At 43.9% G+C, this 72,089-nt stretch overlaps 4 protein-coding genes across 10 annotated transcripts in view; 2 read left to right on the top strand and 2 right to left on the bottom strand.

Annotated features, from left to right (window-relative positions):
• The window catches only part of timm10 (translocase of inner mitochondrial membrane 10 homolog (yeast)), a 2,580-nt gene extending 1,721 nt beyond the window's left edge, over positions 1-859 (bottom strand). Inside the window, exon 1 of the mRNA XM_079998445.1 lies at positions 674-859. Coding sequence (XP_079854571.1) covers positions 674-744 — 71 coding nt within the window. The 5' untranslated portion in view covers positions 745-859. The remainder of the gene's footprint in view (positions 1-673) is intronic.
• Positions 860-14,447: 13,588 nt separating this feature from the next.
• On the bottom strand, positions 14,448-44,179 carry ctnnd1 (catenin (cadherin-associated protein), delta 1). Of its 7 annotated transcripts, none has more exons than XM_079998851.1 (23): positions 44,142-44,179; positions 36,895-37,042; positions 34,686-34,760; positions 34,368-34,493; positions 33,530-33,807; positions 31,547-31,637; positions 30,704-30,894; positions 30,173-30,416; positions 28,808-28,879; positions 28,490-28,640; positions 28,193-28,394; positions 25,861-25,978; positions 24,866-25,022; positions 23,596-23,613; positions 23,187-23,252; positions 22,106-22,233; positions 21,555-21,705; positions 21,171-21,366; positions 20,640-20,833; positions 20,273-20,326; positions 18,435-18,517; positions 17,710-17,764; positions 14,448-17,353 (listed from the first exon to the last, which is right to left on the bottom strand). In XM_079998851.1, the coding sequence occupies exons 2-23, from the start codon at positions 37,033-37,035 to the stop codon at positions 17,295-17,297; spliced, it is 2,850 nt and encodes a 949-aa protein (XP_079854977.1). In that variant the 5' UTR covers positions 37,036-37,042; positions 44,142-44,179; the 3' UTR covers positions 14,448-17,294. The 7 variants fall into 7 exon arrangements, with proteins under 7 accessions (XP_079854977.1, XP_079854979.1, XP_079854976.1 ...); XM_079998853.1 differs by lacking the exon at positions 44,142-44,179 and adding an exon at positions 43,878-43,970 and having other exon boundaries at positions 17,670-17,764; XM_079998850.1 differs by lacking the exon at positions 44,142-44,179 and adding an exon at positions 43,878-43,970.
• A 5,863-nt stretch (positions 44,180-50,042) lies between these two features.
• LOC307229049 (equilibrative nucleobase transporter 1-like) lies at positions 50,043-58,224 on the top strand (the record flags this gene model as incomplete). The annotated part of the gene is made up of 13 exons (XM_079998922.1): positions 50,043-50,063; positions 50,728-50,920; positions 54,237-54,366; positions 54,615-54,619; positions 54,761-54,837; positions 54,917-55,009; positions 55,104-55,243; positions 55,350-55,519; positions 55,703-55,846; positions 56,126-56,233; positions 57,078-57,264; positions 57,888-58,011; positions 58,105-58,224. 13 exons carry the CDS (start codon positions 50,043-50,045, stop codon positions 58,222-58,224), a joined length of 1,512 nt encoding a protein of 503 aa, XP_079855048.1.
• Positions 58,225-64,980: 6,756 nt separating this feature from the next.
• On the top strand, positions 64,981-71,763 carry LOC307229048 (equilibrative nucleobase transporter 1-like; the record flags this gene model as incomplete). Its single annotated transcript, XM_079998921.1, has 12 exons — positions 64,981-65,173; positions 65,260-65,389; positions 67,842-67,888; positions 68,995-69,071; positions 69,197-69,289; positions 69,463-69,602; positions 69,818-69,942; positions 70,050-70,193; positions 70,817-70,924; positions 71,044-71,230; positions 71,331-71,451; positions 71,629-71,763. 12 exons carry the CDS (start codon positions 64,981-64,983, stop codon positions 71,761-71,763), a joined length of 1,500 nt encoding a protein of 499 aa, XP_079855047.1.
• Between the last annotated feature and the right edge of the window lie 326 nt (positions 71,764-72,089).

The following is a 72,089-nucleotide window of genomic DNA, read 5'->3' as shown; positions in this document are numbered from 1 at the left end:
TGAGTACATTCAAGAGCGAGTGTTTACTTTTAATTAGGTACAAATGCCAATGTGGTGCTTTACTTTTACTACAGTCATCTAAAATGACTTCATTGAACCCCCAGGGGGAAATCCAAGTGATCTGTGTTGTCCATCCTTATTATACGGCTCTCTGAAATACTCGATTATGATTAGTCAGTCAGTTGTTTATGAATAATCACCGTTGCCACGGGCAACCACCTCCCCACCTGGTGGTGGCGCGTCCCTCCCGTCCCTCCGCCCACCTTGCTCTTAATGGCACAGGCGAGTGGCGCCGTCTGGCGGCGATACATAGAAACGACAACGGGAGACTTCCAATACGTCCAATTACACGTCTGAAAAAGTCTTCGATGGTGTGTAGAGCGGTTTGTTTTTGTTTTTGTTTCGCAGAGTCAGTAACTGGCTACGCTCTTGTGGCCTGTTTTCTGAGCGGAAGCCGCAAAACAGCCGCATCAGAGCGACACAAGGTCCCGCTCACCCTGTCAGGGACTATTCCGCCGCCTGTACATTACCGCGTGAACGGTTTTAAGTCGCCGTTGCAACCCCCGAGGAGTTTATTGTTTGTCGTTTTTAACTCGTTCAATCGCCACCCGAACGCACACGGAGCTGCCTGGACGGGCAGGCTAGCCGCGGCGGACGGCTTCAGCGTTATTACCGGTTGTACATGTCAGCCATCATCTCCACTTCCAACTCCGCCGCCAACTGCTGCGCCTTCATGGGATCCATGGCCGGGCTCGAGTGTCGCGTTCCGCCTCTCCCTTCCCCGGCTCGCCGCCAACCCTCGCTTCGCAGAGCACCAACAGGGTCCGGGCCGCTGCCGCTGCCGCTCCTGTAACCTTCAAACCCGGCGGCACACACGTGCTGTTTCTACACGGACGGAAAGGGCGACGGACCTACTTCCGGTTGCAATAAAGCGTTGAAGCAGCGAGTCGTCCTATCGTTGTCGTTGTCATTAGTAGCAGCAAACGTTATTCTATATTATTTCATTTGTAAATGTTTTAAGTTTGTATTTGTTCCCATATCTATTTTTTTCACTAGTTATAAATGTTTAACTACTGTCTGTGTTAGGATATGGCCTCACCAGTGACGAGAATACTCAACGAGGAGACGTTTTACTGAAGTAAAAGTACAAATAATCTTGACGCAAAATTACCCCCATACAAGTACCACAGTTACATTTTTACAAGTATTTATGCCCTGATATAACAGAGCCTACATTACAGCATAAAGTGCCGACTGAAAATGTAATAGGGGGTGTGTTTCACCAGGATATGTACCTAATTGATAATTCAACTAAAGTAAAATGAGGCGCATGCTTTGAATTGTAGGAGAGTAAAAGTCAAGACTCCGAAACACAATAAACTTTAGCAGAGATAGTTGAAGAACGTAAAAATAAAAACAAACTACAGGTCTGTAAACAGTAGTCAGACTACCTAATGAATGAAACACACAGAATTAACATTTACGGTGACAAACTTTTTACAGATCTTAATCAGCCTTGACAAACCAAACTAAAAGTGACTTGTTGGACCATCAACCATGTGATCCGTAGGTATGAAATCAAAAAATGCCAATTGCTTTGCATCATTATAGCCGCATGTACAAGAACAAGTTTTTAATGAAATAACCGGACTGAAGAGGATCCACAACATTTTCCCAAATGCACATCAACAGCAATGCAAGTACAACCCGAGTAACAAAAAAATAAAACGTCTAAACGCATGAAGTACATTAACACTATGTATAACTGACAAGAATTAAACGAACCAAGACTTAACTCCTAAATTCCGGTCACATCAACCTCATGGTCTTCCTCCTGTTCGTCCGGGGACATTCCCACGATGCCACGTCTTTCCCGCATTCTACGGGATGGAGTTCCTCTCCGGGGGAGCAGAGGAGGACATCCACTTCAGCTTCTTCTTCCTCCTCCTCCTCCTCCTCCTCCTCCTCATCTCGCTGATCACAGCTTGAGCCACCGGTGGCACGCGCCACGTCCTGCGAATGGAAACGCATGGACTGCGACGCTTCCCCAACCGCGGTGGACCGACGTGCCTGAGAGGGAAGTTCTTGGCGGTAGCTGCGGACGGCCCCGCACTTTTGGCCGTGACCGGCGCTGAGGGGTTGATAGGACAAAGTTAAATGTTTGAAAATAAATCTGTATAACTGAAGTGAAAACACACTTGCAAAAATACATTTATCCATAAAACAGAAGATTTCACACTCGTCCGTGCTTTTTTTGGTTTGGGAGTGAACACCGGGGAACTTTATTTTCATCTATTGGCTCAATGACAGTTGAAGAGGGCCTAGTTTTCACCTTTACAACTGTAACAGATGAGGCGGCGTCAAGACGACATGCAGTGATGACAATCTACCATCAACAAAGCAAAATAATTCACCTTTATCAGGACCCTCCTGCTCTTTCTCTGCTGCAACATTGCGGTGGTTCCTTTGTTCCTCGTCCACAGCCTCCCTGTCGTTTTGAACCTGCTGCCGGCGTTCCTCTTCACTCAGCCATTTTGGATTGTGTTTCTCGTCCGCTGGTGGTATCTGACCTTTATCGGACGGAACAGCGAGTGTGGCAGGGGCTTCAACTCCGTGCCGTGCTTGCAACGTTTCCCATTCAACCTGTGTCTCCGCTGTAAACGCGTCACGACTGCTGTTTTTGTCATCGCAAGCTTTTCCCTCAAATTGGACGTTTGTTTCAGTTTTCGTCTTGATGTGTCCGCTGTTCATGAAATGACTACATTCGGTGAGAGACACTCTTGGTGTTCGTTGAGTTTGTCCGACTTTTGTGTCCAAGCTGAAGGCAGAGCCTCTATGTGTCCGAGGTTGTTTTGTGTTCCCTGAAGCCGCGGCCCGCTGCACGTCTAGATCGGGCTCGATCAAACCGCATTCCCTTTGACAACTCGCCTCGCTGGAATTCTCGGCGTCTTGCGCGTCGTGACTCGTATTGTCAGCGGAAGAAGTCCGGCGGTTACCTTTGCCCAGCCGTCTCGTCCTTTTCGTAGGGGGTCTGCCGCGCCTCTTTTTGGGTGCCGGCTCATCGTCCACCATCCCAACGTCGTCAGTTGGCCTTTTGGTAGATATGCACGTTTCCGGGCTGTTGGCACGCTGATTTGAGCAACGCTTTGTTCTGAGCTGAGCTTGGCCAACAGCGTCTATCACTTCTGTGATTGACGACTTGTTTTGGGGGTCCTCTGCATATTTGGACGCACCGCTCTGAGACTTAGCAGCCAATGCCCTTTCGCTTGCCAAGACATTGTTGCATGACAGACAGACCCAGGATGCATTCAAGTGCATTTGGCTGCGTGTTCCATTGCTTATTTTAGCTTCTTTGTTATCCAAAACATGATCACGGGCAGCGCAAGAATAACCAGCACGTTTCCTCTTTCCCTTCAAAGGTAGGGAGGTGTCTCTTGTGTCACCAGACGCTTCACATTTAGGATTTGAACCTTTTGAATGGTCACACTCTGAATACGCCTCTTTTTGATAAACAATGGAGTTCTGAGGAATGTTCGTGGAAGGATTTTCCACAGGTTGATATTTTGCCACAGGGATGTAAGGTTCAAGGGTACAAGGTGGAGGCAAATCTATTATACAAGATTCAAGTTGGGACGACAGAGACGAGGGCTCAGTGCCAGTCTCTTGGTCTCTGTGCGAAAATGCCTTCTGGTATTCAGAGCACTGAACTTTCTGCCCACTGGAGTAAACATCATCGGGGGTCACTGGTCCTTTGATTAGGACTTTGAGATATTGACAATCCTGAGGGTCAAAGGGCAGCTTACCCTGTGAGCTCATTCTGCCTCCTTGCCCCGCGTATCTAAAACAACGACACAGACAGATTGGACGCTGCGCAGGGGATGAACGGCTTCTTCCTCCAGGCTGATTTTGAGCATCGAGGGAGCGATGTGCATCTGAAGACAACACTCCATCTCCCTGAGTAATCCGGTGTGACCCACTGCGGTCAGGGCACTTGAAGTCAGAGGAGTGACCGGAAGGGGAGATGCAGCTGTATAGGTGTTCGGTTGTGGGCCAGGGATCTGAGTAATGCTCAGAGGACGCAGTGTTGGAGGTCACGGTGGTTGAGACAGAATGAGAAGTGCTGCTTGTGTGCAGAGCTGTGAAGGGAGAAATATAGGGGAAATTACATGTCCAACTGGGAGCAAAGGCACGACGTAAAGCAGCTAAAAAGATGATACATATAAATGACAGCGACAGGGAGCATTTCACAACGCAGGGGCCATGACATTTCCATTGGATAACTTTAAAAAGGACCACACAGACAAACTGAGTTTAAAAACATTGACTAGTCAACACTATGGATGCAATGGTAGAGTGGGCCCACGGTTCGGTATGTACAGTATCAGGGTTTTAGGGCCACGCTAATGGTATAGCTTTGGCATCTTTATATTAAGGAAAACGTAGAGAAAAAAAAAAAAAAATATATATATATATATATATATATATATATATATATAAGAAAATATTTAGAAAAAAAAGTTAAAGGAAAAAATGTTTTTATAGTAGTGTGCCATAAATATCCTTTAATAGTGTAACACTGTGTGTGTGTGTGTGTGTGTGTGTGTGTGTGTGTGTGTATGTGCGGGGGAGGGTGGAGGCGGGGGTTGAAGTTGAATGGTGGGTTGTTATCATTTGCATAAGTTCATCTAATTGGAGGGGAGGTGTCCCGGATAGTGGGCAATTGGCCCAAGTGTCTTGGGGGCGGGTTCCCGGCGGAGAGTCAGAGCGTATAAGGAGAGGAAAGAGGGAAGTGAGGCAAGAGCCTGGTACAAGTGAAAGTGAGTGTCTGAAGAGAAGTTTAAAAGGCAACCCCAGGGTAGTTCTAACCCACACGACAGGCAATAACGCTCCTTCATTGTGTCTGTCTGGTTGACGCCCCCCAAGTGTCCCAATATAATTGAAATGTGAGCTACAACCAATTCTTGAAATCGATCAGTGGGACATGTTTGTATTGTATTTCATTACTTGTATGTTTGTTCCTTGTATTTAAAACGTCTTGATCAATAAGGAAATCCGAAAGCAGCTCTGGATTTCTGGTACAATGTAGACCCATAAAATACATTAAAATTGTTTGCACTCTTTACAAAAATATTTCTATGTAGTTTAAGGAAAAGGCTTGCGTAGCCACGCACATTTAAAAAAATAAAGTAAAAAATAGACTGCTTGCGCAAAAGTAGAGAAATGAAGAGCTGCTCCGCGCACACCCCGTGTGGCTGATGTGGCTAACGGAGCTGCAACAGTGGATATGGATTTAAGAGGAAGCGTGCACTTACGGATTTTTGTCCTTTTTATTTTGTTATTTGTACACACTACTCACAAAAAGTTAGGGATATTCGGCTTTCGGGTGAAATTTTAGGATGAACCTAAAATGCACTATAACCTTTACAGGTGAACTTAATTTGACCTTCTCTAAACTTTTGAATGCACATGTCCAACTGTTCAATGTTTCTGTTTCTTTTTGCACAACTTGCTGTTCTCTAACAAGGAGCTGAACGGCAAAATTCACAACAGGTGTTTGATCCATGAATGGACCAATACATTTCCTGGTTCAATTAGAATTGGTATTTAAAGTCCTCTTCATCATGCTGTTCACGTTTTGACATCATGAGACCAAGACGACACAGAACAACTGATCAACAGGACCTCACCTTTGCGAGGCTTCAAACAGGATGTTGTCAGAGGGAAGTGGCCACTGAGCTTAGAGTGTCACAGAGTGTCATCAGCAGGTTCCAACAGAGATACAGAGACTGGAAGAGTCACAGAAAGGCATAGAAATGGACGTCTTTGGGCCACATCCCACACTGATGAGCGCTTCATTGTGAACAGTGCCCTGCGGAACCGGATGATGATGCCACTCAACTCCAGGCACATTTAAGGGAGGTGAGAGGCACCCAAGTGTCACGTCAGACCATTCCAAACCGTTTACATCAGCGTGGTCTGCGTGCTAGACGACCTGCAAGGGTACCTGACCACACCACCAGGCACAGCCATCATCGTCTTGCACGGGCCAGGGAGCATTTACGCTGGACGAGGGACCAGTGGCCTCAGTGCTGCTCTCTGATGAAAGTCGAGTCACGTTGAGCAGAAATGATGGCCACCAACGATGTTGGAGACCTCAAGGAGAGCGCTACGCATCAGCCACTGTTGTCACCAGATGAGCCTTTGGTGGTGGTGGTGTTACAGTGTGGGCAGGTGTGTCTAGTCAATACAGAACCGCCCTACACTTTGTGAATGGTACAGTGACAAGCCCATACTACATGAATAACATCATTAATCCAGTCATTGTGCCCCTGCATGAACAACACAGGCCTAATTTCATCTTCATGGAGCACAATGCTCCAGCTCATCGACGTCGCATCATCAGGGAACGGCTGCTGGAGACTGGGGCACCTCAAATGGAGTGGCCTGCACCTTCTCCAGACCTAAATCCCATAGAAAACCTATGGGATCAGCTGAGTGGCCGTGTAGAGGCTCGTAACTCTGTACCCCAGAACCTCAATGACCTGAGGGCCGCCCTTCAAGAAGAGTGGGGTGCCAGGCCTCAGCAGATAATAAATCGACTTGTGAACAGCATGAGACGTCGTTGTCAAGCTGTAATTGATGCTCAAGGGCACATGACAAGTTATTGAGACATTGAAATTTTTTGTTGTGGTAAACCCACCACTGTTGTCGGCTTTTGTTTCAATAAATTGTTTGAGATGAGGAAATCACCATTGCATGCTTCTACTTAAATGCCTTACTTTCATGATATATTACTGTAGCGTGAACTTTTTACATTTTCCATAAATGTCATCCGAAAGCAAAATATCCCTAACTTTTTGTGAGTAGTGTATTTCAGCCGCGCTCCCGACTCACTCACCTTACATTGTCGCGGCGTGCTAGCAGACCAGCGAATGTTGTCCATTCAAATGTTGTCTATTCAATGAGTAATTTCCCCAAAGCACCACGTTCCCCCATGTTTGTTTACATCTCTCCAACGTGGCGTAAACAACTGCCGTAAAGCAGTTCTGCCGCTGATTTGCGACATAGCGATAGAAACAAGTTTCGGGCTGCGCCCACACTTCTGTTTATATCCTGGATCATGACTGACCGCAGCAAACGCTCAAAAGCTTGCTTTAGCATCACTAAATTAAAATATATATATTTAACAAGTATTTTTCCACTATTTATTTAAATAGTTTCGGTTTCTAATTGTTTCCTGTAACAGTTGACAGTTTACTGACTACAGCCTGAATTTGCCAAGAATAAAGTTAAAATAATAATAATAATAATAATAATTCTATGCAGATACACCCTCCTACAAAATCACCCCAATCATTCTAGAATGATTCTTTCCAAATAGAGCTATTCAAGTCATCTGGTGAAAATTCTTGTATTTTTTTGCAATATCATGCAGCCCTAACACTTGACGTCCGTATATCAATTCAATATCGCCTCGCAAAATTTCGCAATACTATACCAATTTTTTAACACTTATTACCCCTGAATTTTTTCCAGATGTAACTCACATTCATAGATTAGAATTTCTTCACCCTGTTCAAAGTTTTCATATTGAATTAAATGAAAAATTAGGTAACTTTGACAAAAATATGGTTTAACTTATCGTCAGCGGGACCAGATTTTCTTTTATTGTGCAAATTTTCAAAAACCCAAAAAATAGAGATACTGTATATAGAGATATGGAAAATAGAGATTAGAAAGCCAGACAAGTTCAAGGTCATACATATATGCAATGAAATGTCATGACACCTAGTGATTACACACGATAAGCTCTGAAAATACCAAAAATACTACAAACCCCAATTGCAATGAAGTTGGGACGTTGTGTAAAATGTAAATAAAAACAGAATACGATGATTTGCAAATCCTTTTCAACCTTTATTCTATTGAATACACTACAAAGACAAGACATTTAATGTTCAAACTGATAATCTTTATTGTTTTTTTTGCAAATATTCACTCATTTTGAATTTGATGCCTGCAACACATTTCAATAAAGCTGGGACAGGGGCATGTTGACCACTGTGTTACATCACCTTTCCTTTTAACAACACTCAATAAGCGTTTGGGAACTGAGGACACTAATGTTGAAGCTTTGTAGGTGGAATTCTTTACCATTCTTGCTTGATCTACGACTTCAGTTGCTCAACAGTCCGGGGTCTCCGTTGCCGTATTTTGCGCTTCATAATGCGCCACACATTTTCAATGGGAGACAGGTCTGGACTGCAGGCAGGCCAGTCTAGTACCCGCACTCTTTTACTAGGAAGCCACGCTGTTGTAACACATGCAGAGTGCGGCTCGGCATTGTCTTGCTGAAATAAGCAGGGACGTCCCTGGAAAAGACGTTGCTTGGATGGCAGCACATGTTGCTCCCAAACCTGTATGTACCTTTCAGCATTAACGGTGCCTTCACAGATGTACAAGTTACCCACACCATGGGCACTAAGACACCCCCAGACCATCACAGATGCTGGCTTTTGAACTCTGCGCTGATAATAATCTGCATGGTCCTTTTCCTCTTTGGCCCGGAGGACACCACGTCCATGATTTCCAAAAACAATTTGAAATGTGGACTCGTCAGACCACAGCACACATTTCCACTTTGCCTCAGTCCATCTCAGATGAGCTCGCGCCTGGAGAAGCCGGCAGCGTTTCTGGGTGTCGTTGATACTGTATATGGCTTTCGCTTTGCATGGTGGAGTTTTAACTTGCACTTGTAGATGTCACGACGAACCGTGTTCACTGACAATGGTTTTCCAAAGTGTTCCTGAGCCCACGTGGTAATATCCTTTACAGAATGATATCGGTTTTTAATGCAGTGCTGCCTGAGGGATCGAAGGTCACGGGCATTCAATGTTGGATTTCGGCCTTGTTGCTTACATGCAGAGATTTCAACAGATTCCCTGAATCTTTTGATGATATTATGGACTGTAGTTGATGAAATCCCTAAATTCCTTGCAATTGTACGTTGAGAAACGTTGTTCTTAAACTGTTGGACTATTTGCTCACGCAGTTGTTCACAAAGTGGTGAACCTCGCCCCTTCCTTGCTTGTGAACGACTGAGCCTTTCGGGGATGCTCCTTTTATACCCAATCATGACACTCACCTGTCTCCAATTCACCTGTGGAATGTTCCAAACAGGAGTTTTTTGAGCATTCCTCAACTTTCCCAGTCTTTTGTTGCCCCTGTCCCAGCTTTTTTGGACGTGTTGCAGGCATCATATTCAAAATTTTATCAGTTTAAACATTAAATATCTTGTCTTTGTAGTATATTCAATTGAATATAGGTTGAAAAGGATTTGCAAATCATTGTATTCTGTTTTTATTTACGTTTTACACAAAGTCCCAACTTCATTGTAATTGAAGTTTGTGAAATGTGCGTAATCGACACAGACCCGAGTCTGTTGATGCGGTGTCATCACTTCCTGTCCTGTAGCCATAGAGGCCGACATTCACTCCACTCAGTCTGGCTAAACTGTCGGGATCAGGAGGCTGACGGCAAGTGACTGGCGCTCTACTGGGATGTGACTGGAGGCTGGGTGCTAGGATATTAAGGCCCCTCATGCTGCCTCCAAGAGCCTCTCTATTTACTCTCTGCATTCCTCCACAGGAGATGGCGGTTGGAGCAGCAGCAGTAACTGGGAGTGTGTTTTCGAACCTGAAGTGCACAAGTCCCCAGAGGGTGGTTGAAGACACATGGGAAGGTCGGGGGGAGGAATTCGGACCTGTTCACGATGAGATTCCAACATTTGGGAAGTAGGATGGAGCGCTGTGAGCTCCCCCTGCGGCGCCAGGATTCCTACACCATCCTACAAAAGGTTGAAAAAGGCTTTGGTCTGCAAATTTTAAGAAATGTGGCTAAATATAGTAGAATAGTATAGAAAATGTTTTAATATAGTAAAAATAGTACACTAACAATTACAGTTTTGCAAGGTCCCCAGTCCTTCTTTTATTTGTAGTTGATGTCCCTATTGCTCAAAGTATTGTGATTATTCTATTTCTTAAAAATATTGTCGATCGATATTAAAATCTATTTCAATTTTTGTTCATTTGAACCTGACAGACGTAAATTGAGTTTTAGCCCATTTCATGGTCAGAACACATATTTCACATTACATCTGACATTTTCTCGTAAGATAGCTCACATTGCTCAGACTTTACATTGTCTCTATTTTCGGTTTTGGAAAATTCAAACAATTTGGTGGGAAACCTGCCTCAAAATGATCTTCCGGTCAAAAACGCTACCACATATACTTGTCAAAGTTACTTGATCACGCTGTAATTGGTGTTAAGCACCATTGTTTTACCAAAACATTGCTCTTATGTCTCTTAATGAGACCTAGGAGAATGTTGTGACGCAAACCTTTGAAATGACTATTTTTACGTCTTTTGCTTGTTTACCTTCTTCAAAGCAGAAGTAACAGACTGCTTGTTTGACAGAGAGAGCATCCCGCAGACGTCCTGGATGCCGACCACTTCCCACACCGCTCCCTTCCTGGCTCTCCTCAGTTTGATCTAATCGGAGGGAGTGATTAACAACATTGGAAAAAGAACAGGCACAATATAAACGTGTAGTGTTGCTGTATGCATATTGGTTTCAATATGGAGAAGCTCTTTGACTGTCAGGCACCGCGCTGCGTGGAGCACATCTCAGGCCCGCATCGATTGATCCGGGACTCCGTTTGATCGATTGCGTCTTCATTAGCCCGGAGGAGCTTCCGATACGGCTGCGCGGGCATAAGTGCAACTTAAAGATCCATATCGCTGTTTTTTTTTTCTGGACCTGCCAACCCGAGGAAATTATTTTGAGTCCCACGACGGTGTAACAGGGAGTCTCCGTGGTGTAGTTTAGGAGTGGAGGTGGAGTTTACTGCAGCTAAATGACACCATCCGTTATTCACACCGCAGCCGTCTCATAACAAGCGTATGCAGCGAACGACGTAACAAACGAACATATGTGAGATACGAGCGTCAACTACGTTACATGACGCTGGCGTCGTGTTTGAGTATCAGAACAATTTTACAAGTACAGTTCCTGAGCGCTGTATCGAGCGTGTCAATTCCGGTCACCCGTCATGCCTGATCAAGCTGAAAACCGGCCGATTGCGCTGACCGGCAGATCGGTGCATCTCTCGTTTTATATGTAACCATGACGGTCACATTTTTGTGCTTGATTATTACTCCCCCACTTCACCTCACAATGCAGCGTCAGTGGATATAAAAGTAACGCTCAGTGCACTGCGTATCAGCTGATGTTGAGTGAGGGGAGACTTACAGAACCACAGGTCGTAGCGCCGGGTCCAATCCGAGGGATGTTGTTTAAACACCAAATAAATGTACAGTATTGTTTTGTATTGATTGTTTGTTTTTCCGATAATTAAATTACAATAATCTTTCCCCCCCCCCCCGCAGTTTGAGCTGGCGTTTCGTACTTGCGTATTTTAAAAGAGATTTGCGTGGTTGGTACACAAAATGTGTGCAGGTTGGCAGGTCTGTTTTCCTGACGATACAGTAGCTCACGTCATCTCTATTCTCGGGTTTTGGAATATTGGAAACATCTTAAAACGTGAGCTATCGTCAGGAGAACGGTCAGGGGTAATGTAACAGGGCTCAATTTGACAGAGGTATGGTCCTTCCAGTCCGCATGGAGAGGTGTTCAGCTCTGGCCCACCATCTAAAGTGAGTTTGCGAAAACTACTCGACCTTCACCTTCATGGAGATTTCCTTCATCTTCTCCGTTTCCCCTCGTGTCCCCCCGGCCGGGTTCTTCTTCCACATGCCGCTCCTGATGCTCTGTTTTTTCGCACACTTTTTCTCTTTACGCGCCACCTCATCTCTCTTTAGCGGTTTGTCTTTCTTCCTCATCTTCACAAATTTGCTTCTCTCTCTCTTTTCCCTGGTAAACGCCTTGTTTTGGCCGCATAAACGCGATGGCTGCGGGCGGGATCCGCCTCCCAGGGGTTTTGTGCCGTCGAAATGAGCCCGGGGGGCAACAGAGGAGGCCGCGGTGTTGCTGAGGACCTGAGATGAGGCCGAATCCGTCACATCAGGAGTGAAAAGGTGTGAGGTCACTGGCGCAACTGTGACCGCCCGGTCCCCAAGCCCTTCAGAGCAGACATCATTGGATATTCTCGTTTGATTAAGAAGGAGCAGGAGGGGACTGAGAATATCAGATAAGGGGGTGTTTTGGGAAGTTGACAACAAGTGTCCACGGCTCGGATCTACGACGGGCTCTCGCGCTGGGCACTGAAGCTTCGTTTGGCCAGGAAGAAAGAGGCTGCTCGGCCCCTGTCCACAAACATTCACCGTCAGAGTCTCTGCGTCAACACAGCTTCCCCCCTCAACTCTGGTTTCTGTATCCTTCCTTCCCGCCGACGGCACCCGTGCCTCCACACCGCACAGTGTTCTTTTCTCTCTCTCGTTGGCTCCTCCAGCCCTTCCCAGGCATTCAACGCTCCGTCCCGCTACAAGGTTTTCAACCCCCAACTGGCGGGCTGCGGCCAGCACTTCATCCTCCTCCACAGCCCCATCCACATCCAGCTGCCCCGAGTAAAGCAGGCCCACCAACTTGAGTAAGGTCTGGGCCCTCATAGACTGAAGCTTGAGTCTGTGCCACCGGCCAGTCGGCGGACCGGGTGACGCCGAGAGCCTTTGAGCCAGGTAAGGACTGAGGGCAGCCAGTATGCAGCTATGAACTGGGACAGAGACACCTTGGGGAAGGAGGAAGATCGAGAGAGAAAGAAATCAGGCAAATAAGAATATGGGACAGTTTCGTCGACACAGATTAGACCCGATCTTAGACTAAATCAGTTGTAGTCCGGACCAGCTGAAATCTTAGAGCTAATCAGGGTTTACTTACTAACTAGGGTTTTCATTTTCTTTTATTTATTCAGCCAAACAACTCCTGTTGATCTGCACGGTATACTTTCCACCCTGCCTATTTCCCCAAACCTCCCTTAATTTACATGACGTTAGATTAGGTTACCACATTTGATGACCACTAGATAAACGTTCTCCTCTGCACACTGTCTCCCTGCGCTAATCTCACCCTCAGATTGCAACAGGGCGTCACAGAACAGGCTTTTGTTTTGCTGCGTCTGCAGTGCACGCAGGAGGCGCAGCTGGAAATCGGGTAAACGGTACCTCTTCATCCTTACAGTGCTGTGAAGATGGGGTAAAGAGAGAACAAGTTAAGGGCCTGATAGGGAGCTTTGCGCGAGAGGAGGAGTTTATTAGTCCTGCCCAGTGACCATTTGAAGATTTTAAAAGCGCATCGTGTACAAGCCCACCCCACATAGTTTCCAGAAAAGAATGTTCTCAAAATAAATGGGTCTCGATTTTTGTTTGTCCCATGTAGCCATACAAGTGTGATGCAGTGAGGATGAAGGGGAAACTCCAAAGACTGCAAAAAAAAACAAAAAAACGCAGGAAATAAATATCTTTCATACACACACACACACACACACACATTTAAGAGACATCTTAAAACAACGAGTGTATACTACTATGTTGTCTATTAAATCTTATATAACATTTTCTGGCATAAGATCTCTCCATTAAATAAGTGTAGATAGAGGGGATATACAATACACCTAAAACGCCCAAAAAACATCGAAGCAAATATTATATATACATATATAATATTGCATATATACACACACATACGACAGACTGTGTATAGTTAAGATATAGAGAGGGGAACCATGGATAATATAAAGTGTTTTGAGGGGAAATCATTAGACGGTGCACAGAATTACAAAAATAATTTAATAAACCATAATTTAAATTGTATGACAAAATGATAACTACATCTACATCCCGTCCCTGTATGAGAGCTGGTGAACTTGGAGGCAAATCTTACTTTACAACACAAAAATATAATACAATTTATACGCCACATATTAAATACGCGAACTCTCTAGCAACAATAAAACTTTCGTGTATTTTTGCCACAAGAAATGCAGATTATTTTAGCTCTGCAAATATAAATGTAGAGAAACAACATGTGCGGAACCGACAAGTGCAGAAACAACCTTTTATCAATCAAACGCCATTAATTACGGTGCTCGTTATGGCTGAGTGCGCACAGGTGGTCACGCTGCTGGAATCTCGCACTTACCTTCGGTTTTTTTTTTTCCCCCCCAAAAGGGTGAAACTACAACATCATTAAAGACTATGAAGTAAACTATCAGGAGTAAATTCAGCTTTTTCCCCTCTTTCCCGGCAAACGCTACAGTTCGACCCGCAACTTCCATCGACACGAAGCGGGATGCCGCCCCCCGTGACTCCGGGAGGACGTCGAGTGACAGCGACCCCACGCGGCTCAACGCGGCACCGCAGCCGAACGAGGAGACGTAATGAAGCCATAATAAAACACAGCAACGCGCCGACAGAAGGAAACAAAAGGGATTTGAAAAATCTGATTTTTCTTTTTATTACAAACAGTATTGCTAGTTACATATTTCAATTATAAATGAGAAATGTGCAACTTTTAAGGGCCAAGGCAAAGAAATCAATGTGTATTTCAGAATCAGCTTTTGAAGATTAGTGTTCCAGTAACTGATGACTGACATGAGATGGAAATGTATACCTATTTTAGCCTTTGTAATTAATTAAAATATATAAACTGCAAATTAATTCTATCCAACAAAAAATGATTGCATATGCATTCACCCAGAGCACCCAAAAACAATTAAACCAAAATTAAAAATACAAAAACAATACACAAAACCATTCAAATTAACAAATATTCTCTTGTATATATAGTTAAAATGTGCTTTATTTATTCCGCTGCATCACATAACCAGAATAATCAATGTCAAGTGTATGCCTGTTATGCTTGAGTTGCCAAATAATCTAAAATATAATCCGTCTGCTCCCTGCTTTAGTTTAAAGTCTTCCAAGATTCACATCTGTTCACAAATCACAACTGTAATATTGCAATTGTTAATCTGTAAATGCTCCCACAAGGGCAATTTGATTGTTGTTAGAGAACAATACATTTTCTGTAGTGTTTGAAATAGCATTGAAAAAAAGGGAGGAAAAGAAAATCAAGGTCCAAAAACCCCCTAGTGCTTAAAAAAAAATAAAAATAAAATAAAATAAATCCATCCACTCAATATCTACATCTTAACACTAAGATTATGCAGTCTTCTACAGGACAAGCGCTGCACTAAAGAAATGTGAAACAGGCATTGATTTGTCGCCTCCAAAGAACTGTTTCGCTGTCTTTATCAACTATCAGACAATCTCAGACCATGGTATTCCGGAGCAAGAAATCCTAGAGAACTCAAGAGTTTTACATTCTATGTAAAAAATAAATCAAAGCTGTTATATATATATATATATTTATATATAATACCCTTACTTACATATTAGTTCATACATTCCAATTCCACGTGGAATATAGAACTGTTGAGTTCCAAAGATCCTCAATCAGTAACTCGCTATTAAGGAGAACAGATGCTGATTGGTCGCCTTGGACACACTCATCAAGTCTTTTGCAAATAAGGGAGGCACTCCAGTTAGCCCAAACAGACATTATGTTAGAGGCAGTCTCATATTTACACGTTCATAATATTATAGATTTCCAGATAAAAAATAAATGCACTCACTTAACGATTTAAATCCTTCGATATCTCCCAAGAACCAGAAAGCGGCGGCAAACATAACAGTTTTGTTTCATAGGGCCGACTACACAAGCTATTCTAATAAGGCAGAGAACAATGTGTCCGGTCTTGGCGGCGCTGAGACTCTGTTCGCCTCGGCGGCTTGACCGGTTCAGTGTGTGGAGAGAATGTTTTGTGCATAACACGTTCAGCATCAGCAGTCGCGGCAGTTTCATTTGGCGAATGCATCTTACGTTGTGACGCGCAAAGCGAGAGAAGAATCATCACTCAAGGTAGCAAAGCGTCACAGATATCCGATTACATAAACAAACATGGGTTCCGGTCACTTGCATGAAATTGTGTTCTGCAGTAAAGACCGATAGAAAACAAACAATTACCTTTTTTTTCTTTTCTTTTTTTTTTTTTTTTTTTTAAATCACTGGTTTCCGTTCTATATTCAAAGTCTTCCCTTTAATTAATTTGGCAAATGTAGTGTAGTTCCAACTTCCAGAATGTCTATATTTAAAGGTAGAGCTGAGCCACCATCCCTGGCTCTGTTTTGTAGAATGGTAGTGGTAGTGTTTCAGGCTTTAAGACGACAGAGTGGTCAAAATGTCAGGTCGGCGTTAGGGGGTGGGGAATCTCCAGGGAGCTCACGATACAATATTATCACGACACCATAATATCACAATTCTTTATGTCTGCAATACGCCAAGTATCGCAATGCTTTTCTTTCTCGTTTGACCACAGTAAAGATTTTGAACGGATATGTCTTTTATCCGTTTTCGCACGTGTCCGCCCTACGAGCGACGGCCGACAACCGCTTTGTTTACGTGTGGTCAGTACTGTTGGGGTTATTACATGTTTACAAGCAGTAAAATTAGTTTGTTGAGTCTGCATTAAGTCTCCAACTTCAAAATTGCACCCATACAGTATTGCGTATGAATATTATGATCGCCGACTTCGGTTTTGCTGCTGTAACGCCTGAATTTATCTCTGGGGACGAATAAAGTGTTACTCTTGTCCTCAGACTTTTCTCTGTCTCGTGCTTTGGACATTTTGAGAATCTTAAACTAATTAAGATTTTAATTCCATTGCGTTAATTTTGCTTCTTGGTGCTTGTAGACAGAGCAGACCCGTTCGGTCGCTGCTGCAGGTTTCCTGAACATGCATATTACAGAAATGGAAGACGAGTCACCAGCTTTCTGAACACGCCTGTGTGGACTGAAAACGTTCCACACGAAAATCGCGTTTTTAAATGTATCCGCATCAGTGTGGATATGGCCTATATCACACAATAATATAGAAAAAAAAAAATCGATTCATGGCGAGTATCAATACAATATCCTGGGGAAAAATATTGTGATACTAAGCTGTATCGGTTTTTCCCCCACACCCCTCGTCAGCAAGTCCATAGGGGGAGCGGAAGCGTCCGTTCTGCAGATCGCTCCAGTAGTGGCAAAATCAGTCTGTCAGGTTGTCAATGGTGGAATGTGAACAGAAAGAGGGAAAACGACAAAGAAGGAAAGAGTTCCGAGGGCTGGAACAAAAAATGAAGGAGAGAGAGAGAGAGAGAGAGAGAGAAAATGGGGAAAAAGTCCGTGGTCTGTGGTGTAGTGGCTGTGGTCCCTCAGTGAGTTTTGTCAGTTTAGCAGGGGCAGTAGGTCGGAGGAGGCTGTCGTCTGGTGATGCACACGATCAATTTTTCTGAGGGGGGGTGGAGAAAAAGTGAGAAAATTACTATTCAGCAGAGTGCATAGTACATAATGTTCACGCTTAGCTACATAATTGTGCATCAGAGCACTCAACGCTCACATATAAGGCACGTACACTTTGCATTACAGTACGACAACACAGGATTACAATATTACATTAAAATAACAGCACGTTACACAAGATGAAACAGTGTGTGCAGAAATTGGCATATGATGAAAAACAACGGATCGGAAGCACAAATATAGATGGCTACCACGGTAAGCCGTGCAGTTAGCTCAGTCACAGAGCTGTGGGGGGCGGCACATACCATGCACTCACATGCAGTGTTACAGTGGGTGTAGCCTAACCATCATAAGAATCCATGAGAGGCACGGAAGCCTGCCTCTCCCCATACATCCCTCCCTGAGAAATGGTGAGAAAGGGAGGGGGGGGGGGGGGAGAGGGAGGGAGAAGGAGAGAGAGAGAGTGGCAAGCAGACACAGGAGAGTATCAGTCAAGAAGAAAAACAAAGAAACAGTGAAGTGGGCCAATCATTAAAAAATGTTGAGGCAGACGGCCATAAAAAAAAAAAAAAAAGAAAAGTCCAAAGCACGATGGACGAAGAAGAAGACGACGGGGGTGAGAGGAGAAGAGCCACAAAAACATTTAGGTTACTTTTAAAGTTGGGTCAGGTTGGGGGTTGGTCACACCCGTTGAGTTAGTCGAGTTAGGAAACACATGAGCCGCATTGTGTTAAAACAGGCACCGACATGCTGCCTGTGGGTGTGTGTGGGAACGTGTTCCACAGCCCAATAAGAGAGTGATGTGCAAATCCCATATCGCGGTCTGGTTAGCTGAGGCAGATTAACGGCTTTTTCTGTCTCACATTTTATCTTTCATATTTTAAAAAGGTATTTTAGCAAATAAGGTCTCAAAAGGATCACAGTTTTTAAAGTTAAGAGCTTCTGGGTTTTTCTCCCATTAAATGTGTCGCCTTTTGAATTGGAAGCTACAGTTGAGATTAATGAAACACATGATAGCTGGGGGGAAAAAAAAGGTTAAAATGTAAAAGCTAATTATGGTGTGTGCGTACTTTTACGGTGTCTGTGTCAGCAGGTCCGAGTGTGTCATCCAAAGTGTTTCTCCTCCCTCTCTGGTCCAGTGTTGAGTAGGCGTCTGGATGGAGGAAGAAGATACCCTCAATTGACCTTGTCATTAATTCTTTAAATTACCATTTTAAGAACTCTCCCTTATAATATCCTATGAATCATATTTTTTCCTCCATATATTTACATATAATAAGATTGCCTCTAACGTATTCAGCCTGCACAGGTTGGTGCTTGTGCAAGTTGTTTATGACCTATTTAGCAACACCAGTCTCCTGTGTTTTGAAAAAGTTGTGTAGGCGCTTTGTTAAAGGGGACCTATTATTATAGCTCCTTTTCAACAAGTTAAAATAAGTGTCTGACGTCCACAAAACATGTTTTTTTTTTTTTTTCCTAAAACCACCACTCAGATTATGCATTCTCGTTGCTAAATCCACACTCATAATAGATCTACAAGGCCCAAATTTAAAAGTTTGTTTCTATTTTCCTTGTCGCGCTTCAAGCTTCTGCAAGTACCGGGACAGGGCACACAGAGTTTTTGTTTCATGTAAATGTTGGAAAATAAAATAAATACATCTATGATAAAACAATTTTGCTTGGTTTTGTTTGGAGAAACGCCGACCGACCGTGCGTCGTTACAGTCTAACGACCTCTCACTTTAAAAAAAAACACTTACATTTCCATCACCTGCAGTTTCTTCACGGGCAGTTGGTATTAATTCCCCCTTTCTTTTAAAAGATTTGTGCCGGTCTGCAAGCCAACAGAGCAGTTCCCAGCGGCGCGTGTTATTCTCCAGCCATGGGTGGAGCGTTCTAATGCTAATGAAGCCCCACTTGACATAGGAAGGGGCAGCAAATCTGTAATGGCTTGTTTGAGCTGTATGACATGTTTTCTGAAATAGCAGCTCACAGAAAGCTGACTGGGTGGTCTTATTTCATAGTTTGTGTTAGCGTCCATCAGAGACCCAAATGTATGTGCACAAGCACTGAAAGTGAGTTTCTCATAATTGGTCCCCTTTAAAAACAGCCTTGAATAGATATGAATTTTCCAGGCTATTGGGTTCTTAGGGAGACTCAGCTTTATATATATATATATATATATATATATATATATATATATATATATATATATATATATATATATATATATATATATATATATATATATATATATATATATATATATATATATATAAAATAACTAGATCATTCTTTAAGCACACCATTATGCTCGGCCTCTCAACTCGTAGTTCTTCTCCTGTGTACCTTGTTGTGATCACTTGGACCAAGTGCCCAGCTGTTATTAATTCAAACCTTCAAGAACTTTCAATTTAAATGATTATTAATTGAAACTTTAAATGATTTCCTTCCGCACTCATGCATCTCCGCCAGCGGAGGCCTAGTCGAAAGAATATTCTTCCACAGGAACATACGCATATCATTAAAAATAAGTAAGGCTACTGTTTTGGTTTGGGGATGTGTGTATATTGTGTTATAAATCTTCACCTTGGAATCCAAAAAAAGGTGACAGAGGAACGGAGGAAAACAATGCCTAATTAAGAAACACCATCCTACCCCTTAATCACTTCTATTGGGTATATTTGAAAATATGACAAGAAATAATTCAAGTAATGTCCTATCTGCTTTTCTAAAGAAAGATATTATAAAATGACGGTCCGGGATGAGACACTCGTGTACGTCTCTCCCTCTCTCTCCCTCTCATTTTTTCTTTGGATATACAATGAAGAGCAATCTAAATGCGGTAAGTATAAACTGAGACATTCTCACGGCTTACGCGTGTTTATTTTTAGTCTTAAGCCACTCACCTGGTCCCAAGTCATTCATGGGGATCATATCTCTTTCTTGGTCCCCTTTCACCCCTAAGTTGCAAAGAGACAAACACATTAAGCATCAATATAAATACCTGCCTTTCATATCGTTCAACAACCTCTATGAGAGTATGCGACAATATATTTCATTTAAGTCAGACCTTACGTACTCTTTAGTGCAATTACCCTTTCGTTGAGAAAGCTTGGTTTACGTTTCGCCATCAATATAATAATCATTGCATTAGAAAGACGATTTAGGCAGACTTCACCCATCTAGAACGCTAAATTGGGTTAAAATAATTAATATATGGAACTCCATGTCCCCGGTGTGGTCTGTATACAGTAGCAGCACAATTTTCTTCACCTTTTTCTATAAGGGGCAGCGTGCTGTCCTCGTACCCCCCGTTAGCCCTAGTGTTGTTGCTCGGTGGGTTGAGATTGACCATGAAGTCTGTCTTCTTCCAGCCGTCTTTCTCCAGAGTGCGCCGCAGTTCCTTGTAGGCCCAAACCGTCTGCAGCACCAAGCCTGCACCGCGAACCTCCCGCTCTGAGCGGTTCCTGATAAGGTAAAACCAGGAAACGGTGAGAGATGGATAGCAACAGCACCCGTAAAAAAAGTACCAAAAACCTTGCATATTAATAAACTGTTAAGCAAAGCAGTTTGTCGCACCAGAGCTGAACATCAAATCCTTCCTGAAAACTTAAAACAGACCGACACTTGTTAACGTATTCCCTAATAAGCAGAAGCTCTCACTCACACTCTCACCCACATTTGTCAGAACTCTCTTCCTGGCACATTTTCACCCACCCACACCCACCCACACAGCCTCTTGCACCAGCGAATCCACTCAATCCTTCCTTCCAATATTCACAGTTTATCTACTTGAGCACGTACCCATCCTTGTTGATCAGCACTAATCTCTCAATGCCCTGCGAGGCCCGGAGGGTCTTGGCTGCCTCCAGACTGGAACCCAAGACCTCGTGCAGCGTGCTCAGCACTGACACGACAGTCTCCTCTGACAGTGCTCGCACTGGCTGGCTCTGACCTCCACCCGGCAGGTTGGCCACGAGGTGAGGCACCGCATGCTTACCTGGAGATAGATAACCACACCACACACATCAGATGAATCCCAACAGCAACATATTTTTACATCGATCAAAAATGCATATCTCTGACAGGCAACCTAACATTTCATTCTAAGCCCAAACAACTGGTTCTATATCCCTGTGCAAATATGTGATAAACAGACATCAGACACACACAAGCACACAGAATTACCAAGAAGATCCCTGTTGCGTGCATCGATGGCAAGGTTGCGGAGGGCTCCAGACATGGCTCGGACCACGCGGTCGTTGCTGTGAGCCAGAAGCTCCGTCATCATGGGCAGACCCTTTTCCTGGCGCAGGAGGGCACGGATGTACCGCCCATACTAAACGTAAACAAATGGACATAAACAAATTACGATTAAAAAAAACAACAAAAAAACCTGAGGATAGCCAAATCAGGGCATGTCAACAAATAATCTGACAGATAACAAGATACACTGGACATCCTTAAGCGTATCAGGAAGAATCAGAATTATATAATATCTAAAAATCGCTGTAGGGCAGGGGTTACTAAGGACCCAGGGGCCACATCTGGCCCAAGTTCAGACCTCTACTCTAGGAACTGGGACAGGTTTGCAACACTTGCAACACAATTATTTCATAAAATACTACTCAGGGCCGCAGGTTCCTCTTCAATTCAGCTAGACTGTGTTTCTTTAGTGAAGACAAAGGGGAGGGAATGGATATATTATAGTTGTATAGTAGAGCAGCGGGCTGCCTTACAGTCCAGCGTCCAGCACACAGGTTCTGCACGGCACCAGCCGAGGCCTCCAGGACGGTGGGGTTCTGGGACTCCTTCAGCAGGGAGGTGTAGATACGCACCACCTCTGGCTGGAACAGCAGCTCGTAGCCTGGGAGACAGCGGGAGAGCCAAAGGTGGACGGTTTTAAGACAGGAGAGAGCCTGAAAGATGATGGGCGAGGCCAGGAGGCCCACACATTTTCAGTTTGCGAGCTACTTTAAAGAATGACCAGGTCAAAATGATCTACGTGCATTAAAAAATGCTAAATATAATTATTGATATATATACTGAGTATGCATTATATATACACAATATATGTTGCCGTACTTTGCATCACTGCATGAACCCTTACCGCACAATACAATTAAACACATTCATGGCCACTACCTTACTCTAATGACTTTCATGGCCCGGACAGTAGCTGCTGGTAAACAGCCTCAAGCAGGCTTCCAAATGATCATCAGTCATGGTGGAACGGTATTTTGACTTCATAATCTTAATGTGGGAAAAGGCTGACTCGCATAAATAAGTAGAGCTGAATAATGCAGTCAAAGTCCAAGTCATTTCCTCATGTTTGGGTACTTTTCCTCTGTGAGTAAGTTCCAAAACTGTCCATGGGCCCTGGACTTGAGCTGAATGTCAGCCTGTAGTGTCAACATCTCATCCTCCACTGCAGACCAGCTCCGGTGAAACAGTGTTGCAATTTTTGATGTGAGTGAATCAACCTCAACATCTCCCCTGAGTGGGTAGCACATAAATGTAGCGATTGGCTCGAGTAAAGCAAAGTCTTGAAACCGTTAGTCCAAGTCTAACAGACAGTTTTCAATCTGCTCTGCTCTTTTGTATTTTCCTTGCAGCTCTAAATTTACCTCAAACGTGTCTGATCGGTTAAAAATAAATAAATAAATAAACAAATAATTTGAATGGCGCGCGATCTACCCGCACTACCTTTGCGATCTACCGGCCGATCACGATCAACGTATTGGGCACCGCGAGTCTAAGCAACAGTCACTGGAAGGAATAGGCAGATGGCCCAGCGGTTTTTCTAGCCGATATCATTACCTTTGGCGGGCGTGGTCCTCTTTGGAATGTCTATCATGTCGGCAGCTCCATCTTCCTCTTGCCGACCTGAAACACAGCAGCACAAGCTTAGAAGCTCGACGGGACACCCAACAAGAGGCTGCGTTCAGCACAGGATCTAGCTGAGGACTGTGAAGTGAAATGTTTTGTTACAAGTTGGGTGAGAGGCACTGCACACGGACACACAAAAGTGACCACCAGGAACTAAGCCCATACAGGGTGCAGTCCAAAAGAAAACTAGGATGGGTTTTCTACTGTGTGTGAATGGTGAGAGTAAGTCGTGCAAGTTAGTCGGTTTTTCGCCCGCTACCGTTCAGGTTTGCTAGTCTAACATTCAAACTACCACAAGCAGTCGGAGAAAGGCGCAGTTCATAAAGAAGCACAAGCTTACCTTTGGAAAACCACTCATCTGTTGAGAGTGGGATAGTCAGGTAAATGAAGGGATGGAAGACAAGGGAGAAGGAGGGCAGGAAAGGAGGAAGAGAAAGAGCATTTATATAAAAAGAAAACAGCCACGTCCCAGCCACCCACTTACATATTACGATTGCAGTATGTCAAAAGGCACCACTGCACCAAAAAGACAGAGCAGCCTGAGGCATGCCAGGTATGGAGCCCAAAAACAGCACAAGGTGAAGTCAAAGAACACTCAGCCTTATGTAACCACTAGGAGCACAGGATGCAAGAGTAAGTTCATCTATAAGGTGATGACTGTAGTATCAGTTCAAACACTAGGCAACCTTAACCTACACTTTATAGATAGTGCCATCTTAACTGGTGGTAGATTAAAGTGACTGTTTTGAATGGGTGAATATTATAAATAAATGAAATAAAATACATGATAAAATCCGGGATTTTTTTTCCCCCAACTCATCTTAGAGATTTACACTTTAAAACTATTCAACAGTTTTTGAAGCAAGCAACACTGACACCAATGTTATGGCAACAAGTCCATGTCACCTGTGTTAATATTGACATATATTATTGAGAAGGGCCACTTAAATTCCCTGGACAAATACAATTGTGTGTTGTGTATAACAGTACAGGGGATTTTATGTATTTTCACCTTTTCTAAAAATACTGTCTTGTGTGTTGCCTATTACACAAAACAACATGTTATCCACAGCCATCAGTGGAGATAGCATGCGACTTTAAACACAAGTGATGTACACTTTCTGTCAAGTTTGCAGTTATAAATGGAAGTCTCAAACAATAAAATGTATGCAGTTAACAAAACCACTGGTTACCAAAACATGTGTAGCTTGGTGATAAAAATCAATATGTTCACTGAAACACAAACAGAGCAGGCAGAGACTGGATGAACATTCTTGGAGTTGGGGAAATAGTTTGCATTCCATTGCCAGCCACTGGATTGATTGATTGTCTGTGTGCGTGCGTGCGTGCGTGTGCGTGTGCTTTTTGTACACAACAACTTTCATGTCCAGTGGAACTGAAACACTGACATGAACAATGACATCACCTCAATCCTACATATCCTCCTGCTGCTTAAGAGAATACTGACTCCCAGTCTCACTTTCAATTTTTTCCCTCTGGCGTCACGCAAGCATACACCCCTTTGTCACCCACATTTCCCGCCTGTCTCACCAACGCAATGGCCTACTTACTCACAGAATGAGAGATAGAGAGCGACAGAGCAGACAGACCTTTGCTCTTGCGCGAGCTGAAGCAGCCGCCCTTCTGGTTGCTCGTGGCGGGGCCCTGGTTGACGGGCAAGGTCTCCTGATAGCGCTCGAAGCCCGGGATCTCTCGGTGCACCTGGTAGGACAGGTTCCGCAGCAGACACACACTGTTCTCTATCAACTGGGGGAACAAAGACATGGTGGTGGAGAGAAAAAAAAAATGTCCTTAACTGATGGAAACAAACCTAATTCGCATTCTATTTACTGCAACATTTTTAACATTGGCTGAAATCGCCTTGACATTTAGATGAAAACATAGAATTGGAAATCTCGATAGTTGAACAATGAAATGATTTTGCACAACGACTGCAATCAGATCAGGTAATTATGTTATAACTGTGACAGATCCAAACATGGCTGTAGGACATCAGTAAAACATGGTATGTAAAAATTCTGAATAATGTGGTAACTCTGATCCAAGTGCAGTCCGTCCCTCGTTCATGAACTATAAAATCCTATCCTTTCCTTTTCCTCCTTTATCACATATCACTGTATGCTTATAAGTAGAGATGCACGGATACCAATGTGCTTATGAAGCTAGAAGCCACCTGAAACCAACATCAACTCCATGTGATGCGCCTGTCACTTAACGCAAGATTATGTTGAGTTAGGGAAACTTGGTGACTGTTTCATAACATATCAGGATAATATTGAATAATTAATTACTGAAGTAAATAAAGCGACTTCAGAAAACTCAGCATCATTGTAACTTCATTTTTAAAGTACTTTTATCCTTGCTCTGCATTGGCAGGTATCCAAGAGTGAGTCTGGGAAAAAAACAGTTTCAGTGACTCTCCTGATTAACGGCTGATGTGTTTTTGAGAGATTGGATTTTGTGCTTGTTCTCCTGCTTCACTCACTGAACACTCCTTCACTGTTAATTTAAGACGGAAAAAATGATCTGCCTTATAGCCAGATAATATAAAATAGGTGGCAGTACTGTATGTATGTATACTCACCTTATTGTCGACATCTTTACAGTCAATCTGGGACTGGACAATGTACATAAGTGAGTCGACCAATCCTGTGCACTCCCTCAGCTTCCTCCTCGCCTCACTCCTTTCAGAGCTCACATTCCTAATGAAGGGAGGAAAAGTGAGATGGGTGGGGCGGCGGGGGGTTAAAAGGATTAGAAGTAATAAGAGTGAAGAGATGGAGGGGAATGGAGTGAGGAAGAAAAGAGATTAGAGAGGGGGGGAAAGACAACAGTGGAAAAAGTGTGTTATTTTCAGCAGATACCAGCGGATTCCAGTGAATAATGCTCAGGCAGAAAATCAGAGAGTAGTCTCTGCCAACAGCACTATTAATTTCAATCTACGGAGAGACAGAGAGAGTGCTCGGGTTACAACTGAGCCACTGGAGGAGCAGATGCTCCTTCCTCCCTTGCACAATTCACCCCGGAGATCCATACAACAAGTTGGTAATTGAGCCACGAATCGACATTAACTTACTTCATATCTTAGAAAGCTGCAAAGAAAGGGAGTCGGAGGCAGGAAAGTGTGTGGAATGGGAGTCAGCCTAGTTCTTTTGTGCTGCCCCTGTGTCCCCATTGACTGACACGCCTTCCCACACAACACTAGAATACATTGTCTTGCACAGCGGGGAGTTGCACTTGCTAAGTGCACACAATTCAGGAAGTCTATTTCCATTCTTGCCACTAAACTGTAAAGTAACAGAGATAACAGTGTTCGTCAACATTCAATTTGGCCTGTGGCGTAAAAGACATTCTTAAAATATGACCCGTTTCAACCACAAGTGGCCTTCTGATTATGCTGATTACTCTGTAAACAGTGCAGTGGCCAATATAATCTCGGAACCATGGGCTAGATTACACTCTTTTGGAGGACCTGAATAATGACCAAGAATAAAAGTCCATCCCTGACAACCCCGGGGCCAGCCCTCTGGAAACTGCCGTGGTAAAGAAGGGACCTCCTAGTCCAACTTACAACAGACGTCCCACTACTATCTTATGTTGGAATGTCATAGTTTCCCAACTTTGTTTATAGATTTTATTTGATCTTGAGCACTATGCGCAGCCATAATAGCAGGGGAACATAAATACATTAGTGCTATGCACTTGGCAGAGAGAATATCGCAATATATGACAACTTTACTTTTAAAGTAACTCACAGGGAACAATATTTCCCAAACTTTTCTGGACCTTGCGAAATCATTCACAATCTTCCAGACTTTCATGGGGGGGTGGTAAACAGTAAAATATAACAAAACCCAGACAGCGTACAGACACAGGCAAGTACATGATGTTTACACTTTGAGTCAATGCCCCTTTGTACATGGGTCTTATCTCACCCTTTTACAAATTTCCCACAGCTCCTGCCTCCCTGTCTCCTACATTTTAATGAGCCCATTTCACTTGACATCTTTGTCCATTGCCTCCTCAGTGCTTCTTACTCCTCCAATCCATCTCATGTAAAGTCAAGTTTAGTATAGCACTTCACCATCACAGTCAGTCTCAAACGGATGGTTTAACAGCAGAAACATTTTCAGAGGGACAGAAGTCCAAGCCTTTTATTGCCAGAAGTAGCCGCTTCTGGCTTTATCATTGTGCAATTGACAATTAAATCTTAACCATGACCGTTGAGACAGTCAAGGCGACACTCCCAAATGAAAAACAGACCTGAAAAAGAAGACACATTGAGAAGGTAAACACACGGAATGCTAAGTGAGGCCAAGCGCCTTCCATGATGACTTAGCAAGCAATAGATAACACGTGGCCAGATATGTCACAATGAAAACAAGGAGTCATCTCTGCCAACATTGTTGTGGTCCTGTGGCAGTGCGTTCAGTTGGCCTACAAACACTGCTCTGAAATGAACACCAGCCAAACGCATGCAAATTGTTGTCTGTAGCAGCAAAATCACCAAGTTAATGTTTTTTAATTATTATTAAATCAATGAAATAAGGAAAGGAATTTATATGGTTGTATTTGGTTACCGATTTAAATGTTACTTGTGGGAATTCAAGTAATTTTCCATTGGTGCTCTGATTTGACAGTCAAGTCATTGTACAGTCGTGCAGACCACACTTTATAGAAAGGGTGGATCCCTTCATCTGTGTGTGGCTGCTACAAAGTAGCTTGGAACACAATGAAAATAAAATAATGAAAATAAACTCAAGATAAAATGTTTATTTATAAGTGACAGGGTAACATTTATTCAGACTTCTATATATTCAGACTTTAAACACCCCTCACTCTCTGACCATCCCCAGCAAAAGCTTGGGATGCCAGCTCTTGCCCCATCCCTCCACCCACCCCATGTCCCTCCGTACCTCAGACAGCCTGCCGTGTTGGTGAGGGCCGTCTCCCACTCCAGATGCCTGGGCTTGCAGTTCTCCTCACCACCCCCTGCCCCGTTGCTACCCCTTTCCCAGCCCGAGTGGGGAACCATCACTTCGTCGCAGAGGGCGTGCAGTGCATTGTCGACGATCTCCATCTTCACAGAGTCGTGCGACGACAGGTTCCAAAGCGTGGCTACGGAAGAGAAAAGGAAGGAAGAGGGATTTGATCATTTAAGAGGGGCTTGTTTTAGGAATAGAGGTTTGAACTAGAAATTGTGGGCATCTGACCTGTGATTGTGTCAGTGAGGTCCTGGTCATGGGTCTTCCTCAGCAGTCTGACCAGAGCAGGCACTCCGTCACAGTTCTTAATGGCAATCTTGTTATCGGCTTCCTTGCCATAGGAGATGTTCTTCAGAGCTCCACACGCAGCGTGGTGCACCTAACGCACAGCAAAATTACGTCAGTATGCTCCCCCCTCATCAAATGTTCCAAAAGAGGTAAACTTCGACAGACACGGGTCGAGACGTTAAAAACCTTTCCACCTGGCTCTCTCGACAGAAACTAATTTGCTGGAAAAAAATGTAAAAAAACATTTGGTAAACACACCTCTTTATTTGGGTTGTCCAGCATCGACACCAGCGCTGGGATGCCCTTCATCCGACGCACCTCAGACTTTATCTGAGAAAAGAAAACAGAAGGACGCAGGTCAGTGACTGTGTACAGACAGCTGCCTCCTCTCATAACTATCGTCTTCATGGCTTGGGTCCATGCATCATTACTTATGAATGTGGATGAAGTGACAAGTAAGAAGTGGAAACCCATCCTATTGTGCTAGAAATCCAAGAGAGATGCCTGTGAGTTGTGTGTTTCCACATGAGCAGGGCTGCAATTGTTATTTGACGCATCATTTCATAAAAGAATATATGAATACAAATCAGACCAAAAGAAACGGCACACCAAATATTCAACTAACGCCACAATGCATTAAATGACCTGTGGGGAGAAAGACAAATTTCCTTTTCCTATTCCACACATAGATTTACTATTGCGGATCAGACTGGCATAAAACAAGATTGCAAAATTGGTCCGACAAAATATACTGGAATATATCTCAATACTTCCTCTTGCAATACGTTATGGATACACTGGCGCCAAATATCTATATTTTTATTAAAACATCAAATTAAATTCAGTTACTGGGGGCGAATGTAATCATATTTTTTCCATTCACTACCATGTTTGAATGAAGAAGGTACCATGCCTGCCTCATATTGATTCAAGCTTTAATTTAATTACTATTAATTATGAGTATTAATTGAATATTTTATATATCTTAAGTTATTCAATCATTGGACATCTTTGTTGTACATTGTTTCACCTGTATATTGTTTCAATGCAGTGAATAAATACATAATTCCTGCTTTTTGCCTTTTTATAGATGTTTTTTCTTCAGTTACACAGATCGTGGCATATTGTAGCTGAATTGTCTTGCAAAGTATCAAGTATCGCTTGAATAGCTGTATCGCCATACCATCGTTATCGTGGGCAATGTATCGTGATAGCATTGTATCGTGAATTACTTGATTTCTACCCCTACCATTTACTACACCAAGTTAGTATGTGAGTGGTTCTCATATGTCTGGAACCATAGCCTGGCTCAAAAACAGTATCGCAAAACACACAAATAGTACAAAAACATATACACATCCAGTGAAGGATTATATTATGCAAACACTGGACACTATGCTGGCAACGGTACCCCACAATGCATTATAGAGGACAAGACGTGAGTAAAAGCATCGATGCAGTGTCCCCATCCACCACAAAGTGCTGAAAGATGGTAATGTAGTACATTGGAAAAACCATATACTCACACAGTCAAGTACCCATAACGATAGTGTGCATATGTAGCGCACAGTTTTTGATACAGCACTAGACTTTCTACATTTGGGAGCAGCCGGCAGGTCTTACTTTATCGTTCTTGAAGGTGAGATGCTGCAGGTACGCTGCTGCGTTGCTCTTGACCGGATCCAGCCTGTAGTTGAGCATGGCGATGACTTCGGGCAGCTCTGGTTGGCGCCAGCCGCCAGGGCCCGGACCTTTTCTCAGTGTGCTATCCAAAGAAGCCATGCTTCCTCGCTCTCCCTGGGCCAACGGAGCCCCTGCTCCCCAGTAGTACATGTCGCCTGCGGCATCCAGGGTGCCCTCGTAACTCCTAAAAACGGGGATGAGAGAACATTGTCGTGGATTCAAACCTTCCGCAACGACGGAAAAATATAAACGTAATCGCAAAGGAGGAACCAAATTATTTATATTTTTAGTCTAGCATTTTCTTTAAAGTTAGTTGTAACTAAAAATGCAGGGTTTAGCATTAAATGCGTTATCTGGATGAGATTTGGCTTCAGATTTCCGCATTAAAGGTGAATGACCGACTCCATAGTGAAAAGACGCTCTAGCCACATTACCCAGATAAAATATTCCAGATTGGCAAAACCCACTCACCCAGTCCTTCGTGGTGGTCCGTGCTGGTAAGCGTTGAGGTTGCGGGGAACGGTGCTGTAGTGAATAGGGGGTCCCATGCCGTAATCAGGCTCGTCATAGCCCATGCTGCGCTGGTCGTCCTCCAGGCCGTAGGGCTCGGGGACAAACCTCTGGAGGCCCGATAGCTCCATTGCACTACCCATACGACCCACCTATACAGACAATAGGATCATTCATCAAAATGCTGCCAGCTTTTAAAGTTGGATGTCACTAGTCAATGTGTAAACTAAAGGACCTTAAAGCACTTGTAACCTTTCAAAAGAGATCCCAAATCTCAATGGTAAAAGTAATGAATAAGTCTTTAAGAGGTTAAATAAAAAAGGTAGCAGTATACTCTCGACATAAGAGAAAAGACGATATTTGGAATGAGAAACAAACATTTTTCATCAGTTCGCAAACCTCTAGGTGGATGAGCTAGGGGACCAGGATAGAACTCTTTCACAGTTCATTTTCCAAATTGTACTATTAGGAATGCACTTTGATGCTCGGCACAGATATGTTCTGGTCATTCTTTTGCTCCAAGTATTTTCTTCAATAGTGCCTACCTCCCATTTACAACCATCATTTAGTGGGAGGAAGACTTCTTCTACAACTGAAACTGGCCAAATAACCATGATAAAATGTCATGATAGTATTTTGTTTCACGTGTGTTTTTGTAAATGATGTGTGTTTTGTCATGTATGTCATTGCTGCTGCAACACTGGAATTTCCCTTTGGGGATTAATAAAGTATCTTTAGAACACAATACCAGGCTTGGTGCAGTTCCAAGTTGCTTCACCTACACAAATACATGCACACACACACCTGCGGCTGGGCAGCATAGGGGTCCAGCTGGTTCCTGCTTGGCGCTCTGTAGCTTGGATCTAAAGTCCTATAACCATCTGTATGGACAGGTCTGGGAGGAGGAGGCGGGAGAAGACAAAATTCAGTATGGAGGAAATAGGAGAGAACGATGAGGAACAGCAAGGTGCAGAGTAAACGGTTTAGGAGAGAAAATAATCAAATCAGGGAAAATAAAATGTAACGAGAGGGTTTTTTTTTTTGAGGTGTTGATTAGAATCAGCAGTACCAGGTAACATCTGCTATAAATGGGGAAACAGCTGTGATGATATCATCAACACTTGATATATCAAGCATGACCAATTATTCACATGTTCTACCCAAACAGGAACCATCACGGCCAGGTCTGGAAGCGGCCAATGCGGAAGTGCTCTAAACTACAGTTCAGCCAATAGTCGCTACATGATGTTCTAACTGAATGGAAATCAATAGAAAAAGAAGAAACTTCTCACTAGAAATACACAGTCTATTATGGTCTGGAAAAAAGCCCCTTTTCCACATGGAATCCGTAACATTGACGGATACAAAAATATCTGGCAAAGTCAGTCATTCCCACATGTCCTCCTTTACGGAAAGGTTCCGTATCGAGTTCCCACATAGATGACTGTTCCGGATACATTACGTCACGATCGCGCGAGAGGTGTCTAATATCATGCGAGACTAGGCAAGAGAATGGGTTTTTCGACCAGTGCTTCGCTCCTCGTCTCCCTGCCCCGCGGACTCTTTCCTCCGCTGACTGAGAGGGGACAGAGCCCCCGTTCCCAGACGCAATAACCATAACCCAAAAGTTATTAAACCAGCATGATCATTATCAACCTGTCCTACACTCTCTGCCTCTGGAGAATGAACTTTCTCCACCTGTTCTACCTCACCCCGTCCCCTCGCTCCTTCCCCAACTCCGTGATGGGGTGGCATTGGGCACAAGCAACGCGCTTGGTTCCGATGCGTCTGGGGTGACATTTTTAAGAAGAAAATGAATACAATTTAAGAATATAAAGACCCATCTCTGTAGAGACTGGACATGCTCTGGTTTCTCGTCTTTGCAGCCCAGCTCCACAGTTTTTTTTAAGACTTTTTAAAATATTTGTACAAAATAAATATTCATAAAAACCCACCATTTGTGCTTTATTTGGATTCGGCTACACCCTTATTTTATGGAGATGTCCCCCACATACTTCCATTCACAGGCAATTTGCCAGAAATGATACGACGTGGAGAGTGGGGGTGTGGTGGATGGGGTGGCTCAAGTAGCCACACCTGATGCTCGTTGTTTGGGCTAACCAGCATCAGGGTTAAAAACCCCGTCCACACACTCAGCCAGAATGGGAGCCCTGTATTATGACATGTTCCATCTGCTCCTGGCTAATTTCACCGAGCCTCATCTCTGCAATAAACTGGTGTTTACAACCCCCCGTCGTCTGTGTCTCTGTGCCGGAGGTCCCTGAAAACGCCACCTGGGTGGCGTATGGTGGTGAACCTGCCACAGGGGAAATTTACATAACGACTTTAACGGAACATCGGCACCGCCTTCCATTCCTAAATGACGCCAGTACGGAACATTTCCAGTAGATTCACTGCTTTCGGTGGAAGTGGGAAAGGGGTTTAAGAGACTTCTTTGAATGGGGTCTGTGATTTTAAAAATTGTTGTTCCATGTAGAGGATATTAAGGCTTGAGAGGTATATTTGAGGGTGTAGTTGCTTGGATTTTAAGGTCACTTGTTCTTTCTTCACATGACTGTGTGTGGTGTGTGTGTGTGTGTGTGTGTGTGGGGGGGGGGGGGGGGGGGGGGGGGGGGGGGGGGGTTCACTAGCCCCACTTGATTACACCAAGAATTCCAAATTTAGCCAAGAAACCAAGTTACCAATTTCAAACCAATTTAGCCATCTCTCCAAGTCTGACTTGTCTACAGTCTATGCTCCCAAAACATCCACACACTTATGTGATACCTGTAGCGGTCATCCATGCGAGCACCCCTGTTAAGGCTTGCGTATGTCTCAGAGGGGGGCCCGCCACGGTAATCTTCATAGCCTCCCGGAGGACCATAGTGGTAGTTCCGGGGCACAGTGTACGTTGGGTAGTCTGGTCCCCCTGGACCCTGCCTGTAGGCCATTGGGGTGGTATAGCCCCCCACCCCTGATACTGAGCCCCCACCATCCAAAGACAGGTTGTCTGACACGGAGGGAATGACTGTACGTGTAGTGGTGGTCTTCACCACTTTCTTCACCTGAGGTAGAGGAAACAGGAGAGGGGCATTAAGATCAAGGGAAACCTACGGATAAAAAGGTGACACGACATTCTTAAAGATCCAACCAAAGACATTTAAACCCGAAATTCATGAAAATTGAAAAACAACAGCCGTGTATTTAACATGGAGAGCCGTGATGCCAAAATCTTGTGAGGTCCAGTGCATGTCAATAAATGTATCAATTACCCAACTGACAAAAAAATGTATCACAATAACATTTTAGCAATGCAACGTGCCATAAAAATATATGTCTTTTAAGCCATGCGCATATTCGCAATTTATTTTTTATCTGACTTGCACTATACTGTGAACTGCAGCTGAATTTCCAACACCTGGAATTCCCCCTGGAAGTCAATAAGTATTATCTTATCTCATCATAAAAAAGTTTAACAAGTAAAAGACCTTTTACATCTTCACGAAAATGTGAATGACTATTACATATATAAAATGAGATTGTACGTTTTAGACTGCTAGGTACCCATAATCGTATTTTTCGGCTACTGGGAATCAACCTGAACATTGCAAAACAAATTTGTTACCGTGGTTTCTGTGCGTCGTGTGGTCCCATCTTCGCTGGTCTCCACAGAGACAACAGGTGATGACTCCTGGGGCTCCTCTTCCACAGTGTACGACTCCTGCATCACCTGACCAGGCTCCATCCTGAACTGCACAGTGCACACACAAACATCTCAGCACCTCCCCGCTCCTCAAAAGAACGTGGTCCTGGCTCAAAATCTCATGTGAAACAAATCTGAACAAGTGAAGTGACATGCCATGATATAAGATGATATCAAATATGAAATGATAAAACAGGCCAATATCAATGTAAAATAGAAATTATCAGTTAGAGAACTCACATGATGTGTCCCGTTGATGTAACCCTCGTTCAGTGTGAGCCTCTCGATGTCCGCATCACAAGGTACGCGCCCGTTCTGCAAAGAGTGAGGACAAAGGTTTAGGGACAACTCACATCAGAGGCCGGATGAGCATGTACGACAAAAAATAAAAATAAAATAAAAAATTACACACACACACACACACACACACACACACACACACACACACACACACACACACACACACACACACACACACACACACACACACACACACACACACACACACACACACACACACACACACACAGTTTCAACTTTAAATTAAATTTATTTTAGCTTCCATACCTCAAACGCAAGATCATCAAAAAAAAACAAAAAAACAATCCAAATTGTGAGTGAATGACAGAATGAGCAAACAAGCAGGTATTATCTAAGGAAGAAATGCAATGACAATGAAGGCGGTGATTTTTATTCGGACGATGAAACAGACTGTTGAAGGGAACTTTCATTGTGTGTAAACATCAAGATTGTAGCGCAGCCAGCCAACCAACGGTTGTGGTGCATTTCCCCTTCACACCACAGGGTGAACTCTAGACAACAAATCACTACGGCTGTATCTCTGACACAGAGGTAGAGTAACAAGGGGGTGATTACTCAACACTTGATCAGCAACATCCTGCAATCAATGGCAACAGTCGAGAAAAAGTCATGTTTTTGTATAGAAAACCAAATGTGGAAACCGAGGAAAAAGCAAATCTAAGAGTGACAAGGACAAACCTTTAAAGGATAAAATACGAATGTGGCACATGGAGAATCTTTATGTTAAAATGGGACTTGGTCAGGGTAGGAGAGTGCTTGGCAGACCTCAGCATGTGGGAACTTGTCAGGGGAGATGGCGTTTTTTTGACTGTGAGTGAGTGCAAGAGGCATGCCAAAGCCTTGGGGGTATGTAACACACACACACACACACACACACACACACACACACACACACACACACACACACACACACACACACACACACACACACACACACACACACACACACACACACACACAGATAAGAGCTTGCACAGGTCACATTTCTGGCCTGCTCTCCCTTTCTCACAAAAACTCTGACCTGCCTACATTCTCTGCCTGTTGCTTATCAGCCAGTACGGTTACCTGGGTGCAGGACAGGGCCCTGCAAATGTACACATGTGTGGGTAAGTGCATACGCGAGGAAAAGAATGTGGAGAGACCATCAAATCTCTGTTAATGGGGGATTCAATGCATTTAAATGTACAATACATCTGCTTAACACTACTACATATTACATAGTTTACATGTGTACACATGTGTAAGACAAACCGAGTGAATGAAGTCACATGGCAGTCAGCCTGAGTCAAGTAGGTGACTAGGGCATGATAGGGGATTGTGGGTGTGTTGAATAGCAGAGATATGGGTTGGGTCGGAAAATATGCTGTAGGTGAAGAAGCTCTCTACCAATATTTCTATTTGTATAACTTAAATGCTTTTGAAGAGCATTTAAGAGTCTCTACAGCCTTTAGACTGGCTCAGTATCAATATATGGAAATTAAAGACATTGCTAAGACATTTGGGTTGTCTTTTTTTTGTTAGTGTTTTTTCTCAAAACAACTTCCGAATACCCACTGGCTTACACAATGACAAATGATCACTTATCAACATAACAGACATGATAAATGGTCTGGGTAAAGATGATAAATACAACAAATCATCAAAAAGGATGGCGATGACAGAATGCATTCCAGCCGATTCCGCTGGGATGATGAAGTGGATGGACAGAGAGATGGTGGTACAAAGGCTGTTATTCATTCTCAAGCATGGAGGGATGAACGGAGATGTTTTGTCACCAACAAATGAGAGCTGTGAGAAATGGCAGCCATGGGTGCAAACTACATCCTTGCGCAAAACAGAAAGAGGTTTGAAGTGCCAGGGTGGATTTGCTCTGTGCCAACACCCAGGGCACAAGCCTTGCCCCTGTGTGTAAATATCATCAAATGAAGAGCACCACAAATCCACCAAGGAGTTGTAGTAAACCCACAGTTTGGATGAAGCTCTTATGCCAGCTGGCCAGCCAACAGAGATGGATGAGGATGACAGTGATGACGACAGTAGGTGAACTCAGCCAGACAGATCCCCCCCCCCCCTGTTGTAGTCATTCCGCCTCGCCTCGAGGGAGACGGGCTCGGCTGTTTGGAGTTACCTGCATGGTGGGGAGGGGGCGCGGCAGGGTACCAGCGCACGACCTGCGCTCCTCCTCCAGAGCTCGGCTCAGCATCTCAAACTGTCTCTCCTGCTCCCGCACCGAGGCCAGCAGGGAGGCCGTGCTCGCACACTGCTCCATTCACACACTGAGAGCAGAGGACAGGACAGGGTTAACACCAGAGTCACCAAAGAATCTTCCACCCGCCATGGTATTTAGCCATGGCAGAGAAATGAAGATTTGGGAGGACAGATAAACCTAGTTGGCCAAGAAAAATAAGTGTACCTCAAATTGTGCATCTTGGTTGAACAAAAATATATTGAGGATACCAAGAGGTGGAAAAGGCACATATGTGAAATGTACGAGATTAAGTAAAAAGACAAGTACGGATAAGATGATAACAGGGAAAGATGAACAAGGGAGACTGACAGGATTTTTGATAGAGCCTCCGAAGTAGAGTTTAACAAAGCATGAAAGGAGTTGAAGGGAGACCAAGCAGGCCAAGAGGGCGAATGCAGAGACTTAAAAAGCAGTCTGAATCATCTGAAAGAATAAAAAAAATAAATAAAATGGAATTTGTGCCCATAATGACAAAGGTGAAAATGAAAGGCAATGCTTTCAGGGGAATTCATCACTTTCCAAACAGACAGATGATATTTAACATGCAAAATTATAAATAGAGAGAAAGTGAGATAATCGCACTGTTTTTTTCCTTCCAAGGCGCCTTGTGGCGCTAATTAGCACTTCTATCTTCATTCCACATACGTACGGAGAGAAATGGGAGGGAGGGAGGTGAACATGCAAAAGAAGCATCCAAGGTTTAATAATCATTTTCAGATGGAAAATTTATAGACACTAGATAATTCCAGAATGTAAGGTGGAGAAAACATTTCCAAATAGTTCTGTTTTAGTGACATCTGAAGAAATGACCACAAAGCCTAGGCATTCTATTTTAAAGGCATTCCACTGAATGTGTGAAGATACTGCTGATCAAAATCCACCTTTTTATTTTCACAGTATATAATGACAAACGGACAAGGGCGCTTGAATCATTTAGTCAAAGCATTATTTAAAAGCATCCTCAGAAGTGTGCAGTTACCCAACCTATTATGCAAAACTCACTTTTTCAGTGCTTGTGCACATACATGTGGGTCTCTGATGAGCCTGCTAACACAAAAACCCAACTAAGACAACCCAGTAATTTTTTTTGCGAGCTGTCTGTTTCAGAAAACATGTCCAGAAACGAGCCGTTCAGCTTTGCTACTCTAATATACATCATCGCAGTTATATACGTCATTTCAGTAGAATTGGAACCGAACCCCATCTGAGTAACTCCTCCCACGCCCTGGAGTGCGACCAGGCTCGCTAGCATCGAAGCTAAGAGCTCATCATGGGAAGTGCTCTGTTGTTGGCTGCTGAGACCAGCACAAACAAACTTTTAAAATAAGGACAAATTAATACCAACTGTCCGTGAAAAAGCTGCAGACAATGGAAATGTAAGTATTTCAAAAATAATTCTGCTATGTGTTTCTTTCTTTGTTTCTGTGTCCACATGAGGTTGACGTATCCCGCTGTGCTCCAAGCTCCCCGCTGCTCGGGACACCGCAGTGAAAGTCAGAACAAACTTTTAAATTAGGCCTTGTATGTCTAAAATGAGTGAAGATTCAGCAACCGGATTGCTCATTTTTTAACCTCAAATTTGTTCTGAACCTGATTTTGGTGGACTGATAACTCAAAGTTTACAGACCAAATACAACAGAGTCCGGAGTAAAGCTCAAACCCCATTGGCTCACATAACTAGAGGCCTTGGGGGGGTGGCTCCACCCACCGAAACTGCGCATTTTCAGACAGGGTGGATTGGACGCATGTTAGAATGGCTCAAATGCATACTCAGGGGTATTTTCAACAAAAAAAATTAAAAACATGTTTTGGGGACCTCAGAGACCATATATTAACTTGGTGAAAATGAGCATAATAGGTCCTCTTTAAATCAACATACATCCAGCCAATCGTTATATGGGGTATTAATCCAAGCTGTATAGTTGACTACATAGATATTATTATTGTAATAGCATCAATTCAAGAGATTCTAACAGTAGACAATGTCAGGTTGTGTATGGCTTAACTTTAGTTTACAAATGGCAAAATCCAAGTTCTTCCACAATCTAGCTTCAAACTAAGAGGATGCAGCCTGAATCTCTGAGTAGAGCACACCATGCGATACGGCATAATCATTATATTTTCCTAGTAAAACTCAAGAGAAATCAACACTAGATTGGAACAAAAATTCCACTGTATTATTTGTACTTGATTGCAAACCCGGTGATTAAGAAATGCGAAAACCAGTGGAGGGCAACTTTTACATCACCCAAAAACAACTAGAACATTGAGATGACAGACACCGGGCACTACTCCAAACTAGGACCAAAAATAATTTTCTACTTCAAAGTCCACATACTCACGATCAAAACTGCATTCAACTAGTATGACGGCAGACCATTCCAACACCTGTCTGTGGAGGCTTAGTGAACAATGAGACCTGTATTAAGTTTGGCTCAGTGCCGAGACCGAAAGAGAGACTGGATACTGACAAAAAGGTGGGAAGATCGTGAGGCCGGAATGGATTCTCACACACACACACACACACACACACACACACACACACACACACACACACACACACACACACACACACACACACACACACACACACACACACACACACACACACACACACACACGTTTCGGTGAACACGATCCTATTCACTTTGTTCTTTATTCACTTACCTGAAAGACGTAAATTGACCAGAAAAGCGACAGGCACAAACACACAGACATGCGAGCTACCAAACACCATTTTCATGCATTCCAATGGGTGATTTGGCATGTCATATCCTGCCTCAGCTGTTAAAAGCGGTGCTGATAACAAGGCCTTCACTCTTTCCATTTGCTGCACTCATCTTTCCTAAAACACCGTCCATGATTCTTGCGCTCAGGATCAATACCCTACCGAAAGAGAGGGTCAATCAGAACACTAACCAGTAATAAAGTAAACCTTTATTTGCTGAACAATGCATATAACTCAAATAATTTAGTCGGAATATCAAATCCAAGTGTACAGAAAAAATGCATTAACTTAAGTGCACACCTTGAAATATATACACAGCCTATATTTTAAATGACTACTACTACTTGAAAACATAAATCAGAGGACATTCCAATATCATGAAAACAGAGTGACACATCACCTTGTGTCTTCCCAGAACAAAAGAATATTTTCAGTAATTTATTAATGGTCCGGGATTTTAGAACAAGAAGAGTTGACATAATGCATCAGTTAAGACATTATTCCCAAGTAAGGGTACCGACCCTATCAAAACAAGGCAACTCACTTCCGGATCTCAAACCACTGATTGAGAAAGACCACTTTATCATGTTAAGAGAGAACAAAAATGTCTTTGCAAATGTTCTAGAGATATGAATGTGTCATGGGAGTTCCACTGCTGACATTCTTGTGGTTGTTAGCAGTTTAAATGGCTTCTAAGCCCATCATCAGCCTATTGTAAGGCCATTACTTCCACTCTAAATCATGTCCACTAATGGGATAGACCTGGCGGTACACTGTTAAGCCAATTACTATTAGTAGTGCAGTGCCAGTTTAAAACATGCCTGTTCATGAGAGTCACGGCAACTCACGGTTAAAAACACTCCAGGAAAAAAAACACACCCAAGACACGCTTTGGAATAAACTCACTGTTTTCCTGTTTATTCAAAGATTATTAATGACATGTGTCACGCGTCCACACCAAACATGTCTGTATGGAACGGGCCGATCACGGGAAGCCCCGCCCCCAACTGGCTGGCCGTGTCTCACAGGAAGCCCGCCGACATACATACAGAGATGTCTTCCTTTATAGTTAGACGAGCCAGCACATATTAGGCACATGCATCTCTGGGTAAATACATAAACGAACCATGAATGTAGACACATAGCATAAGTTAAAGGTTGACCGATCAAACTACAAGCAGCAAAAAGGAAATATTTAATAAACCTTTAAAACTTGATAAGATATGACATGTTGACACGGTGCCAAAGACACAGGGGGATATATATATATATATTTTTTTTTAATATATATATATCGGAACTAGTCATTTTATGCTGAAACATTAAAGCAGTCCCCCAACAGCCTGGTGCTCATCATACACAATGAATCGGATTGCACCATTATCGTATGCTATCAAAGCCCGTTCCTCATTCAAGTCATTGCTGGCTCCAGTAGGCAGACATGCATTATTTTCCAGTGTACACAGCCACGCACACAGCTGAGGATCAACTATGGTAAAAGGCTCGTGGCCTGGCCAGTGCTCCGCTGACTCAGCCTCATTTGAATGGTCACACAGAGATTTGCTATGTGTGTGTGTGTGTGTGTGTGTGTGTGTGTGTGTGTGTGTGTGTGTGTGTGTGTGTGTGTGTGAGAGAGAGAGAGGGGGCGAGGGAGAGAGAGACCGAGAGAGACAGAGAGAGTATATGTTAGCTTTGGCTCCAGTCCAACTGCTACCGCCTTTGCCATCCTTAGACTTCGATTTATGAAGCACCACCAACATGTGGCCTACACACTGAAGAGAGAGCAGTAACCACAAAGCAACAGGCATATGCACATACTTTCTCCAAGGACTGCAAGGCCATCTGAGTTAAAACTAAAACTGACAGTCCTTAGGTAGAACGAAAACATGCAGGCAACTACTGTATAAGTGAGTATTTGGTGGACTGTAAAAACATACAGAGACAGGTGTCTTTACCCTCTTTGATGTGTGGAATATGAAAGACAATACAAGCACATCTTAAAACAAAGGTTCACCAATTACATATTGAAATTGCTTACTCAGTGTGTGAAAGTAAGCGTTAGGTGTCTCTTGATCAGTTGCACACATAATTACTTCCACCACGTCTGTACTAGTTGAATGGGGCGGAATTTGAACAGCGGGTGTTCCTGGAATGACCTGTGGTTAGCCAGGACGACTTTTCTACTAAAACCAGAGTTCACGTCACGGGGTCTCATTGGGAATTCTGCACTTGCTGTGTATGAATTAAGATACTGGAATAGAGTTTCAAATTTTTACTTACACACACACACACACACACACACACACACACACACACACACACACACACACACACACACACACACACACACACACACACACACACACACACACACACACACACACACTCTCTCTGCAGGTGGTAGTTGGGGGACAGCGGGAGTAAAATATATAGCTATAAATAAATACATATAAAAACACACTTCCGTATGTCAGAGGGACACACCCGCCATGTGCTCTGAAAGCCCATCATTATGGAGGCTCAAAAATGATACCCCTGGTTAAAACAACTGGCTGGGCAGACTACAGCCAACTTCAGACAACAGTTTAGAACAAATTCTAGAAAGCGTAGGAACCCTTGCATTTGAGTGTGCCCCTTCCTCTTCCAACAACACAACACAACATAACGCTGTGTCTTAGGGCATTTTTTGCGCATTGAGGGGCGTGCTGTAACTCGTTTCAAATGTCTTCCATTTTACTTTCCGCAGGTCAACACAGACAAGCCCACAGATTGACAGAAATGCGAAAAAACATTCCAAATGTTGAGGCTTTCTGATCAACTTGTAATACCACTTAATAACAATGGATCAATCCCTTTTATATACATAGCAAATAAACTCAACTAAAGATGAGTTTGAGTCACAGAAAAGCAAGGATCTGAGCTATAATTAATATAACTTACCAAATGATTTGTTTGATGAAATTTTTATTTATTAAAAGTACTAGAGGAATTTGTAAGTCACACCAAGAACACTCACCACAACAAGAAATTCTTCTACCATCTCAGTTATGTAATAGTTCTACACTGGGTAGGTATATCAGAATAAGTGACCAAATGACACTCCAAAACAGTCAGCCACAAAAGAGGCTTCTTAAACACAACACACACACACACAAGCCGGTGTTTTTGGGAGGGAAAAAAAAAATCGGTGGACTACTGCCCTTCCAGCCGACCACACCCGACGCACCCAGACTCACAGAACAGGTTCTGCCCCCCACCTCGCCTCGCTCCGCGCTGAAGACCACATGAGAGGGAAGCTCCACCGGGGAAGAGGCTGCTCCACCGAAAAAGCGGCTGCTCCACCGAAAAAGCGGCTGCTCCACCGAACAGACACAACAAGGAAATCCCAACAGGAACCGCGGTCCTGTTTACATTCGGATTCGTGTTATGCCATTATTTATTTGTGCTTGGAGAAATATATCTACGCTCCCGTTTTTTTTTTTTTTTGCAAAGAGAAATAGTAATACAGACTTGTGGATTGCAGCATTAACTCACATATTGTCATTGATAGGTAGTTTATCATTTATATTTGTCAATTGTGACGCAGAATTCCTGCCACACAGTGCAGGCGACGGAGGGCACTTCGCCGCAAAGAGTGGGCGTTTCAGCCGATTCAAACCGTGTACTTTGACTCTCGGAGAGTTACTTCCGTGTACTGGTCTCACCTGCCACGAACAGCCCGGCCAACACCTCACACCCACCCAAAATTACAACCTACACCCAAACCATTAAAACCAACACACAATCACTGTAGACTGTAGCAGCTCATCGCTCGCCATATCAACAATATTAAAAATCAACCAGCTTCACGCCTCAAAAACACGCAATCCCTCCCAAGCGATGGCCGATACAACAGACACGATGCAATGCAAAGTTTAAGCGAATCGATCCTACCAAACAATACAAAGTTTAGTTTATATAACTTTTTTTTTACGACTGGCTGAGGAAACAAGTTTCCTATGGAGCGCGGCTAGCTAGCTTAGCATGCTAACCAAACATTGAGCGAATTTACTCCACAGATGATAAAAACGGGTCTTCACCGCCCGCGGAAGCGCCGCGGAGCAGCGAACGCCACGGAGAGCGGACCGGTACCTACGGCGGGGAGATGTTTCGGCCACTTTTCCAAAGTCGCGGTCTGGTGTCGACCTGGCGTCGCGTCCGGGCCTCGCAGCACCACGGACCGCAGTCCCGGTACGGCACGGATCCTGCCGTGAACCACCCCCCCACACACACCCCACACCCCCACCTCCTCTCTCGAGTCGAGATCCGTTCAATAAGCGCTCGCTTTCGGGCGGATAGATGGCGAGCGCGCTAAAATGAGAGTTAAACCACTGAGAAGGACAAAGAGCCAGGCACCCACCTCTGCAGCTCGCTGTCTCTTCCACCCCTTTTCGCTTGTTGGTCACTTGTCTGCCAGCGATGGCCTGACGCGCGAACGACGCGCTCGCCGCGAACGAAACCTCTAAAAACGACTCGGGAGCCGGATCAACGTCCGAGGCGGAACAGGCCACGGCGTTTGACGGCATTCTGGTGTAATACGGACAATTTACGATATGGCATTCCGAGATAAGTCGTTTCGGGGGCTCATTGTGGTTGTGATTCGCGCTTGGCATTGCACCGGCAAAAAAAAACAACCTTTTTTTGACGGAATTAGGCAAGTTTTTCTGGAATCCACAGTTTGTTCTTCCGCCTAAATGGGGAAATCTGACCGAATCGACCGATTAGTGTGAGGATGCGATCAACAATGCGACGCCCTCCCCCCGCGCACCCCAACCAGCCGTTGAACGACACGGACGAAGAGTCGGAAAGTCGAACGACTCATTTTCTTTCTTTTCTTTTTTTTCTTTTTTTTTCCGAGTCACTCGCCGAGAAGCGCGTCTCAAAAAAGGAGCCGAATCTTTCGTTCACTATTGTCTTCGTTCTTCCTTCCTCTCCGCTGGGGGCCGAGGGAGGGAGCGCCCCCTCCATCAGTTCTACAGATATCGTTTTTTAAATAACGCCTTAGAATAGAATATTTTCCTATCCTATAATATATTTTACAGATAATATTTTTCATTTCAACATTTATCATTGAGCTCCAATGAATAAGTTGTTATTTTTTAAGAATATATTCATTTTCTCAGGTGGGTTGCGTGTGACAAAGTGGCCAACAAATTCCATTTTCTTTTTTGACAATTTTTTATTTCATTATTATTATTATTATTATTATTATTAAATTAGTAGTAGTAGTAATAGTAGTAGTAGTGCTATTCATCTCCAATTAAAAAAGTATTTGTGTTTTCATGTAGTGCACTGTAGTTTACTCAAACAATACAGTCAATTGGAACTGGACGCACAAATGATGAATGATTTAGTGGCTTCAAGGGTCTGTTCATCATATGTTTTCCTGCTGCCACACCCAAAGTCGGTTGCTGCAACGACACATAGAAAGGGAATGCAGTCTTCTGAAATCACCGCCGAGTGATCTGATTGGCCTCCCATTTCCATATTCAACAGTTACATCAAGGTCTTTGGATTAGGGTCATACAATATTTTGTATTTCATCATCATAACATTTGAAACAGAAGTTTATATTTAATGGTCATTCTTGTTCTGACATATTTTAGTCACAACATTATAATTGGACGTGTGTTGTAATAACAGTACGGAAGCAGAATCAAATACAAATAAAACAAAGGAATTAAAAACAAACGCATCCGCCCTGTCCCCCGCTGGATACTGTATAATTACGATTTGAAATGAGGTGGGATTGTTTTCAAGGTTGATTCTGTTGACATCCTCCGACTGGATGACAGTCCTGGTCTGCCGCTCAACAGCGTGCTCTTGTGTGCGTGTGTGCGTGTGTGTGTGTCCTTGGTATTTCCTCCTTATAGCTTATATAAATAATGACATAAATTCTGTATTTGTGCTGTACATTTTTATTTATATGTCAAATATACAATCGAGAGCTTGCATTTTCTTCCTCCACCATAGGTTAAAAACATTCTAAAGTCTACATATCTATTAAACTTTCAATTATATATATATTTTTTCCCAGTTTAGTTTCGAGTGTAATTTCCTTCCTTTCTCTGAACTGTATTCACTGTACGTGTATTGTCCGTTGACGACAGAAGAGGGAGTCAGAGGTCAATAAGTGAAGCATTCATTACTAAACTCCCACTAGTAGGCGCTCAAACTCCCGTATCGTTGTTGTTATTGGATCAGACATCATAAAGTGTAAGATTATAACTGAGCACCAATCGCTTCTCTCAACGGCGTTTCAAATGAATAGTTGAATTAAAAGCAGGGGTCCCCAAACGGGGGTCCGTGGGCCCCCTTGGGTCTTCAAAGGAATTGGACGGGGGCTGTAGCAAAATTATTATTTTATACATATATTAACATGTTATTATATATATATATATATATATATATATATATATATATATATATATATATATATATATATATATATATATGAATCCAGATATATTCAGTAACAAATCGAGATTTGAAAAGATGTTCGACAAAAAACAAAAACAACAGCAATAACAAATGCCAACTGCAAGTCATTAGCTGTCATGCGTGTCACTGAGCACAGAGTCGCAGAGCAAAGGTTGGAGGATGAACAACAGAACGGACCGGAATGAGTGAGGAGGATCCCGACTCGCACAGTAAGGATATATTTACATTCATTCTGGACTAAAACTGGCAATTTAATTCAGTGCGTAAAAAAAAACCAAAACATTGACGCATATGGAGTGAGACGAGAGCGCAACATATTCAACATAGACACACCAGTTGCACTTTTTTTTTTTTTCTTTTCGTTTTAACTAGTTGTTTTGTATATGCTGAATAAACAATTAATACTTTTTAAAACATAGTCAACCGCAATCCAGGTGGCCTGCATCAGAGTCAACATTTCTGACGATATAAAAACCATAATACTAGCCTATTTACCTTCAGATTTACTAACTCTGTAGGGGGATGGGGGCAAAGTAGTGGTTGGATTTCTCTCAGTTCCTATTCACTTAGCTTGACGTTTTGTTCCATTTGTGAGAACGGGAACAATGGGGATTTTACTGCGCTTTTCCATATCGTGACCACTCAGTGCCAGATGTAGTGGTCTCGGTCTCCTTGTTCCAAAAAAGAAGAGTCACGGAATTCCGATTTGAACGCACCACGAAACCGGGCGCTGTGGGTCGGCTGCTCGCCGTCGTTTCAGCCCCGTGGCCTGAACATTATCACGAGCACACGGACAGTATTTGGAATTGTGCTTTTTATTGCAAAGGATAAGCGGTTTAACCTTGTTAAACGGTTATGATATGGTGAGACCTCCTCGGGCATCCCATGATGTTATGAAGCGGAGGTGGGGGCCGAGAGCAAAGACCGACCGTGTTATGTCCCACCTCATATATCAAAAAAGACTTGCCTATGCATATGCATTATAATGCCTATGGTGTTTTAACATAATAAGACAAGGGGGTGTCAAATTAGAGCACTGGTTCGCAAACTTTTTTAAGTATTGTACCCCCTCATATTTTTTTCAGTTGAGGACCCCATTCACTGGCATTGGGAGAAAAACAAATTAACATAAATTATGTACTGTATGTGGTTTTTTTTTTTAACATTTATATAACTAATATTTTTTCACCCATTTTTTTTTCATTTTCGTAGTACCCCCTGCAGCTTTATAAGAGTGATGAAAACTCTTTTTTTCATATTGGGTTCTGGATGAGTGATTCAGTAAGAAGGTTAATCTTCACGCACGGGACAATGAACAGGAATCGGAAAAGTTGGTTGGCTCTGAGTTGTTAATTTAATTTCGACCGGAATCATGTTAATCTGCGAGTTGAAGATTCAGAGTGGCTGATCGGGAATCGCTCACAATTCAAAATATTTGCTCGCTACAAACAAATTGTTCGTGGGTCTCACGTCATCAATGTCTAGATCAGTGCTTATGAACCTGGGCGGCCATAGGGTACTCGCTTATCCGGTTGAGCCACCAGGAAGCCCTTATTGCCCTGCTTTACACAAAGTCACCGTGGGTAGACGAGAGTTGTCGAGAGGAGAGATTAATAAACGTAAAGCCGCTCAAAGAAAAGCAGAAAACATGCCGAAGAAGAGGCATTACTGCAAATTGTCCCAGAGATCAGAAGCTTTTTTAGCAAATTAAAGAAGGAAGAGGACATGGAAGAAGTCGAAGGCAATGCAATCTGGGAGCAACTTTGCCAGAGCAAGGAGATATCTGCCGACGGTAGCCATGATAGATGGTTATGATAGCATCTCTGGTAGTTAATGATGATATAACATTACATGACAAGGACAGTATTGAGGACTATAATACTACTGAGCAGCAGGAGTATGACCAACAACCATAGTACAAATTCCAGGCAGGGCCTTTTGAGTTTAATCAGCCAGGGGCCCAGGGAGGGTTCAGTCTTGCCCAGCTATAAAATTTAGCGTAAATTAAATTTCCAGCCAATTTTTGAGAGTGTGGAGGCAGACTAGTTAAACGAATTGTTTCCAATGAAGGCACTCATGGTCAAGAGACCAGCCAAAGGCAGTAGGTAATCATTCACACATTGGCCTCCTTTACGGAGAAGTTTCGTACAGAGTCTGTTCCCACATTAGATGACTGTTACGGATACAGTTATTAATGGGTTAGGGTTAGTACATTATGTGTAGTGTAGATGCGATCGTTTGGACAATCCCAAACAAATGGTTTCCACCGCTGACGGAGCGGGGACAGAGCCCCACGTCCCCGGACACAATAACCCTAACCCAACGTTATAAAATCAGTGGGATCATTTTCAGCCTGTCCTACACTCTCTGCCCCCGGAAAAGGAACGTCCTCCACCCGTTCCACCTCCACCTGTCCCCTCGCTCCTTATCCGCTCTGGTGCAGCCGGTGGGCAAGGGAAGTGCTTGTGCTGGTTGTCCCCGCAGTGGAAGCACTTCATACTTCTAGAACCGACATACACCATGTAGTGCTCCTCTCAGTCCCTAACTCTAAAAGACACGTTGAGGGTCAGAGGGGCATTTTTAAGAATGTAAAGACCAGTCTCCGCAGAGACCGGACGTGTTTCAATTTCTATTAAATAAATATTTGTAAAAAAAAACAAACACTATTTGTGATTTGCTGGTACCAGGCTCCTGCTCCGCCCCTACTTTCCTTGCTTGTCCCGGCAATGTTACTGCTTCCATCCACAAACACTTCCATTCACAGCCGTACCGGCATTTTCCCCAAAATTATACTAGGTCGAGAGTGGGGACATTTAGGAAATTACTTTTACGGAACACCAGCTCCTTTTAGTATTAAGTCCTTATAGTAGTGATTACTACTATACACACACACACATTTACATTAAATGGTTCAGTCCAGCCCAGAAGCGAAACTAATGCAAATGCAGCAGGCAAGTGATTGGGGGCCCCGGAGAAGGCCCCCCTCACGGGCTGACTGGAATGGACTTCAAAGGATTGACATCAACAACTCAAACAATGGAATCCCCCAACGTAACGCCCTCAACCCACAACCCCCCTGAAAGGGGCCCCACCTGTCATGTAAATTGGTTTTGAAGCAGTGAAAAAGTATTTAGACTCGAAGCCCGGTGTGGCTCCGGACACTCCATACCTGCCGGTGCACACCCACACGCATACTCCATGCTCCAGTGCGCGCACTGGCAGGGACCAGCGGGGAGTGTAGGGGTTCTCCGCTGTGCTCCCTGCGGTGCGATCACCACACTCACAACACCTCACACAAACCAGGTCTATTGCCTAGTCAAATGACCCAAGTTTTTCCCTTTCCCACTAGTGACAAATGCCGATTGTTTGCGGGTGTTACCGGGTTTTTGGTGCAATGGGAAAAAGGTATAAGTTGCAAGGTGGGCCCCCATGGATCGGGCTTGATGTTCCAGCACATCCCATAGATGCTCAGACGGATTGAGATCTGGGGAGTTTGGAGGCCAAGTCAACACCTTGAACTCTTTGTCATGTTCCTCAAACCATTCCTGAACAAATTTTCACAGTGTGGCAGGACGCATTATCCCGCTGAAAGAGGCCACTGGCCTCCAGGGAATACCGTTGCCAGGAACGGGTGTACTCGGTCTGCAACAATGTTTAGGAAGGCGGTACGTGTCAAAGTAACATCCACATGATTCCCAGGACCCAAGGTTTCCCAGAAGAACATTGCCCAGCGCATCACACTGGGACGGAGGGTGTCCGAGCACCTGCCCCTTTCCCCCATGGTGCCCTTTTTATCAGGTGTTTTTTTTTTTAAGCGTGAATGGGCATCGAGGTGCGCAATGTGCGCACAGTGCAGCGCAGATCAAACAAAACAACAAAACAAAACACTGTGCCTCATTGGAACAGTGAGTCAGGATTCACTCTCTTACATCTCCCCTATAATTGGGTTTAACAGGGCTGGAGAAAACAAAAGATGATTGACAGGCTAAAAAAAGACAATTGAACAGGGAGTGAACAAACTCAAGTTTGAATTGGCAGGTTGCAGGCTGCAACTTCAGACAGTTTGGTGCAGCATTTGTTTTGTAAGACTATTGTTCTGAATTCAATTTAACACTGCAGGAATAAGTGAACATGTAGTGTAAGTCTTAGTGTTAAATGTGCAGAAGCTAAACCTGAAAAGCAACTCAAACTGTGTGTGTGCGTGGGTGTGGCTGTGGGTGGGGGAATAGGTGTGGCTGTGGCTGTGGGTGGGGGAATAGGTGTGGCTGTGGCTGTGGGTGGGGGAATAGGTGTGGATGTGGCTGTGTTGTTTGCTTCAAGGAATCCAGTCATTTATAATTCTATTTCCTCACACCCAGGAATTCCAAACGGCTGATAAGAAAAGATCCCAAGTCACCGGAGCACTTGTTAAGACTTGTCCCCAAAGTTCCATGGAGGGGGCACACCACATCCCATGCCCCGAAGACACAGACACTGATGGAGTAATGATAGCTTTTCCTCAACAGGAAGAAGAGAAGATGCGTAGAAAGAGAGTGAAGATCCGTCACTGGCTCACACTGCTGTCAGGGTTTATGGATAATTTGTGCTTCTCTGGGATTGTCTACGGCTGGGCTTCGCTGGTGTTTGTACTAAAAGCTGATGGCTTCTTTGCTCATCACTGCGTGAATACCACCTTGGGGGACAATGTGACGAAAACAGGTAATTGTTAAAGTAAAACAGCTATAAACTTTGTTCGTGGACGGACTAATCGTTACAGAGGAAATCGGAGACAAATACCTTAGGTTAACAAATTATTTAATCTTGTACAAGAGGATCCCAGATTGTACAGTACAAGAGGAGCAGTTTCACTGTAACAATACAACAGAGAGTCACGGAGGAAATGCACAATTTCTCACTGGAGAGCTGAGCATTTATGCAGTCTTCTTGCAGAGGAGAAGCCGGGGAGCCGCTGGGATGGAGGTCAGCAGATATCAAGACGCCCCTGCATAGATCATGCTGACATGACAGTTTCATTGATGGGGCAGTTTTCGTTGAGACTGACCATAATGTTGATGTTTCCGTACTTTACGATCGAGACATGTTGCCTCCCTCCTCTTTACATCAAGGCACAGAAAGTGATTAGTTTATGTCCTTTTTAAGATATGAACTCTTACTTAGCCTATAGAAGAAGAACAGAGTATACACATATCGTACAAGAATCTGAGAGAACAATACAACAATAAAATGTGAACTCTGCTTAGCCTACAGAAAGAGAGCAGAGTACATATACGTCATACAAGAGTTTTTGTGAAAGGCACAGTAATATATATATATAGAAATATAAAATTCTTAATGATGCATATGCACCATGACAGACACAGTGTTTACAACTGCATGTCACAATTAATGTCTAAGTGAACAGAAGGTGACTTGACCTCTGAACTGTGGAAGGTTAGACTGACAGCTTTCTTCAAAATTGAAAGCAAGACTTTTATTTTCTTATTTTAGTTGAATTTCGTACAGTTTCAAATTAATTTTAAAAAGGTGTTTTATTTCCTCGAGCTTCAGCGTCAGGTGAATGTAATTTCAGGGTTCAGCTATTTATTCTGAGGTCTCTCCGTGCCTTCTAAACCAGGGGTTCTCAAACCTTTTTTTCATCCAAGGGCTCTTTATATGCAAGAAATTAACGCTAGGGCCTCATGTATGTCCCAAAATATTATATATGAGTCCTATTTCTCACACTACTACATGTGGAAAAACATTCAAGGTAAATGTATTAAAAAAATTAATATTACACCATTTCAAAATACAGAATATAAAAACAATGCATTCAATTAAATTAACATAAATTCAGTTAAAAAGTAACATTGTAGCGCCACAAAATATCAAACACAAGTCAAGAGCAATGTACGATAGAGACAGGCGCATGCACAGTGGCGAGGAGGTGCACGACTCATTTGTCTAAAAGGAGATATTTATATATGTATTGTAGATAATGACTTTGTGAGTACAGCAACTCCGGTAAGAGAGGAGACACTTGACACAGGGAAAGTTGAATGATTCAATGGTTTCTGTGAGACAGAAAGCGAGATATAATTATATTAGAAATATTTATTACCGGACTTAAAGGTAACTTAGACTTAAACTTAAGGTATCGGTATCGACATCTGCGATTCTGCCCTGGTATTGGTATCAGATCTACACCAAATTTTGCAGTATCACCCCACCACTATAAGCAGCCGCGGCGGTGCCAATGCCATTGTTCTGACGGCTCATTATTCCAAAATCCCAGTACTCCCAAAAATGTCCCATTGGACATGGACGACACCCTAATCCCAACTCTAACCATCTCTAAGCTTATACCTAAACGTAACCATCTCTAACATTATAACTAAACTTAAACCATCTCTAACCTGACATTTCTGAGCAATGGGCAGTTCTGACGTAACCCGGCAACACACCTAACTGATGCTAGGACCCTATGGCGCTACCTGCACTGTCCAAAGTGCCTGACTAAAAATAACAATATATCACCCAATATAATGAAATAATGAAACCGGGAATTTACAATAATACATATATATTGCATACAATTTCTAAAGTCGTTTGTTTTTTTTCACAAAAACTTTTCATGGACCCCCTGGCTCAGTGCCAGGGACACCTGGCGGTCCCAGGACCCGACTTTGAGAATCACTGTTCCAAACGATCAGACTGCGGTGGATGTTCTCTCTGGACTCCCCTAAAAATTTGACGTGAGAGTAAAGTTACTTCACTTCCGCCAACAAGGAGCAAGCTATCAAACACTCAGAAAAACACATCTCAAACACATCGTCGGAAAATTTAAGATAAACGGAAGAACTGAAGTCGGGCCAAGTGTTTGAAAGAAAGATACCCGAAATACTGGAAACCTGGTGAGAAATGCCCGGAGGAAAACAAAGAGCTGCAGAAAACGTAGTGGACCTGTTGTGGAAACAGGTCCAGTAGTTCACATGAAAAACACTACAGCGCACTTAAACCAACAGACAAGACATCCATGGAAAAGTTGACAGAAACACAAACACCACTGTTGACTGTTGCCTAGGTAAAGAAACGGCTTATACGTTAAACGTTAGTACACAAGAATGCTTTAAACAGTCAAGCGTGAATCCACGATGCTTTGCAGTTGTGTGGCAGATGGGGGCAGAGGAAATATTGTGGGGACCCCCCATCGTTCCGACGGCCCATTATTCCCAAACCCCAATAGTCCGAAAATTGTCTGGTTAGAGATAAATTAGGTTAAATTTAGGTATGGGCTTAGAGATGGTGTGGCGGACCAAGGGGCGTGGTCAAGCATTGACTGCGGACGACAGCACGGTTCCCTTTCCCGCGGGCGCCAAGCTGAGAGATTCCTTAACGTTTGTCTTGCAGAGGGGATCGGCGCACCGGCTTGTCGGCAGCCCCGCAGCTGCATTCAGCAGCATTCTAGCCGCTCAAACATGCCTCTATAACCCTCCTGTTTTGGACCAGGAGGGTTATAGATGCATGTTAGAATGGCTAGATATATACATTTGGTGGTATTTTCATCAACAAACTTCAAAAAGACATGTTTTGGGGATCTCAGAGACCTATATTAAGTGGTGTAAAAATGAACATAATATGTTCCCTTCAAGTTTAGGTATGAGGTTAGAGATGGCTAGGCTTTGGGATTAGGGTGTCGTCCACATCCAATCTGACATTTTTTGGACTAATGGGCTGTCGAAAAATGGCATGGCACCAATATTGTACGGGTGCAGGGAAGAACGGATTCCATTAAATACTAAGATTTAAATACTACTATACTTATAGTTATACTTAATACTTCAAATACTACAATTTTCAAAGGTCGGTAAATTCTCATACAATTCTTGATACAGTTTAGCGGTCAAGTCAGGTTCTTTTCACCTGGATATTTATTCTAACATGCATTCCGCCCTACGATCAGAGGTATGCTAATACCTCTTCCCTCTTTTTTTTTTGTTCTCTCTTTCTCCACATCTCTCTCTTCCCCTCCGTCCAGACTGCAGTGCTCAGGATGAGAAGTTCTCCATGGTCATGTCAATGGCCTCTTTTTGCAACAACATTGCACGTTTCCCGCTTGGCTATGTCTTCGATCGCTTTGGGACAGCAGTGACCAGGCTGTTAGCTATGTGAGCAACCAAGCTTTAATTTTACACCTTCTGCCAATTCCCGCAAATATGACTCCAGTCCCTAGCTGATGGGAAATGACATGAATGTCACCAAATGTTGTTACATCGCCAGACAAAACTCAAAACCTCTCTCGCTTTTGCCCACCCAGGAATCTGAAAGGCATTGATTCTGATTTATTCATATTATTTATGAATTTCATCCTCAGATCTTTGTACACGAGTGGCACACTTTTCATTGCCTCTTCGAGACCAGGTAATTTATATCAACTGAGAAACATTAAAAATGGTATTAAATTGCATTTGTATAAAATTATTCGTCAACATTATTAATTGGATGATTGAAGGCATAACATCTTTATCTCCCTTCATCTCTCTTTTATACTTAAATACACAGATCAGTCCGTGTTGTTGTTCCCTGCCTTATCATGTCTGATGACATCCGGAACGCTTTTTTACACATCCAACGCTCAGGTATGCTTCAGTGTGTATATGTAGGGTGGCTGTTAACTGATCTCATCATTGGTCCCTATTTCATTTGTTGTGTCTGGAGGTGGCGAACCTGTTTGATGGCCATCGCTCCACTGTGATAAACATCTACACTGGTGCCTTTGATGCCTCTGCTGCCGTGTTTCTCATGATCAAAGTAAAGCACGGGGATTTATCTGCCAAATCAGCATTAATCACATCATCATCATCATCATTAATAACACCATTCACTTCTCCCCGCCTGTCTCCAGCTACTACACGGGAGAGGAGGCTCCCTCCAAACATTGTTTTTCCTCCTCTCCTCCTGCTGCGTCCTTCATCTCTTGAGCACTATCTTCCTGATGCCCAGAGGACACATCCCGTACCCGGTGCCGCCGAAGTACAACTACGGGTCAGCAACAAAGAAGCTCCGTCACCCAGACTGCTCCGCTACAAATGCCCACTCCTCATGGAGGGTGACGCGCTTCCCTGGGTTGACATCAGGTTCTGTGTGACAGCTTGAGCTGCAGAGGGAGAAGGAGAAGGGAGGAGGAGGAGGAGGAGGGCGAGGTGACGGAAATGAAGGCGGATGTGATGGAGACGTGCGGATCAGAAGAGAGAGCGGCGGGAGAAGGCGCTTCCTTAAAGGAACAGCCCAAACTACTGTCCGAGCAGGAGCGTGTGAGAGGTCAGTTTGTATCCCCGCTCTTTCTCTGTGGAAATGGAAAGCACTTTGGCTTCAATGAGGACAGCGCAAAACAAGGCATCGCCTAGTAACAACACGGTTCTTGATGCAGGACAATCGCTTCCAGCTTCTCAAACGATATTTTTTTTGTTTGTTTGTTTGTTTTTGTTTTGTTTCTTTAACCAGTACCTGGTTTCAGGAGTTGTGTGCTGTCCTTGTTCTTCCTGTGGCATCTGCTTTGGATGGCCATCATCCAGTTTAGTCACTTCCTGTTTCTGGGCACCATCAACCCCAAGCTCAACAAGCTGGCCAACAGTGACCAAAACCAGGGTAAAGTCTGATATGGAAAATGCAACTTCACAGTTTACGTCACAAGACTCGTTAATACCGGTGCACTGGCATACCTGAATACAATTAATGAAACATAATTTAGATGAGCATTGCCTGTGTTTGGCTTGCTGTAATACCTATGGGAAAGGAGGTGCTGGGTGAGCGAGGATAATGGTAATCTCATCCCTCATGCTTCTCAAACATCACCACAGGGTTTCCTCTTGCGTTAATTCTCCTAAAAAATGTATTTCTCAACAACATTATGCGTTTTCTCCTCAGTGGGTCAGTATACGAATGCATTTGGCCTCATCCAAATCTGTGGAGTCCTGTGCTCTCCCTTCAACGGCCTCATCCTAGACAGGCACAAACGCAGACCACTCGCTCCAGGTGAGTGTCATGCATTCTGCCAGTTCAATGGTTTTGACGAACACTTGTCATTTCATTTGGGGTAATATTACAATAATATTACGAAATGATTATATCAATATATTCGGAAAGACACAGATACTCCATCACAATAACCCAGAAAAGAAAAGTAAGGATGGCTATGTGGGGTGAAAAAGAAAAATCGTGCAAAAAAGTACATAACAAAACAGCATAACACAATAACTGTCCATAGTGGAATACAAATTTTACTAAACCTGACACCGATATCTTCATAATGTAATGACATGTAAACTTCACCTTTCCTTTTTTAATCTGTATTTTTCTAAGCAGAAAGACAGATGAATATGAATTCAGTGCCGAGGCCTTCTACCTTGATAAGACTTGCTGCAGCAATAATTCGAAACGCCTTTTTAAAACATACTCTCGCACAGTTAACCAGAAGAACGGCAATAGAAGTCCTCTTCCTACAGTAGCTTGATAACAGCAAAAAAAAACAAAAAAACTGTAATGAACCCATGGGTTGTGACTAACTTTTTCCATGGACGGTTTTTATATGGAAATCGTCTTGCACTCCAATCCACATGTTTGATGGACTCATGTCAAGCAGATTAAGCTTTTATCTATAGTCCAGTGTAAAAATATTGACTTTATAATAAAACAAAAAATTATTAATAAAATCAGATCAAATCAAAACTCAAAAAGGAATTGCACAACGAATTAGCAAACATCAGTAACAGGAGGGCGGTCCAAAGCCAAATACACACATCCATAGTGATGGTGAATATGTGCTTTAATCATCATCTGCTGGCCTTTCTTTTTCCTTTGCGCCTCCTGTTGCCCCCAGGAGAGACCAGGCAGGAGGCGGAGGTGGGTTCCTTCCCACTGTCCCTCTTCCTCACCTCCCTGCAGTGTGTCCTCTTCTGCGCCTGCTTCTCCATTCCGGTCCTTCCCCTGCAGTACCTCACCTTCGCCCTGCAGGTCATCAATAGCAGCTTCCTGTACGGAGGCCACCAAGCATTCATCATCACTGTGTACGTTGACACCATTTATTTGCTTTGATTTCATCAAGTATCATTGACGTTTTGAATGGACTTTGTTTTGGGTCTCATTGAGATTAAAATGCCTTATCCAAGAGAGACCTGCAAATAAGACACAGACGTGTATCTAAATAAAACAATACGATTCAGTCATGATGACAGAATCACAGTTTACGCAACACATATGCACTTTTGGGGTCATCAATATATAATCACCTAAACTATCGAAGGCAATGAGTGTCTCGGACTTTGACTCTTAGCCATTTATTCCGGTCCTTATCAATAGAATGATGGGTATCCAAGCAGTTTGATTGCAATTTGTATTATGTAAACAGTGACATGCCGGTTACTTTTGCGGTTCATGATGGCAATCAAGGTTTTTATAAATATAACTCACAATGGTGCATGCAATAGTTGTTCTGAATAGTAAATCAACTAGTCAATCAATACATGTAACCATCCTGAAAGGGGGATCCCTCTTACGTGCCCCTGCTCAAGATCACTTCCTTTTCCATTTGGGTTTTGGCTTAGTTTGTTCTTGTCCCACTTTGAATGTGGGTCCAGAAAGCCTGTTGAGACTGTAACTTTGATACAGGGCTGATCTGGCCTTCCTTCAGATTTCCATCATGCCACTTTGGGAAGCTATCTGGTTTGATAATGTCCTTATCATCTTTGATGCTCCTGCTCCAATTCCCGGTACTGCAAGTCATCCAGCAGTGGCTCGATGGGGATCCTCTGTATGTGAGTAGTCCAGAATCATGAGCAAGAGGTTTATATCATATAATGTCCCTCCCATACTTTGAAATTAATCTATGCTCCCTTCTTGCTATAAAGGTATTTGTCAGTTTGGCCATCCTCTCTCTACTCACATTCATCCACCCACTCCACATTCACCTCCACTGCCGAGAGCGGGACAACCAGAGAAGGGCCAAACTGGAAGTGGATCTCCAGTGAAGCTAAATCTCTACTTTCTGGTGAAATCAATGAAAAGTTGATGCCCACTGCTCCTGGCTGCAGGGGTGCAGCCAGGAGCAGTGGGCATCATTCGTCTATGCGCCCGGGGACCTGGTGACGAGTGTCCATCACTGGTCAGACGATGATGTGATGTGTGCATGTTGTTGGTGGGGGTTCTTACTGACGTTAGGCGGAGGAAACCCCATGTGAGCACGGGGAGAACATGCAAACTCCAAACAGAAAGGCTCCTATTTGGGAGATAACCCGCCCGGAGCACGGTGCCAACAGCGCCCCAGGCAGGAATCGAACCCAGGACCTTCTTGCTGTGAGGCAGCAGTGCAATGCAGTTTGGGAATTAACTTGTTTGGTAAAATGGTGGTTTCCTTTCATCTCATTGTTTCCTTGTGCCATGTTACCAATTCTGCAGCTCATGCCCTCCATGGTCCCGCTGTTTAAATACCACTCCAATTCCCTTTCTTCCTTGTCAGATTGTCTTTTGCATACATTGCGCTTTCTGAAAGTCCTACCCGATTCCTGTACCTTCGGTCCGAAGCTCTGCCTGTTTCCCTGGACCCTGTTTCCCTGCACCCTGATTCTCTGCTAGTTCCCTGTGGGATAACTTTGTCTTCTCTGACCAATCTCCTGGTTTTGACCCCTGCCAATTTGATGGAATTAACCTTGTGGACTTTGACTTCTTACCTGATTATTTTCGTGTTGTGCTTATGGGTTCACATCCATTTTGAGTCAGTGAGCATAACTTTGGGATTACGGATCTCTTACAGAACTCTTTCCTGGCTTTGACCTTCGCCTGAACTGTCTTTTCGGATTTTGGAACGTGGACTCTGGCTTGGTTAGCGCTTGGCTAGCGCTTGGCTAGCGCTCAGCTAACGCTAGCTAGCCTAGCATATTGCTAACTACGCCGGCATCGATGCCTACCTCCATGGATTTCCCGGTGGACAGACTCAGCGCTCTAGAAATTTCAGCCTTCAAAGACATCCACAGCCTGCATGAGGACATGAAGAAGAAGGATGAACTGTTTGTGCGTCTGACCTCCATCGCTAGCGCTCAGGCTAAGCACATCTCATGCTCCATGTCCTCCGCTGTGATCGGACCGGACTTAGGATCCATTCTCACTGCGGGTGAGTGGGATCCGTCTGACGCCCCGCCGGCTAAGATAGAGGAGCCATGGCCCAAGTCCTGGACCTGTTCCACCCCAGAAACTTGGACCCCGGCGGCGAGCCGTGGCCGGCGTTGCGTGCGCTCCTGGCGCCGCTCTATGCCGGAGACTCTCCGGCTAGAGAACAGATTCCAAGCCCTGGAGCCCACAGTCGATGCCAGAGATGTGCGGGAATTCCCTGCTTTGGGGGGGGCTCACAGTCCACCGTGGCATCGAGGGAACCAAGACGGTCTCTACCGCCGCTGGCCTCGTCCCCACTGCCGCCAGACTATCCATCGCCTGCCCGGGCCTCCGCTCCCGAGCCAGTCGCTGGCTCCTCTGCCGCCGCGGGCCCCGTTGTTTTCAACACCGCAGAGCGCCGCCTCGGCTCCCGCAGTGCAATCTCTGCCCGTCGGGGTCGCCCCGGGGCCACTGACTTAGACCGCCTGCCTGCGCCGCCTCTGGGAGGACGGTGCTGTCCTGGCTTGGCTGCTGCTGTCCCTCAGAACTCCTCTGCTGCCAGACCTCCATCCATGCTCATTGTCGGCTCCTCCATGGTTCGACACACATAACTTCCCTGTAACATACAGGAATCTAAACAATTTACTACCGGTTCGGACTCAAACTCTCAGTACCCCGCAAAGCCGTGCACCCAGAACAATAAAAATGTCTCTATTAAACATGGTCGCTAACTAACAAGTCATTTTTAGTTAATGAGTTAATAAATTCAGGTGATTTTAATATTCATGTTGACAATCAAACAGACCCAGATGCTCAACACTTCATAAGCCTATTGGAGGCATTTGACCTCACTCAGCACGTTTCTGGACCCACCCACTATAAGGGGCATACTCTGGACTTGGTCATATCAAAAGGACTAAATATCACTGTACCCTATGTCATGGATGTTGCTATTTCAGATCACTGTTGCATTTTCTTGGACGTGTCTGCTCTTACTGTACAACAGAGGGGTACCCCAACAATTAAAAAACGTATCATTAACAATAATACCATTGAAACCTTTAAGAGAATTGTGAGTGTTTGTGAGAGTGAGAGTTTCTGCTGTTCAAGACATCATCAACTGAGGATCCTGTGAACAACTTCAACTCCAATATACAAAATATCATTGATGAGATTGCACCTGTTAAAACTAAAAACATAGAAAAACAAAAAGCCCCCTGGAGAAATGGAGCAGTTATTAGGCAGCTTAAGAGAGTGTCACCAGGCAGAACGAAAATGGAGAACGACAAATCTTCAGGTTCATCACGAAATTTACGAGGATAGACTCAATTGATACAATATAGAAATTAAACAGGCCAGACAGTCTTTCTTCTCTAAAATCATTAATGAAAACCTCAACAATAGTAAAGTGCTCTTCTTCACTGTTGATCGACTTATTCATCCACCATCTACAACCCCGTCAGAGATGCTCTCCACTGAAAAATGTAAGGAGTTCGCTACATTCTTCAGTAATAAAATTATAGCTATCAGACCGAATATTAGTGCCTCAACATCCAGAAATGAACCTACCCTTCAGTTCCCCAGTAATATGACTGCTGCCATGTCTCATTTCATCCCCTTAGACATAAAAAGACTGGACGTGATTGTTGGTCAACTCAGGTCCTCCACCTGCTGCCTGGACCCCCTCCTACCACATTTTTGAAAACAGTTTTTAACTGCCTAGCACATGAGGTATTAGAAATTTTAAATGGCTCCCTTCAATCAGGTATATTCCCTGCAGCATTTAAAACAGCTGTCATTAAACCACTCCTGAAGAAGAGCAATCTCGATGCAAGAGTTATTGCCAACTACAGGCCCATTTCCAACCTGCCGTTCCTCAGCAAAATGCTTGAAAAAACAGTTTACCTTCAGCCTAACAACTATCTAACCTCAAACAGCCTTTTAGACACCTATCAATCTGGCTTTCGACCTGACCATAGCATGGAAACAGCACTTATTAAATTTCTGAAGGATCTACACATAAACACTGATGCAAAATATCTATCTGTTCTTCTGCTCCTCGATCTCAGTGCTGCCTTCGAACCCTGTTGACCATCAGATTTTATTAGCGAGAACACAAAAATGGGTTGGCCTATCTGGCCCGGTTCTAAATTGGTTCAAAACCTACCTACAGGACAGGCAGTTCTTCGTATCCATTGGAGATTTTGTGTCAAACAAAGTGGATATTGTATGTGGAGAGCCCCAAGGTTCGATTCTGGGACCATTATTGTTTAACCTCTATATGCTTTCACTGGCACATATTGTAAAGAAACACAAAATAAATTACCATAATTATGCAGATGATTCACAACTGTACACATCCCTATCCCCCGATGACCTACTCCCCATACACTCTCTCACTCAGTGTTTTAATGATATTTATGCATGGATGTCAAATAACTTTTTAGAAACTGAACAAAGACAAAACAGAAATACTCATCTTTGGTGCAAAGGCTCAAAGACAGAAAATTGCAGCTCATCTTAGTTCTCTGTCCCTGGAGAGCAAGAATGAAGCCAAAAATCTGGGTGTAATCATAGATGGCAATCTAAATTTTAAGAGCCATATAATCAAATCACAAAATCAGCCTTCTACCATCTATAAACAGTTTCAAAATTTAGAGGCTTCCTGTCAAAAGCAGACTCCAAAAAATTAATCCATGCACTCATAACGAGTAGATTGGACTACTGTAATGGCCTATTCACCGGCCTCCCGAAATCAGCTGTGCAGCGGCTACAGTTAATTCAAAATGCGGCTGCACGCGTTCTCACTGGGACAAGAAGTTTGAACATATCACACCTGTTCTTAGATCTCTACATTGGCTGACGGTTAAAACTAGAATTGATTTTAAGATTCTGCTACTTGTATATAAAGCTATAAATGGCCTTGCACCTCAGTATATAAAATAAATGCTAATTATACACCAAACAGCAAGAACTCTCAGGTCCACAGGCAGTGGTCTTTTAACTATCCCTCGTATCAACTCTAAAGCAGGAGAAGCTGCTTTCTGTATCTATGCCCCAAGAAAATGGAACACCCTGCCGAGGGACCTGAGAGAGGCCCCCACACTGAATACTTTTAAAAGCAGGTTAAAAACCTTGCTGTTCGCTACAGTCTATGACTGACTGACGTCTGTCTGTCTGTCTGTCTGTCTGTCTGTCTGTCTGTCTGTGTTACTGGTACTGGTGCTGGTGCTGTGGCTGCTGCTAACCTTATACCTAAACTTAACCCTCGCTTACCTTATGGCTAAAATTATGCATCTCTATCCCTATACCCTAACTTAAACACCTCTAACCTTCAACCTCAACTTAACCGTCTCTAACCTGAGTGACTTCTCCGGTTCTGGTGAGAGCTACTACTTCCAGTACCGGTGACTTCTTTGTGGTTGTGTTGCTGTTGTGTTTTTTTCTCTTGTTTTTTGTTGCTGCTGCTGCGGGAGTTGATGTTGCTACTGCTGTTATTGTTTTGTGGCTGCTGCTGTTATTTCTGTTGCTGTTGTTGTAGTTTCTGTTGTCATATTACAGTGAGAGGATTATAAAAAGGGTGGGTTTTCAGGGAGATAGTCAAAAGGATCTCCCTCCCGAGGTCAGAATGAAAAACTTGACCCGTAATTTAGGGAAGCTAATTTAAGGACCGTGACTGGATTAAGATGAGGCGGTGCACACAGTTGGAATTTCCGTTTCCGGTGAGGGCTACCACTTCCAGTTCCGATGACGTCTTTGCTCTGCGTTGCTTCGTTGAGATGAGATGGTACACACTGTTGACTCAATACAGATGAGGAGATGTAACAATATATCTAAATCCATGTAATCTCATAAACATATATGCAAACACACAATGAAGAACACAACTTCATGTAGCTTCCAGTCACACACTTTTCTTTGAGCACAGAGGGTCAATTAATTCACAAACCTTTTAGATGGTGTCCTCCCTTGGGTTCCTGTCAAAAAGCTTGCCCTATCCTCAAAGCTTGCCTTATCTGGCCTGACCAATTATTTTCTGCACCTGTGAGGTCAAACTGACCATATATTCTCTATTCTATTCTCTGTTGAGAGTGCATGGCCTCCCTAGAGACATCATCTCTGATAGGGGGCCTCAATTCACTTCTCATTTCTTGACTGAGTTTTGCAGTCTTCTGGGGGCCACAGTCAACCTCTCTTTGGGTTTTCATCCCCAGTCCAATGGCCAGACAGAGAGGATGAACCAGGAGATGGAGACTGTGATGCGCTGCATGGTTTCATGGAATCCTACCTCATGGTCCAGACAACTGTTATGGGTAGAATATGCCCATAACAACTTGCCCAGCTCTGCTACCGGCCTCTCTCCATTCCAGTGTCCCCGGGGATATCAGCCTCCTCAGTTTCCCGAGCATGAACGTGAGGGCAGCATCCCATCTGTTCAAGCCTTCATCCAGCGGTGTCAACGTAACTGGCAGCTGGCCCGTGCCACTCCACTCTGCACCTCTGGCCATTATCAGAGATCAGCCAACTGTCGCTGCACCCCGGCTTGATCAATTGATAGGTGGCAAAATTTGGAGTTAGATTTGAATGGTAAAAATGTTGACTCAGTGACTCAAATTCTACATTTGAGTTTATTTAAGTTTAAATAAATAAAAACAGGGAAAATGATAAAAAGTAAATCACAATTAAAACTATTTTTGCTGCCAAAAATACAAATGTTTACTTAATACATCCCATTCATATACTTGTACAATTAAAATTTTGTGTTATTTGATGACATGCTGAATTATCTTAGATTACATGTTGCAAGTTAGGTTGTACTGTTGTAGAAAAAAAATGTGGCCTATTACTAAATTAATAAAGAAAATAAGCATATTGTAAAACCAATAAGGGTTCTTCCGCTCCAGTTTACCTTTGTGCTTCAGGCTGGAAAGACGCACAGTGCTCCGCCACTAGGTCCACAGAGCTGGAGATCAGAACACAGACACTAGGAGACAGCGAGAGGAACACACGGGGAACATAGCTCCTACGTCTGGTTCACACAGCAGGGATATCAATTGGGATTGCTTGAAAACGGTAAGCAAATGAAGATTCAATATACAAAACATTATGTCCCAGTATGTCCAGTGGTAACATGCTCTTGTGTGATTATATCAGCTTCATATAATTTGTCTGGGTGGAGAAGCTGCAGACTAAGGTTTTGGTTCAACCTCACTCTGCTATAGAAACCTGCAAAACAATTACGATGTACCTTATTTTTGAGTGACTATATGCCCCATATGGTGAATGTAGTCTCCATGTGCACCATTACGCACAGAGACAGATTGCCTCCAACTAATCTGGATTACAGTGTGCAGCCTAGGACACTGTCTGTCGGCTGCTTTGAACTGAAAAAAATAAAAGTACACACACACACACACACACACACACACCTTTTCAAACGCCTTTTTTGATGTAACTGACCAGAGATGACTCAATCCGCCTGCAGCCTCCACCATCTCCTGGACTGGACCAGTTGGGGTAGGTCAGAGGAGGATTTAGAAGTTCTAGAAAATTAAGAAAAGGGAAGAGCACGTGGAAAAAGGAAGAAAACAAAGCCGCCATTCGTCCTGATCAACCTGGTGACAGTGGAAAGGGGAAGCATGCTGAGTACATGCCACGGGGGGACCCCTCTTCTCTACAGACTGACTTTGGTCACGGGGATGGTGGAGTGTCTGTGTTTTGCTGGAGTGGTCTTTGGTTACGCCTCACTGGTGTTTGTGCTGAAAGAGGATGGCTACTTCAGTCAGATGTGCGTCAACGCCACTCTTACCAACAACACACTGAACGCCACAGGTAAGAGACATTGCTTAATCTTAAGGGCCAAAAAAGAGGAGGCTGAGACCCCAAACCTCAGGTGTTTTTTCTTCTGTCTTCACCAGACTGTAGCGGTCAGGATGAGCAGTTCTCTCTGGTCTTCACTGTCGCCTCCTTCCTCAACAACTTTCTGAGCCTACCAAATGGATACCTGTTTGATCGCTTTGGCACCATGGCAACCAGACTGGTAGGAATGTAAGTCCCATGCTCCAAGTGTAATCAAACTAACAAAATCAAAACATGAATCTTTAAATATAGTGTATATACTATATATACACTATATATAGTATAACCACTGTGTAATATACAGTGTTTATACTATAAATAGTGTATATATAGTATATTATACTATAGACACTACATACACTCTATACACTGTATACATGTCATCTCATCACCATTCTCAGTCTCAGTCTCATTCCCGCCGTCTGTCAGTATTCACTACACTATACAGACCCGGAAAAGCTGCGCCGCCACAGCCAAGACAGCCCCCTGCCCTGCAGACATGGCGGAACCAGGGCCCCCTCGTCTGCCACAGAATCCCACAATCCCTTTGATTCACAGGCCACAGACATAAAGGAAAATGTGCTTGCAGTTGGATCTGACACTTTTCTCTACAAGGTTTCAGTTTGGCATAAGTAGAAAAACAGCCCAGGCGTGTTATGGCTAATTGCAATAGTAATAACATTTAAGTTCAAGTTGAAAGTCCAAATTGCAAGTTATTTTTTCTTATACATGGCAGGATAACCTGCAGTGTAGAAGAACTATTCCCTGTTGCTGTTGCTTTCATCTTTGTATGACGGTCAGGTGCAGAACTGAGAAATATCCCTGTGGCAGCTCTGCCCGCCACACGCTACCCAAGTAGCGTTTCCAGGACTCTCCGGCACAGAGACACATAAGACGATGGCTTGTAGGGGCCAGTTTATTGTAGAGAAGAGGCTAGGTGGAATTAGCCAGGAGCAGATGGAACATGTCATGACAGAGCTCCTATCCTGAGCGTGTGTGAGGATGGGGGTTTTAACCCGTGCTCGATAGCCCAACCAACCGAGCAACAGGTATGCAGCCACCCTGACCGAATCACTTAGATCCAGGTCACGTGTGGCTGCTCAAACCATCACATCCCCACACCACATACCCCCAACACCAACTGAAGCCCCACCCCACCACCTCTCAAGCAGAGAACAAAAATTTAAAAAAAAATGTTACCTGTCTGCCACAGGGTTACCATACCTCAAATAATGAAAACACCGGACTCTGAAACAGGGTTTTGATACCTTATACACACAAATGTCCAAAAAAAATGAACAGGTCACCTTCCAGAGGACCAGGTTTCCTGGAGTAGCACGGTCCACCGGCCTCCTTCCCCCACTGCGACGACGGACTGCCCCCTCCTCCCTTCCGGACCGTGGAGTCTCGGGCTGCTGTGCTGGCTGGTGAAGGCATGGTCGGACCTGCTGTTGCAGGGGCTGCTTGGAGGGGTGGCTTGGCTGCTAGGCTGATGGATGGTCCCGGCAGTGGCTGCTAGGGTGAGGAGCTAGCTGCAAATGGTTAACCATCTTGGTTGCTGCAGCTGCTTCTCCCCCGGTCCGCCGCCAGACCCCCAGGTGCTGCTGTGTCCAGTCGGGAGGGGGTTGGTGCTGGGGCCGCCCGTTGACCGGCTGGTTGTCGGGGCGTCTTCAGACGGCCCCTCTGTGTCCCTTTCCCTTTCCCTTTCTGGAGAGCCCCTGCACAGGTGCCACTGTGGCAGTTCTGCCAGCCACACGCAACCCAAGTGGCATTTTAAGGGCCACAGAAGACAATGTGTTGTAGACATCAGTTTATTGGACGGAGGAGGCTAGGTGGAATTAGCCAGGAGCAGATGGAACATGTCATGACAGGGCTCCTATCCTGAGTGTGTGTGAGGATGGTGGTTTTAACCTGTTGCTCTTTAGCCCAACCAACAAGCAACAGGTATGCAGTCACCCTGAGCCAATCATCTAGATCTCAAACCATTCCATCCCCGCACCACAATCCCTGTTTCAAAAGTCTTTTGTTATCCTCCCTTTATAGTTTTGTGCTTTTACCAGACTATATATATATATATATATATATTTTTTTTTTTTTTTTATTATTATTATTTGCAGCAGAACTCACAGTGTTTGCTACCTTCCTCAAAGTGTTATTTAGCACTGGAATTTCAAAAGTCTAACAATGATGATATAGCAAAGTGTTTTTCCAATCAAGGTTTCTAACAACAGCGGTGAAAGTCTAAAGAGAGCTTTTCAACCTTCCCTAAAGCACTCTCTGCTGAATAGCTCGTCCACATAATTCTGCAGTTGAAGGCAGGGCATTCCTCTCTCATTACTAATGAAAGACAGTAATAACCATTCACATTTGCAGACAGAACCTTCCATATTTTAGAGCTAAAATCCAGCAGTACTCTTCTTTACTTGCCGATTGAGGGGCTTCATTTTTATGTACAGTAACTGTGGTGTTACACATTTTAACAGTTCAGGTTACTTTTTCGGTTTTACTGAAACTGAATGCAAATTCAGTTATTGCAGATAAGGGTGAAACTAAATTGTCAAAAGACACGTGATGGCACGGCAGAATAGATGTGAGCTATAAAAGGAAGTAATCATGGATGGATTTGATCCTTGTCCGACAGATCTCTGTATACCACTGGGACCCTGCTGGTGGCATTCTCCAATGCAGGTGGGCTGCACGCTCACATCACACCCACGCGCACACACACACACACACAATTGCTGCTGTGCCACGACACATTGTCGTGATTGGTTACATCAATTGTTTAGTGAAAATTTTAATACCTTTAAACTATAACGGCAACTCTGTCCTGGAAGCAAATGGCATACAAATACTCTGTGTTGGATGCCCAGCATGCTGACAGCACAGGTTAAAAAGAAGGAAAAAAAAAAGAAACTATAACAGCAAAATAAAAACAATTAGGACCCATCAGGATAGGAGCATGAAAGAAATTCTTCTTTATTGAGCTCAAGAGAAAGGCGTCTTCAGGCCAGAGGAGTTCAAACATTGTTTTGTCTGCAGTGGTCTCTTATAGGCTTCAGCAAGACATTCTACGATCTAGGAAGGTACATTGTGATTGGAGAGTGGATGATTAACTGGAGACTGAAAAGACAACAAACACTTCCAGTGACCCCCTCTGGCCGCACTGCCATCTCTTTGACCATCTGGTACATTGGTACATACACAATTTTCACTCGCCATGTGTACCGCACAAAAGTTTCAAATACCACTTAAAAGAATGAATCATTTAAACAAGCCTCTTCTGTCAAAGATCAAAATGGTAAATGGCACTAATTTATCTAATTTACCAGTCCCAGCCGGAATAGTGGCTCTGTGCTCATCGGAACAAGCTCCATTTTCACTCTGAAATGAGGACTGGAAGTAATGACGAAAGGTTCGACTTTTTTTGTGTGATGATCGGCTCTTGACGACTCACTCGGTAAAGAGTCGTTCAATTTTAATTTCAAATATTTGATGGCGAGTCTTTCATCAATACCTATTAGACGACAATAATATCAAGCACAGTGTGATGTGTTTGTGACGTTTTTAGTGGTTAACGGGACAGTGGCACAGTGCGCTGGGAATATTTTATTGCAAAAAGTAAAAAACGGCTGGGAAACACTGTTCTAAGTCATTTAAATGTGGTGTGTAATTATCATTTCAGTGATAAATTTCCATGACAACTGTGATGGCCAATGAGAAAGCAGCTCTGCCTCAGTAGACTATGGGGTGACCTTGGAATTTGTGTTTTCTTGCGTATGCGCCACCTGCAGCATATTCTGGGCTGCTTTTTCCTGCCGTGGCCTGCATTTCCGTTGGAGGGATTATGCTCCTTATAACTAACATGCAGGTAACCCTAAACCATGCATCACCTCATAGAAGGAATGTTGTTCTGCACACCTTTTGAAAAATCGTGAAAGGATTTTTTTTCTTTTGCGTAACTGAATGTTGTCTTCTGTCTGTTCTTTGGGGAAGGTTGGCAACCTGTTTTCTGCCCATCGGTCAACCATCATCACACTCTACAACGGAGCTTTCGACTCCTCCGCTGTCGTCTTCCTCATCGTCAAGGTCAGTGCCAAACGGGGGAGACTTCTCTCTTCTCATGCGCTCGGCCACATGTTGGCCTGCTCCTCAGAGACATTCATTCAGCATTTCAAATTGTGTGTCGACCCAGATCTGCCACCAGGAATTCCACACGTAGGCTGCTCTTTAATGTTATCTACCCTTCTCCCACGTTCCAGGTTCTGTATGAACGGGAACTCTCTCTACGTGTCTCCTTCATTGTTTTGTCCATCTGTAGCCTCATACACCTCCTCAGGACCTTCCTGCTGATGCCTCGAACCTGGATCCCCTACCCGCTGCCCGATTACTACACATATGGGTGAGAGGATGGATGGATGGATGGATGGATGGGACAGTGTCATCGCCCACGTCACAGGCGTCCAGACAAATTCAGCACAATTCTAAAGATCCTCCAGATTGTCCCCGTTTTGGCGCGATCCGATACTAAACAGTGAAGCTCGTTCAGTACTACTAATCACAGCATTTGACTACAGTTGAAAGCGACCGTGTATTTTCAACTGCCCCGCTGCACAGAGCGACATTTGGGGCGGCAAACACTTACAAGGTGGAGAAGTTTGAAATGACGAGGGACTGCGCGGGCAAGAGGGGAGAAACGAACAACACGTCGACACAGCTGGAGGAGGCCTCTGAGGAGAAAGGTATTACATGTATTAAAACAGGCCATTCTAGCGCGGCGGTAGAAATGACCTCTCGTCAGGAAGACAAACCAAATCACCAGATCTTCATTTCAATGTGGAACGCGCAGCGCTAAGTTTCCGGAGCTGCGTGCTGTCCTGGTTCTTCCTGTGGCACGTGCTGTGGCTGTCCCTCATGCAGCTGAGGCACTACCTCTTCATAGGGACCTTCAACCCCACACTGAACCGGCTCGCCGACAACGACCGCTCCCTGGGTAATACCAACGAGTCCATCTCATCCTCCTTTCTGAAATACACCAATATCATCCACTGACGAAAGGGTTGTTTGGAGTGATTCCATGTTTTCATCGAAGCGGCGAGCCGTCAGATTGTCCACGTTGGGTGGATTGCACTACGAGTCGCCGCATTCCATTCACAACTGCAAAAGGTTGCCTTCTCCCGGTCGATAGATTTGTTTTTGTTCTTGGTCATTCGAGGGTGCCGTTGTTTTTGTTGAATGTTCGTCCACATCGACATTTTGCTGACCACAACAAGCCGCGCCGCTTTGTAAAATTCACCGTGGCCGCCTTTAGGTTTTTGGCCAGTCCGATCAGTGCATTCTTGCTGGGAAAGGCGGACGCCACCAATATAGAGGAGCACGTAAACAACACAGATATATTGAATGGCTGTTTCTATCAAATAAATCCCACCTAAACAAGGGAATAAATATGGGATTTCTTTTTTTAAACAAAATAATCGTACAGATATAATAATCCACTTTACTCACTGAATATTAAGGTCCACTAATCCGCTTTCCCATTTATTCATCCTTGTCCTACTTTTCTCTCTCAATTCTTCTTTCTTTTTCTTCCTCCACCTCTCCATCTGGTCTCTCTAGTGAGCCAGTATACAAATGTGTTTGCCTTCACCCAGCTGGGTGGAGTGCTATGCGCTCCCTGGAACGGCCTTATCATAGACAGACACAAAAGCAGACCCCTGGCTGCAGGTAAAGTATTGGTGTGTGTATGTGTGTGTGTGTGTGTGTGTGCGTGTGCGGGCGCATGTGCATGTGCGTGCGTATGTGCCGTTTGCCCTTGCCTCCAACACAGCAAGCTTCTCCGGCAGGTGAAACAGAACGGGAGGCCAACCTGCGTTCCTCCGCCCTCTCCCTCCTCCTCACCTCCATCCTGTGCCTGCTGTTCTCGGTGAGCGCCTCCTCCCCGGTGCTGTCGCTTCAGTACCTCACCTTCATTCTGCAGGTCCTCAACCGCTCCTTCCTCTACGGGGGCCACACGGCCTTCCTCAGCATTGCGTGAGTGGAGCTCTCACACACACACACACACACACACACACACACACACAGTTAGAAGTCACTGCATAAGTACCCCACCCCTGGTGTTTCCGTTTCTCAGGTTTCCAGCCTGTCACTTTGGGAAGCTGTATGGTTTAGCGATGACCATGTCGGCAGTCATCTCTCTCCTCCAGTACCCGTGTTTTGCTTTGGTCGAAGCCATAGGTGGAGACCCCTTATATGTAAGAGTTACTTGCTTGCTACATGCACTAATCAGACTAATTGTACAAGCAGTGGGACGTTCTGTTAGGAACTGACCTCAACTTTGCTTGATATCGTCAAAATTCAACTCAAATAGACTCATACCCGCGTTGACATCATTCATAGCACACCATTTCTTTGTGTCTGTTGTGTTGCAGGTGAATATTGCTCTGACTGTTCTCTTACTGCTGGTGTTTATCCATCCGCTCTACGTCTTCCTCCACTGTAGAAAACTGGCTCAAGAGAGAGCGAACACCCAGACCGTGGCAAATCTGAAGTCCAAAACACCCTAGGCAAAGATATAAATTAATTTTAATCTTAATTTTCCACAATACAGCACCTATGAAAGGATAACTGGGGTTGAACCGAATTCGCCTTCATTGGAAGAACACCCGAAGGGTCCTTTGTTTGGTGTTGCGCATATTAAAAGGCCGTTACAAGTCAACCTAAAAAGTTTAAAGTCCCTGTAAAGCAACAATATATGTGTTCTGAGTTTTTCACATCACAGAAAAACATGTTATTAACCACCCAGCCAAATTTGAATGATTAAAAACATCGCAAAGTATATAAAATTAGGTTTCAAAATCGTGAAAAAGAGGCTCCCTGCTGTGAGCGTGTC

The sequence above is a fragment of the Zeus faber genome (assembly GCF_960531495.2).
Source record: "Zeus faber genome assembly, chromosome: 4".
Taxonomy (NCBI): Eukaryota; Metazoa; Chordata; class Actinopteri; order Zeiformes; family Zeidae; genus Zeus; species Zeus faber.
This window is presented reverse-complemented; position numbering and strand designations above follow the sequence as displayed.

What these genes read in the sequence shown, in the direction of transcription:
- ctnnd1 (XM_079998851.1), bottom strand. Translation starts at nt 37,035, where the DNA reads ATGGAGCAGTGTGCGAGCACGGCCTCCCTGCTGGCCTCGGTGCGGGAG. An exon ending in CACGACGCACAGAAACCACG is followed by an intron (nt 33,808 to 34,367) that starts GTAACAAATTTG and finishes CCTCTACCTCAG; the next exon opens with GTGAAGAAAGTGGTGAAGAC. An exon ending in CTGACACAGACACCGTAAAA is followed by an intron (nt 17,765 to 18,434) that starts GTACGCACACAC and finishes ACCATTTCTCAG; the next exon opens with GGAGGGATGTATGGGGAGAG.